Source organism: Maylandia zebra, linkage group LG18, assembly GCF_041146795.1.
Source record: "Maylandia zebra isolate NMK-2024a linkage group LG18, Mzebra_GT3a, whole genome shotgun sequence".
NCBI classification, from domain to species: Eukaryota; Metazoa; Chordata; class Actinopteri; order Cichliformes; family Cichlidae; genus Maylandia; species Maylandia zebra.
Window position 1 is genome coordinate 25,113,868 of NC_135184.1, and position 72,089 is coordinate 25,185,956.

Consider the following 72,089-nt stretch of genomic DNA (forward strand, 5'->3'; position numbering starts at 1 on the left):
GCCCCTCTCCTCCCCTGGTGGGGGATTTGTGATTCAAACTGGGTTAAGGGACCTAAACCCCTCTATCTCATCGGCAAACATACAAATGCATAATCTGCTCTTTCTTTCCATCCATTCACATGCATGCTAATGATCTCTGCTGGCCTCTCTTTTCACACAGAGCTCACTGCTTCAGGGCTTTGAAACACACACGCCCTGGCAGTCAGATGTGGTCTTTCACATGCTGCATCGGGCTTGGTTTTGTTTGTGTTTTTGTTTTCTTTATGCTGGACAATGGAGATTTGTTACAGTGTTCCCTGTGATGTTTCATCTCATGGCAACGTGACAGCGCAGTCACGGCCTCTCAGTCAAACACACAACTGAGCTGTTAAATGTTAGATCCTTATCCATCACAGATAGCAGCTAACGATTTAGGAAATACAGTTATTTGTTTTTGTGCTTAGATGGAGAAGCTTGTCATCCATGTAGGCCTGCATAAAAACCAAGCAGCAACGCCTGGAGCTAAAAAATTAAGTCCCAGAGTTTTGCTGCACTTCCTCTAGAAGTGAGTCCCATTTACAAGTTAGCAGCATTAAAAAACATGTTTACAGCCCAGTCCAAAAAATGGAGGGTTAAAATTGTCAACATGCCGTGTTCCTTTTGAAGTGGGAAGTCGGAAATCTTGAGTTCCAAGTCAGATTTTCTTTTAGCTAGAAGGCTCTCTCAAGCTGGGAAGCCGCACGACTTTGCTGTTCAGTTCAATTCATTTCGTATAGCGCCAATTCACAACAGTCACTTTATATTGTAAGGTAAAGACCCAACAATTATACAGAGAAAACCCAGATACTACTCCTTATCAGAAAGCACTTGGCAACAGTGGGAAGGAAAAACTCCCTTTAAACAGGAAGAAACCAATCCAAGAGAGCTGCAATAATACTGGGCAGGGAGTGTTGTTAAGTGAACACAACAGTTATTGTGTTGCATTATGAGTGGATGAATCACTTTAGCCTGCTAGCTTGTGGACTCTAAAACCAAGTGGGTTATATTACAGTGGCATTGTATTGTCAATGTCTTATATAAAGTATATCAAAAAGTCATAAAACATCTACTGATTATATTTTTATTCATGTAATGTAACAGGAACCTTTACTTTTACAGTTAAACGCAGTTAAAGTTGTGTTATTTTTAGGTTTTAGAACCTATATGTCACCTGTAATTTAACATTTATTTTGAAAGTCTTTAAAAAATGATAAAGCATGGTTCTGTCTTTTACTTTCCAATTTCTAGTATGCCTGGCAGCTTCAACATCCTTTGCCCAGTATGTCCACTATCCCTCCTCTGCACATGCACACATAATGGTAACCTTCCGGGCTTACGAAGAAATAAGTAACATAATAGGAGCCTTATTTGTTTATCTTGCCAGATGGAAAAGATACTTGACTTCAACATGTAGCTGCACTTAAAACAGCATGCACTCGTTTTTTACTGTGCATGCAGAATATTGTGTGGCAATTGAAGTATCTAGTTTTCCTGCCAAGCTAGGGTGAATAAAGCGTCACACGTAACAGACACAATCAACTTTCTGCTAGAGAGTGAATAAGCGTGAGTCTGAAAATGTTTAATACGGCGCAGCTTTAAACTGCAGCGATTTATCCCCAATCCCTCCTCATCCTTTACATTTCCTCCGCTCCTAAGTCTTCCCTCGCTCCCTTCCTCCTCCTGACCTCGTTCGCCAGCTCTGATTCCCTTCAAACTGTGGCGGCTGTGGCCCAGAGATCAGCAGCCCTGGCAGCAACAGTAGTGGAACGGGGGTGGTGATTGTGGAGGTGGCGAGAGAATGGGAGGGGGGGTTAGCAGCTAGCAGGCACTTTTCTAATGCACATGCATCCCGTCCTTCAAACCCAACAGGGTACTGACACCCGTTAATCAATGGCTGGGGCTTCAGAGGCCATTTAATGGCTCACACTGCAGAGATAGAGCCAGAGACTGGCAGAGGTGGGGAAGCCTTTCTGTGCACAAAATGCACTGTCATGCTAATCACCCGTCCCTGCAACACTGAGGGCTTTTATAGGGAAAGTGCTGGGAGGTAAAGGCGAAATTGGAAAGCATTATTTACTATCCCAGATGTGCATGTGTGTGTACGTGTGAGAGTTTCTGTGTAGCTCTTTTTTAATTAAATGTGAACAAATCATTTGAGGGGAAAATTGAATATTTCTGTAATGAGATATTCTGCAGCTCCCCATATATTTTTCATTAGGTGCGAGGCTGCAGCTCAGATTACAGTTGCATTTAGTGCCAGCTGCTTTGCAGAAATGTTCAGATATAATGGGCTACTTGAAGACCAGGGTGAGGGATTATCTTTAACAAGATTACAATAATCTGGTTACAAGAAATGTTAAATGTAATCCATTAATTTGGATTAAAAGAAGACGAATGTCACATAACTTTATAGCTTTATAATGAGTTTCAGATTTCAGTGTTAAATTGTGGGCAGATTGGGAAATTCTGTTCATTTTCTAAAGGTTCTTAATGATGAATTAGTGTCTATCAGTACGGAAAATTTCATGCCTAGTAATACTGTTGAAATACGGAATGTGTTGCCGAGGCATTTTTTCATTTTAATAATAAAATATAACTGCAGCTATCAAACAGACCTTTAAGGATTTTTCTTATTTTCTGTCATACACAGTCAAGTGAAAAAGAAAGTCCTTCACAAGACTCTATGAAGTGAAAAACTAACTACACCCGACTGCTTTCATAGGAATTAAGATGGTAAGTAGCAGCCAGGTGCTGCTACTGTGAACACCTCAATAAAAGCAAAAGTTGTGTGGTCTGGAGCATTCAGGTTTGTAAGGTCACAATCTTTGCCGGAGCAGACATCCCAGCAAATTCCCAGCAAAACCCAGAGTAACATCTCAGACTTTCCAGGCCTCAGTTAGCATGTTGAATGTTAAAGTTCATGACAGTACAATTAGAAAAACGCTGAATGTGTACAGCTTGTTTGAAAAGGCTGCCAGGAAAAAACATCTTGTCTCTAAAAGAACATGGCAGCACAGCTTAGGTTTGCAAAGTCACATCTGAAAACCCCCCCACAAGACTTCTGAAAGAATATCTTTCAGACAGAGAAGACCAAAGTGGAGATATGTATAGCACCATAGCACCATTTGTATGTATAGCACCATATTTAGAGAAAGCCAAACACATCATATCAGCACAATGGTCTCATGCCAACTATCATGCACGGTGGGGGAGGAGTGATGGAGTTTGTCTTGCAGCCACAGGACATGGGCACCTTGCAGCACTCCTCTGTGCTGATGTTTTGCAGACACGTGGCTGCTAACCACATGAGACTAACTTCTGTCACGCAGGCCTTGTGACCAGTCCATGACTATCTGGCAACCACATGTTGCTGGGAAAAAAATATGTATTCTCCAGCTGGGTGGTAAAATCTGTCTTGGGTTTAGTTGCTAGCATATTGCTGTGGTCATAGTTTGAATGGTAGTGAGTCTTATCTACAAACATCCAGCTGCTCTTCGAGGTGCAGTGAAACTGTGGAGAGCATTTGCCTTCAACACATTTTTAAAACACTTTAAAGACAAACCTCAATTTCTGGTCTGTGTTGGGGTTTTTCAAGCTTTGCTATTGCTCGGCTAGTAGTTAGCAAGCATTTGCAGACAATCATGACAAATTACAGGGATATTACAGGCAGCCATTGCAAACTGCTAGCAACCAAGTCAAAAAGCAGGAGGTTTTTAGTGCAGCACCTTTTTTTGCAACCAATTTCACTCACCGACAGTCAGAAACCTCAAGAAACCACCGCCAGGAAGTCGGGAAATACATATTTTTCCCTAGCAACCGGTCCTTGTATTACGTCTAGTATGGGTGATGACTCTTGAGCAACGAGCGCATGACGTAACGTGAGAAACTTCAATACCAAAGTATGTGAGGCCATCTGCTCGACAGATAAAGCTTGACTGCAAGTGGGTCATGCATCAGGACAATAGTCCCAAGCACAGCAGCAAATCTGCAACAGCCCAGTCAAACTCCAGACTTTAACCTGTCTCAAATGCTGCAGTGGAACTTTAAGAGAGCAGTGCATGAATAAATGCAAATTCCAAAGATGTGTGACACTAAGAAAGTAATACAAAAAAAAACTGCTGCTGTGAAAACTTCCCTTTTCACATGGCTGCTATAATCTTAGAATAGTTGATGTTCATGATAAAAATATCCAGAGCTTGACATAATGATCTTAGCATGTGTACAAGTAATCGCTGTGAATGAAAGCTCTAATTGTGCCATCTCAGACATTTTTTTCTACTTTTGGATCTGTATGATGTCAGTAAGAGCACATATCCCTTATATGGTCATATCAGAAGCCCCGCCCACCTTCATTTCTGTTTTGTTTACTAGGAGCAGTCAATCAGAGGCAAGTCTGAAAGTCACCAAGACTCAGTGTGAGATAAGAGATATGAGATTTTGCTCTGTAAATCATGTAAAGCTCTTCATAATAGGCCCCCTTGAATTTTTTATTGCAGATGGTGGTGCACATTAATAATATGGACATGGATTAGTCAAATCTACTACTGCATGATATATATATGTACATACAAACAGGATATAGCTAATCCGTTTAACTATATAATTTGAAAAAATCAAATCAAAGCCAGTTTTAGTATAAAGAATATATATATATATAAATTTTGGGGAGATGAAAAGTTCTTTTTTTCCTTGACTATCATATATAATTAATGCAGCACATCCCGTGCTTCGTGTCAGTCTTACGCCAACTATCTTATCCTCTTGCACCCATTCCTTCATTTCGCTCGCTTTACACCCTTGACACTCTGCTGTACAGTATCAATTAAAATAGAGCCCGTTTTACATCCAAATGGCTGCTGAAAAGACTTTGATTTCCGTTTGTGCTTGCGGTGCAGAGATGCAGAAATTCCTCCACGCAGAGAGTGTGAAGAAACAGCCAGCAACAACTCGTTAAAAAGCCCGAGATTTCGTCTTCTTTTTTTGTCCTTTGTGTGCGTGTGTGTGTCTCCTCACAGTTTTGGCTTAGTGCTGCATGCGCTTCACCATAAAGAGGGTAGTTTTCCATTGATGAGCCGGCGCAGGCGGCTTCACCACCACCAGCAGCAGCAGCAGCAGCAGCAGCAGCAGCAGCAAGCAACAGCAAATCACTGCTCTGTTAAAAGGCCCTGATGCGTAGCAAACACTCCTGCCAAGCCGCCTCGCTCCAAATCTGCCTGCTTGCAGACCCCCTGTAATTGGAGGCATTAAACTTGCTTTGGACAGGATGGCAAATGAGTGCTTTGAGCTTGGAAGAGAACTGACTGCTGCATTCAGAAGGGCTACAGCAGTAGATGCAGCTAAATCTGACTAATTGCTGCCAATCCAGCAGATCTGAGCGTGAGCGACGCGGGCGTGTTTGTAGTGAGCCTGTGTGTTTGTGTGTGTGTGTGTTATTTTCATGTCTTCTGTGGGTCCTGTCTTGGCTGGTGTTCTCGTGTGATTATATACATCCAGTATAACGGCTGGGCTGGTGTTAATCTTTCAGTAATCGTTGGGATCGCTGCGGCGACGCAGCGATTTGATGTTGAACCGCAGACGGTCGGGGTTAGTGATGAGCAGCGAGCAGCCTGCGAAATAAAAACCTGCCTGTCATCCTGCCACCGCTTCCTCGGCTCCCCCCCCCCTCCCCTCCACGGAGCACGCTCATTAAAATCTCTGTGAGGAAGCGTTTCAGCTGATGGTACAACAAATCCAGATATTTTCCTTTAGGTTTGCTGCCGTCCTGCGTCGTCTATCAGGGCCCCGCAGCAGCTCTGCTGTGATTGGAAGGGACGTGAAGGCTGGTTTATAGTGAGCAGCAGGCTGAAGCGGCCTGCAAAAACTGGAAACGCTTCAAAGGTTTTGATGATAAACAGGATGCAAATTCTCACTTTTGACACCGTGTCAGATCTCAGATGTAGCGGTGAAAACCAAGAGACCGTGATTAAAAGCAAGGCCCCCCCCAAATGCAGCTTCCCCCTGACAGACTTCCTCCTCTGCAGGCCCGTGTGCAGAACACTGCTCCCCAAGGTCGGGCATTTCTATTTCTTTGTTTTCCTTTTTTGATGTATCCATAAAAACCCCACCACAAAGCATCTATCTACCTTATCTACCTGAGAATCTGACACACTTGATAAATGCCACGGGGCTGTGTGTTGACTGCTGTGTGCACATCCTGTGGGAGCTGCAGAGATGATTAGAGAACATGTGGAGAACACGGCAGCAGTCTTCCCTTTGGTGGCTGATCATACAGCAGCAGCCTGAGCTGTGAGTCAGAGATGGTTAAGTATGAACCCCCCGACAGTCGAGCTTCCTCTCAGTCAATAAAAACAGTGGGTGACAGCTTCACTCAACCGCGGCAGTACGCAGGGACCTGGTTTGTGTCCTGGCAGACAGATTAAAGCCAAATAACGCTGACATTTGGTGTGAAGCCAGATTAACTTTGCCTCCTTGAAGCCTCTCCAGCAGCAACAGAGACTGCAAAATCCCCAGAATAGTCCTGTGGTCTCGCTAATTGGTGAGCTGTGCGGACGGGGCTTTGATTAATCTTAAATCTTAATGAGTTCATCCAAAGCCGCTGTGATATTCCGACCGAGGAGGTAAAACACGCTCGCTTCTCGCCTAGTTTCATCCCACGGCTGGATGAGAGGAGGCCGGGAACTTCGGCCTAGTGAACCCACGGAGAAATCAAAGAGAATACCAGAGATCCATTTAATAATTTATTTGCATATGATTATCGTAAAAATACTGAAAGAGAAATGCTTATTTTTGTTCTAGTTTTTCTGGCAAATTTTTTTCTTCTTTACAATCTAATACACCTTTACTTGCACAGGAAAAAAAAAAAAAGAGTCTGCCCTAACAGACACATTTTCTTTCAGCGTGACATATAGTTTCAGATATTTAATGACCATTTAACTGTAATTTTCCTCTATTTGTCTGCTCCTCAACATTAAACAAACAAGCATATAAACGAGGGTCATAGAGAGGCCAAAGTCAGGTCAGATAGTTGTAAATGCCGAGCAGGTTGGTCTAATACAAATATAGTGTTATATACAGGCAGTCGTTTTAATAGGAAACTGCGCTGAGAGCCGGCGTGCTGGAGAAAACACGTGAGGAGAGATGAACCAGCGAGCGGTCGATTTTACATCCGTGTTTGTAGGTCTGGTCGCTATTAAGGTCACCAAGCTATCATCTGGATAACGACCTTTTAGATTCACACTGACCTGCAACACCAGAGTTTAATGTACAACACAGCATTACCACAGGCGCTTTTAATTTGAGGAAAAAAAAATCCCCAAATCCAACAACAACCAAAAACAAAATGAAAAGACAGGCCCTTGAACATGTCTGCTCAGTGGGTTTAAAGGTAATGTACTCTGTGTGAGCAGAACTATTGATTCCTAATTCACCCATTCATGTCTGTCTGCTTTGTTTATGTCAGAAAACAAGTGATTAAAAAAAAAGAAGGTAAGTCCAGGTAGGAATCACCTCTTCGCCAGATAATAAGTTAGCATTCAAAACAATGCGTCCGTGAGTCAAACAAGATTAAGAAAAAACGTGGACATTAAAGCCCATCCAGCAAGATGCCGACAAAGCAACAGTTAAGGAGGACCGTTATTCATCCTTTTCTCGTGAAGACGTTTCCACTTTGGCATGCACATGACGTGTCCCGCACAGTGTCAGCTACGCCTCCCCTCGGACCGAGAGAGAGACGGTGTGAAGACTCGGATGCTTTGTACAGGTTTTGTAACGTCTCCCGTTACACACGGAAGACGGTTTTTAAGAGGAAGCGGATGAAAAGTGTGTAGTTCTTTTTTCTTGTTTTACAGGAAAAAATAAGAATAATAAAATTTGCAAAATGAATGAACATATTTGGTTGGGTTTTTTTTCTTTTAAAAAGAAAAGGAATCGCTGATTGGAGAGATGGTCCACAGCTGTCTTTGAGCTGGTTTTAAGCAAACGATTGCTTTATCTTGGCACTGTTGCATCATCTGCGTGAAATTGCCCGCCCTGTCCTCAGTCGGAGGGTGAAGAGAAGGAAAAGACTGATTCCCCAACCAGCAGAAAACACATGCAGACATGCAAACACAACCTGAGAGGGAGCAATAAGAAGTCTGGCTTTATGTCAACAGTCACAAATCCACAAGTGTCAAGTAATGAACACACACACTGGAATGGAGAGTTCTCTTTAAACAGACACTGAGTCTCCAGTGGGAAAGAAATCTCCAGATTGGTCCTCTTTCGCTGTGTCGCCGGAGCTTCCATCCTTTTCATTTACTTCTTCTTCTTTTTTTAAATTTATTTTACATCAGTTCTTCGTCTCAAGAGTTTTTAGGTAGTTTTTAGCTAGTCCTTCCAGCTCACACCCTGATCGGGAGAGTTTGGCTCATCTGTTGCCGAATGATTTCCTGACTGTTGTCCGGACTCTTCCTGTTGTGTCCCGGCAGCGTTCCTCCCAGCCGCAGCAGGTCCCTGCCAACACAAAGCCACACAGGTCAGCGCCAAGTTCACGGCCACTTTAAACAAAAGGTGCAACTCATTATCGCGCCACTAAGTGCTCTCGCTGAAGGTGGATAAAGGCCTAATCCATCTTGGTGTCAAGCGTAGCTAAATTCTGCAGAGTCTATACACTTAAATCTCCTGGTTATGGACAATGAAAAAATACAGCGCCAGGAGAATGAGCTCAAAATTGCTGATCCGGAGATTCATCTGCTATAAACAGCATCCAACTCAAATGCCAAGCCTGAATCTATTCATCGCGTTTCCAGTTTTAATAAAAGTTCAACACATTTCTCGGCTATCTTGGAAAAAGCCCCGCGAGCCTCCGAGTGTCCTTTGTTCCTCGGCCAGTGTCCTTGTTTTTAAGGCCCTCGTGGCACAAGATACTCCACAGATAGCGCCGCATCTCATATCCTCTCTCTCCCTCCGTTATCTGCCCCGACATCACTGAGCAGCCAATGGCAGGTGAGCAGCAGCGAGCGTTCCGACGGCTCGCGCGCGCACGCGCAAACACGGGAGACGCTCTCTAAATCATGCTCTGACAACATGATCCGTTCCCTCTCCTCCTCTTCCTCCTGCTCCTTCTCCATCTATATCTCTAGCTGCTGCATACAGATGAGGCCATAAATTAATCATTGGCATGTCATCGGAACACAACAACAGCACAACATGCATACACACACACACACACCCATTGCCTTCCTATTTGCTCATCACAGCATTGGGTGCACCCTCCCCTGATGCATTAAAAAGCTCATTAGCAACCTAATTAAACACATTCCTCTCTTTTAGCTTCTCCTCAATCTCCCTTATTACTCACACTTCATCACCTCCTGCTTTTCCACATCAGCAGCTCTGGCTGCTGTCTGTCCTATCACCTACATTCCAGCATCCAGCCAAGTATAGGGGGAATTAAACTGAGGTCAGCCATTACATTTCCACACACAATTAGCTTCGCCGAGCCCAAATCCTGGCATAAGAATCGCCCTTGGGGCTCAGTGTTAGAGTGAAATTGTGAGCCAAGAAGCTGGCATCAGACCCGGATCCTCTGCGTACAATTTCTGCCTCATGTGACTCTGAAACAGGGTGCCATCGCCGACGTCAGAGGCAGGGGCTCGAGGACGTGTGCTCGTTTCGTTACGCATCGGTTAAGATGTAGGGATCTGGTACGTCTTAAAAGAAGTACTAATCATTAAAATTCAACAGTGAGAACAAGCTCGAAATCGAAGACGGGCGCCTACGAGTAAGCAAAATCTTTACACGTCCACGGGAAATGTCAGAGTCCGCTGTTTGCTCGCAAAGGCCTTCAGCTCAAAGAGGCATCCTCCAAGTCCCCCAAAAGCATAAAACAAAACCGAAGCCAACAAGCATGAACCCTGTTGTGCCTTTCCTTAGGCCAGCCATAATTTTCTTTACTGTGACATCTCATTCCCACAACCCAGAGGCGCGGCGCTGCACCAGTCTTCATCCTGCACTTCACAGCCGTCATATGCAATACAGAGGACAATTTCGCACAAGGTGAAAGAGAAGGAATTGCATCACTGCTTCCTTGTGTTTGCACTATTTCTGCTCTTATTGCAGAAAGACCTCAAAAGCATTTTATGCCTCGGTTATACATCAGGTGCCAAGTCTGCCACAACACAGCTGGTATTATTTCTAATTAGAGTCCATGCTTCTGCATTTACTGTAAACTCTGGCTGCTGCTGCTGTGACCCAGGAATCCTCAAAACGGACACGAGCTGGATTCTAAATTTGCAGCCCCAAACACTCGTTTAGAACTTCCTGTGCATGGAAATCCACTGATATTTTATTTATTTTTTCTGTAGCAGCTACCAAGAAAAGTAAATTCAGCGAGTTTCTCTGAAGAGTTGCTAAATCTCGCGGCAAACTTGCCAAGGTGGTGACAGTGAAGCGCTTTGCTCTTTCCACAAAGGACTGAGACGCAACACTTTTCTAAAAGCAACACTCTCCATCCACTTTGCAACTTCTCTTCATCTACTTTAACATTAACTTCAACTTCAACATTGATCTTTAGCTAGAAAAAGAGAAAACTCTGTCTCAAAGTGCTTGCTGGGTGGTGGGAAAGTGTCTGAAACCTCCAGCCTTCCAACAAGGTAATCAAAGTCTGTGATTCTAACAGATCTATACCATCTCTGGATGGAAGAGAAAATTTAACCGAACTTACTTGTCTTCCTATAACCGACAGAAAAACCATACTGAAATCAGCCCGACTCTGACATGTCACATGGACATCTACTTTAAATTTATCCTGCATATACAGTTAGATTTGAAGAGCAAACTTTCAGATTTAATTCAAGAGGTTTTTACTAAATATTTGAATGAACTGTTCAGGAATTGCAGCCATTTTTATACATAGCCCCACATTTTTAATTGGACGTTTGACTGGCAATCAGTTTTAATAGGCGGGTGAGACCGGTTCCCTCCTTGTTATTTCACGGTAAATGAAGAAAACATAATAAACAAAGTTCATTAAGAGGGAAGAGAGGGAAGCCATCAGTTCACTGAAAAACAATCTGGTACTTTCTTAAAAAGAAAAGAAGAGACTGGTCAGCTCAGCAAGACCAAAAGTGAACTAAAGTGGATGATCGCAGAGTTATTTACATGGTTAACAGAAACATCTTCAAAACATCTAAACAAATCAAAAAGAAAAAAGGAAAAAAAAACAACAACCTTGAACTAGTTTTTTCAATCACTATAGAGGATTCACAAAGTGCAAACCACTGGTTACACACAAGAAACAAGAAGGCCAGATTAAACTTTGTAAGGGAAAAATCTAAAACAACCTGCACAGTTCTGAAAAAAAAATCTTTGGACAAATCAAACCAAGATGAATTGACTGTTTGCCTTAATATGCAACTTAATATGCACTGCAACAAATCAAGGACCTAACTGTAGACTCACCCTGAGTAGGTGCTGGTCACCACCTTGAGGCTTGCGGCGTTGCGAAGCAGCTTGTCCAAAGTGCTGACGATTCGGGAGAATTTGGGCCTCAGGTTTCTCTCCTTCATCCAGCACTCCAACATCAGCTGGTGCAGCACCATGGGACAGTCCATGGGTGGGGGCAGCCGGTAGTCCTGCTCTACTGCTGTCATCACCTGAAGGCAAAGGAAGTCAATCTTAACAACTGGCTTGTCCACACAGGGAGTGTTTCACTTGTTGTGCATCACTTTGGTAAATGGCCTGTATTTATATAGCGCTTTACTAGTCCCTAAGGACCCCAAAGCGCTTTACATATCCAGTCATCCACCCATTCACACACACATTCACACACTGGTGATGGTAAGCTACATTGTAGCCACAGCTGCCCTGGGGCGCACTGACAGAGGCGAGGCTGCCGGACACTGGCGCCACCGGGCCCTCTGACCACCACCAGTAGGCAACGGGTGAAGTGTCTTGCCCAAGGACACAACGACCGAGACTGTCCAAGCCGGGGCTCGAACCGGCAACCTTCTGATTACAAGGCGAACTCCCAACTCTTGAGCCACGATCAAGAGTTGGGAGTTTGAAGCTGACAGTTTACTCCTGACTGATGAATGGTAATCCTCTCATTTATTTACAATATCCAGTATGCTGCACTCTCATTGGTAGTCGCTTCAATCACTCAGCTCTAAGTTGAGAAAAGTTTATACTGGAATTGTCTGTCTAAGTCTGGCACTTAAATAATTTTAACCGTGCACGTAACTTAACGGTCACAAAAATTTGTATCTGTAAGGTAATTTTGTTTGAGTCTCCACTAAATACTGAATGAAGCTAAAAGCAATAATATAGTATATTTGATGTCAACACTGACAAGGGTTTTATTACAAGTGTAAGATGGTGTAAAAAACTAAGGTGTAAACATGTTTCATCCTCAGTGCTTGCCAAGCTGTCTCCAAGGTAGGAGAAATGTGACCATCAACCAGTTTTCAGCCAGTGGGAGGGTACACCGACATCGCTAAAGTTAGCTAGCTAGTTAGTGCCAACGCTAGCTAGCAAGCTAGCTAACATTGGTTTGTTTTTGTTTTTGTCAGGTATTAATGTTATACTTGTGGCATGATTTGATGTTTGTGGATGCTGAAGTGTCTTGATTAGGTCTTTGATGTAAAAAAGGGTCGGAGGCTTGACGAGTTGTAAAGTTCTGCAAAATGAAGCAGCTAATGTTGATAATGGTCATTAGCTACAATCGCCATTTTCAACAAGCGCATTACTAGCTGTCTTTGGATTTGAAACAACACTACCCTGTTCATGTACTATGCAAAAAGTATTTTGTACTATGCAGAAGTGTACTACAAGAGATAACTGAAAGAATACACCATAATAATGTTTAAAATGTTTAGGCTGTTAGCATTTTAAGAGGAGAATACCATTTGTTTTGCAAGTTTTTGATCATTTGCTAAAGAAATCTGAAACTTGTTTCAGCTATTACTCTTCATCCTTTGTATACTTGTAAGAAATTTTAATGGAAACCTATCTTAGAGTTTTCAGAAATTATTGCATTAAGGGATAAAGTTGAGGGGTCTCTGAAATCATTAAATTTCCTTTGAAGACAAAGAACACCAATACATTTGGACACATTTTATGGCAAGCTTTCTGATAATTGTAAACCTGTCTCACTCTGGTCCATAATCATTTCCGCCACAAACACATTCAAATGAAGATTACATTTGAAATTTGCTATGCTAAATAAATATCAACCCAGAAGACTGTGCATAAGGATTTAGGCAAATTTCATGTGGCGCCTCTACAGAGTGTTACCATTTGGCTCTGAATCATTCGTATTATGCTCATTCTGTTTGGCCTTTGTTGTTGTGGTGTGAGAATAATCGGCAGTTCCTGTATTATCTCCTGCATTAGACAGTTCCTCAGCTCGTGCTGTCACACATTCCAATCTTTCTTTCAGCGTCTTAACAAAACTATAAAAACAATATTCTCAAATTTGTCACTTCAGAACTGGCATGATTGATGGGAGAAACAATAAACTGGAGGAAGAACACGTTGGCTCACGGATGCGAGTTCGCCTAGCAACTGCATTTGCCTCCGTAAGCTGCGTATGGGTTTTAACTCCCCACAACAATAAAAAAATGCCATTTGGGAACAATAAAACATTTCTGCAGCGCTTCTCGTCTCCCGCCGCTTCTTCTTTGATTTTTATGTCGTGCTTCTAGTCTGCGAGTACTTCTGTTTATATCTCGTATTTGTTGACTCTGTTGCTTATTGAGCGATGACTGTGGCACAAAGGCTATTGGGAACAATAGTGGGCTTCTACTTTGATGCTTTCATTACTGCATGTGGGTTCTGTTGTGAAAGTTATACATACATTACTGCCATTTTTCATTTCTGATCCTTTTTTTTCTCCTTTGCTTTATTGGTATCAGCGTTATAAGTCGCTTTTTTGAAGCTCAGTACAGAGCAGATATTCCTCAGAGAGTGAAGTGGAGGTGTACACATTGCTTCAGTACTTTGTTCAGGGAGGAGGAACCAAGAGATTTATTTTTTCTTTCCTTCGAGCTCACTGCTGCAGTTACAATGTCTGTGCAGTGCAGATAGCCTACAGGTACCAACACACGTAAAGAAGAAGGAGAGAAAAAGCCAATCCTGAGTATGCCTTTGTAAGTGTGAGGAGGGAGGCTTTGCAGTATGGATTTGTAGGGGGGTGGGCAGGCCAGGGCCGTAAATAAGGTGGTAAAAACTAGAACATAGGCACGCAGCTGCAACCAGCATCTGCAGTGAGGAGATAAAGACAGCAGAACAGGCCCGAGTCCAACATGTCACGCTGGAAATCAAAGCCACAGCAGCCTGGAGAAACTCTCAGCCGGCCCTAAACTTAGACATGAAACTCCTTCCATGAGCTTTCAGGCTATAGATATACGTTTTCTCGTGAGACTCTTGTGCTGACTTACATCCTGGTTGCTCATGTCCCAGTATGGCCGCTCTCCATAGGAGACCACCTCCCACATGACGATGCCGTAGCTCCATACGTCACTGGCAGAGGTGAACTTCCTGAAGGCAATGGCCTCTGGTGCTGTCCACCGAATGGGAATCTTACCGCCCTGCACACACAGACAGAGGGGGATGGTATCAGCACTCTGAAAGATACTCCAATCCTATAAGCGCAGGCACAAGCAGCAGCACACAAATGCAAAAAAAAAAAACAGCAAATGCAAATTTCACAGATGGTGTCGCGCGCCAACGTAAATATTGGCACACGTGAACAGTCACACATGCATTTATGTGTACATGTGAAACAAGTGAGTGGGGATCGAATTAAGACGCCCAATTAAACAAGCACAGTGTACACAAACGCACAGCGGCACACACATTCACGCGTATTTGACCAACCAGAGAGCTTGTGTAAGTGGGGTCAGCGGAGGTGTCGTCCAGAAAGCGCGACAGGCCAAAGTCGGAGACCTTGCAGACCAAGTTGCTGTTGACCAGGATATTTCGGGCGGCGAGGTCTCGGTGAACATAGTTCATGTCTGACAGATACTTCATGCCTGCAGCGATGCCGCGCAGCATCCCGACCAGCTGTGTCATTGTGAAGCGCCCGTCGTTCAGCTGCAAGCAAGGAAAAAAAAACACACATGCACACAGTCAGAGATAGAGGGGGAGAAGCGGGGAGGGTGCAGCAGAGGAGGCAGTTAATGAACAGGGAGTGGAAAATGAGAAAGAGAAAAGATGTGTTGAAACAGATGATAGGGGCGAGTACGGGAGATAAGAGGAGAACTAGAGGCAGGAGATCAGTCACCGAGGCCACGTAAACATGACATCTGTCATAGTGCTTCATGGCTCCCGCTGACAGTCACTGACAGCTGACCTTTTCATGCATGCTGTCCAATTAGCTGATTAATTAGAGTCTTTACTGTCATACTAAAGCTGGTATGGCTCGCCATTGACTCAACAAAACAATATAATAATGGGAGCCAAAACACTGCACTCAAAACCAGACCACTGCAGGTATTTTCCCCTCATTCACTGACTGACAAACTAGTAGCAGTTAAAGGCTGAACATGGCTTTGCTTTTTCTTCTTCCTGTTGACATGAGAATAAAATCAGCCCGTCAACAAAATCACTATGTCATGTTGCTCAAAGATCATTTGTAAAAAGGGCAAAGTCCTCGAGAAGCAGAGATTTGCCCTCTCGTGCAACATTTGAGAAGCATGAAAGTAATCTTAGATGAGGGCTTTCAGGGTTTAATTTACAATTCTCCGCATTTGTGACGCGTGTCACATACTCGAGATCGCAATAAATCAGCGCTCCTGACTCGCGAAGGCGCGTGTACCCTGATGTGTGGGAGCTGAACTAAAACTAATCAATTAACCAGTTAAAAAATGATCTGAAATTTCTGCAAAATTGAACGAAGCTACGGTGGGAGGTTTTCTCTCATGACCTGAATATCTAATCCGAGCGAAGGGAGTCACAGGGGTGGGGAAAATAAGAATTTTTTTCTCGACATAATCAATTCCTTCTTTGGCTCCGCGATGAGAAAGCAAAGAACACAGGACGTGCCATCGCAAACCCATAAACATCCTGCCTTGTAGTCTGCACACTCCAATGAAGTCTGACAGGCAAACAAGCCGGGATGGATGGATGTGTAAACAGCCGTGATTCATAGCAGGCCTTCAAAGCCACGGTGGCATGAGTGCATGTGTGTTATTTCTGTGTTTCTATAAAGTTTTCTACATGTGCATATGTCCACATGTCCGGGGGGGAGTCTGAAGCTCCACTGCGGGTGACACGCTTGGACAGTTTGTGCATGTGTGCGTGCACATGTGTGTGTGTGCATTAACTCAATAGTTTCCTTGTTAGAGCAGGACTCTGAGTTCCTCTGAGTCACAGGCAGTGTGACACTGGCGAGAGAGCGGGGGTGAGGAGAGCACAGAGCAGGCACTTTTTCTGTTATCTGTAGGACAGCTGGCTGAGAGGAGTGGGTGAGAAGGAGGGAAAAAAAAAGCTCAGGCTGCACTATCAGATGTGGAGCTGCAAATAATGAGTGTTGGCGTTATCAGTTCATTATTTATAAATTGAAAATTAACTTGAAAATTGTGAAAGTGTCCAAAATGCTTAGAAAGGAGACGGCGAGTTGGCTTGATGATTGACAAACGAATAAAAATGACGAAATACAATAAAAACATATATCCTAAAACCCAAAGATTTTATACATAAAAACATCTGAAATCGTCCGCAGTAATGATACAGATGATTACTTGATAACTAAGATTAGAACCAACAAATGTTATTTTAACTGAGCAACTGAGAGAAAGAAAAGAAATCAGAGCCTTTGATTCTGAAAAACAGACTGTAAAGAACAGGTTTAGAAGATCTCCAAAAAGTTGATTCTGTTCATCTGGACGTAGCGTTTTGTGGGAGAAACGTTTCGTCACTCATCTGAGTGACTTCTTCAGTCTCAGCTGACTGCAGGTTTCCCCAATCTTATAAACAGCCCACTGAGGAACAATGGGCTGGGAGGTCAGTTCCTTAATTCCCCAACTCTCTGTGAATGGTACTCATGACCACTGATCAGTGGTTGTTGATCAATGGTCATGAGAATTTGCATAATTAAGATCAAGGAACTGACCTCCCAGCCCATTGTTCCTTCAGTGGACTGGTTTCAGTCATTATGCAAATGTACTGTTTATAAGATTGGGGAAACCTGCAGTCAGCTGAGACTGAAGAAGTCACTCAGATGAGTGATGAAACGTTTCTCCCACAAAACGCTACGTCCAGATGAACAGAATCAACTTTTTGGAGATTTACTTTCCTGGATGATTGAGCATGCATCAAGAGGTTTAGAAGATATTTGTCACTATTTTCAGGTTCATGTACTTAAAAAGTGCTGCTGCACAAAGTAAATCTAAAGTATTTTAATGATTTGCCTAAATTATTGACTCATTAATGTGCACATCGGTTTAATGTGGCAGCTGGACAGGAGTTTAATCACCGATACCCTGCTGAAATGCTTTATATATAATAACACAGCATCATATATTAGTAGATTTACAATCTAAAATCAGCATATTTATATCATATCAGTGTTATCAGTCCGATCTAGATGTTGGGTAATGCAAGCTTAACAGCACTCTGGTCTGATAGCATTCGTGGTGTCACAATCATATTGGAGTGTGGCTGTCACCGCCCAATGCCCCCTTCCCTGTATCGAAATGTAAACCAGCTAGCCCCCGCTCGCTAATTTCTGGCACTGCCGAGGTTAGCTGAGCTCAGTAACCCACTCTTAAAGAACCGTTAAAGTGTCACCAAACATGTTAAGTTCAGATGAATAAGTCGGTCTCTACCGACTGGTTGGAGAAAAGCGTGGAAATCAACTAGAGCCAGCCGTTCATCGCCAATACGACGGTAAACTTGCCCCTCATGTCAGCGGTTTCTGTAAAGCTACTTATTCAGACAACATTTATAAATGTTATTAATTAGTTACACAGCGACTAAACGTAAAAAAGGAACAAGATTTTGAGTGATTAAATCTCAGAAGCTACGACTGATGAATATTTATCATTTATTCCATCTCGACAAATAATTATCAAAACTGATTAATTCCCCGCTGATCGAGAAAAGGAAGTGAGGGCTCTCGTGTGGAGCTGCAGCTATTATTCTTATTGCTGATAAATCAGCTGGTTTTCAGGTAATTAATGAATCCTTGTAAACTCCGATAGATCTTTCACAGAGTCAGAGAGGACCACGTCAAACCGCTTCTTTTTAAAACAAATATATTAGCACTCTAAAGTCCAAAAGGCTTTGAATTGAGAACGATTTTTAAAAAGAGATCAAATTGTGCTTAACAATTAACATCCTGAAAACTGAAAAAAGTGAAATTTTTGATTATTTTATTTTGTTTGAAATGCACAATATTAACATGTACATAAGTATTAAAAGTACTGCATTGATAAGTATTGAGAAGTTTGAAATTCTTCTTAGATCTGGCCACTTGACCAGTCCGAGCGATTGGGGTAGAAGGACCTTTTCTGCAGCACTCCACCAATCAGGCCTGTTTGGTAGAGTGGCGAGACTGAAGGTTACCCGAAGGGCTTTAAGACCATGAGAATCAAAATACTCTGGTCTGATGAATCAAACATCGAACCCCTGGCTTGAATGCCAAGCATCACATCTGGAGGAAACTAAGCATCACCTGGCTAATACCATCCCTACAGTGAAGCATGGTGGCGTGCTGTAGGGAAGGTTTTCAGAAGCAGGAAGTGGCAAACTAGTTAGGATCAAGGGTAAGATGAATGCAGAGATATGCAGCCTAGATGATAACCTGCTCCAGAGCGCTCTGGATCTTAGCGTGGAGCAAAGGCTCATGTTCCAACACAACAACAACCCTGAGCACACAGCCAAGAGTGGCCTTGAGCAGCTTCAACAAAGTACTGAGCAATACTTTTTTAAACTGTGACGAATTCTCTTTAAGAGAGAACCGACATCACACCAGGCATCAAACCCACCGAAACCAGCTCGACAAGCTGGTCAGTGTCGCCTTTCTTCAATATCATTAACAATATCCCCCGAAAACTGCTATTAATACCAGCATCAGAGCATTTATTCATCGCAAGCATGAAGAATTGTCATTTAGTCAAAAAGCTGCAGTAGTCTTCTTCACAGTACAGCCACGCAAGAAAACACATTTTATTGGATGTAAATGACATGTAATAGTCCCCACGCAGCTGGAAATGTACCTTGTGACACCTCATTTCTCATCCCGCCTTTGTTCAGCGTTTTGTGTAGGTGGTCTGAACCAAAAACTCTGATCACTAATGTATTCTGCGGTGGTACAAAGACTCTCTAATACACTGAAGCAAACCTATCCAAAGGTCTGCGTGTGTGACAGTTTTCCACCAGGAGTTTGTGCACGGGAAGAGCCTGTCAGCATCACTCAGTCACGTCAAGCAGAGACACTATGCTTGTCTCCAGGCGTTATATTGCGCATTTAATCTCTATCACTCAGCAAGTAAAGAGCCTCGGGGTGTTTTACAGAGAGTAAAACATTCTGATAACCCAGAGGTATCGTGAATGACTGTGTGTGTGTGTGTGTGTGTGTGTTCCTCTCAGCTTTGATGCAAACAGAAAGCAATCTTTTTTCTGTCAGAGGTGTTGGGCGGCGCACGCCTCCCGCCAAGCTTACCCTGAGGAAGGAATCGAGCGCTCCGTTCTCCATGAATTCGGTGATGATGAGGACGGGGCAGCTTCGCGTCAGGACGCCCTCCAGACGGATCACGTTGGGGTGGTCGAACTGACCCATGATGGAGGCCTCGGCGAGGAAGTCCCGCCTCTGACGCTCGGTGTAGCCGGCTTTCAGCGTCTTGATCGCCACCACCATCTCCCTGCGCCCGGCCTGCTTGAGACGCCCGCGGCACACCTCGCCAAATTCACCTGGAGCGAGGAGAACGAGGTGGCGAGAGGAGGGGTGGGGGGTGATGGAGGTGGGCAGGGGTTGAGTGAGCAGAGGAATGAACGGGGAGGAGGGGTGGCGGGAAAGAGAGCGTCAGGGAGAGTGCGGGGAGAGGAAGCGTTACTGGTCGGACTCGGGAGTGAGTTGAGGGTCGACTTCGACTGTGGGAGAGAATTAGAAAAGAGAAGACGGGGGTCGCTAGTGGGGTCAGGGGTCGAAGATGTTGGGGAGAGAGGGAGTGACTGGTATAGATCGAGTGTGCAACCTGGGAGGGGTGCAGGGAGACAGAGGGTGGGCGAGGTACTTGAGGGTTTTGCATTTGGTGCCTGAGTACGAATGTTTACAAGGGAAGGAAAGACAGAGAAGACAGGAAGGTTGAACGAGCGGGAGCAGACTGTCATTTGAGGTGAAGTTAGGACACAACATGCTGCTGGAAAGACAAGAAAGAAAGAAATAAAGGAAGGAGGGGCGGAGAGCTACAGAGAAGTCCTTCCCACCCACAGCTCTCATGTGCACTCTGAATCCTAACCTTGCTCTCCCACAGAGGACTCTCTAACAGAGCAGCGCCCGGCCTTGATGGCATACTCTTGCTCAAATAAATGTTTAATAAAGGTAAATTATTCTGTCCACTTGGACAAAAAACATCAGGGTTCTTTACCTGCGCCGATGACTTCTTCTATTTTTACACAGGAGATGTCTATTTCTTTGGCAAACTCGTGGACTGCGTCATTGGGGTCCTCGTAGGTGAAAGGGTCGATGTACACTTTGACCCCCGGAGAAACTAAAAAATAGAGAAAAATGGAAAAAATCTGCATCTTTAATGTCGTTCATATGAGTTCATCTGTTAAAAGCAAAGCTTTGAATATGGCAACGGCTGAATAATATGAGTGAAATCAATGCTGCAGTATAAATAAGACATGTTCCTAGCTATGCTGTGTTTGATCCACGGATAGCAAAGCCAGACGATGAATCCACACTGATTCATCTCAACAACTTTGTGGCGAACTGCTATGAGATTCAGCATTCGTGTAATGAAAAGGATAAATCCTAATCCTAAAGATCGGTCTGACTTTTCTTCTGATGCACGAGTGGACATTTTTTACAGAGTGGCCACATATTGAATAAGTGAATCGAAATATGGCTGCAGTGAGAAGATTTCTAACATACAAAAACAGAACATAAGATATAAAACACGGAAAAATCCACTTAATTCCTACATGAACATTTACACTGATGTAGGAAATTGTAGGCATCTGCCCACATGTGAGTTAATCCCAGGATCAGGTCAAAATTTAAGGCCTAATCGTGTAATTTCCTTCTCGACACATACAAGGTTTTAATAATCACACCACATGTTATTTTCAGAGACCTTATAGTGCCATCCTGAGAGCACTTCTCTCTCAGACTGAAGGTTTGCTTGTGGTTCCTACGGTATTTAAAAGAAGACTGGGAGGCAGAGCCACCGCCACCGCATCCACCACTCAGCATTTAATAATTAGCTGTTATTCATCTCTGGCTCTCTTCCACAGCGTGTCTTTTATCCTGTTTTCCTCCACTCATTCCCAACTGGTCGTGGCAGATGTATGCCGGACATTTTCTTCCTTTTAAAAGGGAGTTTTCCCTTCCCGCAGTTGCCAAGTGCTGGCTCATAGGGCATCGTATGATTTGGGGGGTCTTTAATTTATAATATAAAGCACCTTGAGGCGACTGCTGTTGTGATTTGGTAAAATTGAATCACTGAGTTTAGTTTATAATAACTGCAAGTGACACTATTGTGCTCAGACAGAGACTCACAGCACAGCAGTAGATTCTTAGTCCTGTTCCCCTACTGATAGCGCCTTGATTAAGATCTGTGCAGCGAGGCTGATGTTTTGCATTAGAATCTATCAAACCTATCAAAACAAAATATAGTTAACAAACAATTCATTTTGCTTTATTTTTGGCCTTCAAATGACAGCATCCCGTCCACAGGCAGACAGAAAAGTGGAGAACTTGAATGACATTGGGGAGCTTGCAATTCATGCCATGTGTGTTTCAGGGGGAAAAAATAGAAACCAAACAAATGACTTTCCGCAGACTGAAATTTCATCAAGCAAAGACCTCGGAAAAATGTTGCATTAACAAATATTTTACATTTCAGTGTGTGGGCAGCCCCTCCTCGTCCAGTGTGGAATTATTTCCCGCTGCGCACGTATCTACTTCAACTCAGATGATCTGTGTGCTCGGACCTCCTCCGAGACAACAGGGAAATATTTTCCTGCCTCAAACAGGTGATTGGATAATTGATTGAATCAGTGGGCTAACTGTGCTGGCATGAGCAAAAGTAGCACAGAGGAGACGGTTTCCAAGCTCAGCACATAAACTTACTGTATTGCTGCAGTTTCTCAGTGTACTCCAGCTCTGACCCGCTGCGCTGCTTCCTGTAAACAAGAAGCACATGAGAAAAGTCACATTGACATAATCAGCCCTGGCCAGCTTTCCAGGTACAGTGAATCAAGCTAACGTCTAACTGCGCTATCAGATAATCACAGGCTGAGGACGAAACTCCTGGCAGCACATCTGCTTTTTCCTTTCTTTGTTTCCCCTCTTTTGGAGCTGATTTGTAGCGGCTAACAGTTTACATCCTCTGAGAGCATGTTAAAATTTAATGAGCGTCTTTGTTCAAAGTCTAACGGACAAAGTGAAAACATGTAGTTCAGCCTGTCGGTAATGAAAATCAAACACTTACTTAAGGCAGACAACAGCGATAACCACCAAGGCAACAATGACCACCAGACCCGCGGACGCCGAGCCGATGATGAGAGGCAGCTGGTCCTGCACGGACTTCTGAGGGTCACCTGGGCCACGGAGACACACAAATGAATGCATAACAGCAGAGAGATTAAAGGGTGGCTCGCGCTGCATGCATAATGGCTACCAATTAGGGCAGCCATAAAAACTATCAAGTCTGAACCCTCATTAAGAGAACCGCTGCAGCAGATCATCAGGAACAGACGGTAAAGTGGGAGAGAACGAGTCCGTACTGTGGAGGCTGGTGCTGAAGTCCATGGGGTTGCTGTAGCGTCCATACCCAGCAACGGTGCGTGCTCTGACCTGCACCACGTAGGGCGTGGCAGCCCGCAGCCCCTCCACCTTGGCTGAGCTGTGCTGGGAAGTTACAGTGTGTGACATTGCCTGGCCCTGAAGGAAAAACATAAATATTAAATATTAGAGCAGCAGGGTTATGTGTCTCCATCTTTCTATCCTCGCTTAGCTTCACAAACTAATATCATACTTTGAAAAAATGTCGTGTCATAATCTTCTTCTTAGGGATTAAAGGATGAATTCATTATTCGTGGATGTGCCAGTCCTTCTTTTTATTCTAACAGACTAATAAGTTTTGCTCTTGCTGCTTTCTTTAGTCTATTACAGGCGTGGCAAACATATGGCACGGGGGCCAGAATTGGCCTGGCGAAGACTCTCATCCGGTCCGCTGGAGAATGTGAAGGAGGACATACACACTGTGGACTTTTGACTCATACATTTCATGGCTTGTAAAATGAGTTTGACATCCCTGGTCTGACCAGCTGGTTTTTTATTACTAATAAATGAGCCATTGCTAGCTGAAGATTGGCAATTTTCTTCTAGCTTTAGTGTTATAGACCCTTTTACAGTTTGTAAACAGTGATTACGTAGGCAGTAAAAGAGTCTGTAGTTCTTTTTAGTATATAACATTATCCTGGAAGTGTCACTTGTGACCACAGTACTTGGTGTTTAACAAAAATTGCTGTTATGTTTTAAATTCAGACGATAAGTGTTCTTTAAAACAAATACAGCTGAAGATGAACTCATAAAGAAAGAATCAAACCTGTGCTGATATTCAGTGTAGCAGAAGTAGGTCTTAAAATTTTAAAATGACTTAGCATTTTCCTCCCCTGGCTCCTTTATCTGAAAGTCAGCAGATTTTTTTTTTTATTGGGCTTTTTCTGTGAGACGACTGAAATACGGTCTGCAGTTAATGCAAGCTTTAGTGGTAGTCACGTTTTGTACTACAACATAGAAAAATCCAAGTTAATACCCCTCTTGTGTATTCTGAAACTGTAACCAACCCAAGCCAACACAGAGGAGCCAAAAAAACTACAGCTTCTTTAATGGCCACTTGAGGCTTGCTCTAAAAGTGACTCAATCTCCATAGACACCCATGTCAAAATGTCCAACTTTACAGCATTAAAAACACATGTTTACAGCCTGGCATAAAAAAAACAAAACAGTTTGGGCCTCTGTGGATAGTTTCCCTCTTTGTTATAACTGTATCCACCGAATACTGGAGTTGCATTAATACAGTTTATAGAAGCAGCTGCTGAACAAGCTTGTTAGTGTTTGCACTGTTAGCACTGTTCGAACTATGGCATCAAAATAGTGAGATTTTGGAGACACATGACCTCTAACTACTTGACTAACCTGACTGTCATTTGGACAATGCAGGGTCAAGCGAACAAGTTCCAGTCACGCAGGCCTACAGGCTGGTCAATGACAAACACTTGTGTATGACTGGGTGGAAAAAGCCTCCTTGCGATTTCTTTGGCCACTACTATGTTGCTGCAGTCGTAGTTAGAAATTGAAGCGACAGACATGTGTAAAAACACTGTCCAACTACACTCTGAGCTGTAGTGAGACTGTGAAAAGAGCAACACAACATATAGACAGCAAAAAATGCAAATTGCAGGCTGCACTGATGAAGCTTTTACCTAAAAAGTGAAAAATGTTTTGTGATTTGCATCGTGACTTTTCTTGTTTTACTGCTGCTGTTAATGATTAAAGCAATTGCTAGAAAAATTTTTGTGAAGTATCTTCTTTTCAATCGATTTCAACCTTCAGGACAGGGGCGCCACCAAGGGTGGTTTCAGGGGGGGCACTGGTCATCCCCCCACAATTCTCCTGTCTGTCCAGGAAGGCCCTGGCATATTTTTCCATATATTTTTTTGGTTGTTGTATCACATCCAGGGTTTGGGTGTGACGCATTGGAAAGTAATACTTTAAGCTTGATTTAGACTTCTGTGGGAAATCTTCATCCTATCTTACAACATGACTGGAAGTCCCTCTTAACACTTAACCTTCCACATATCTTTTCTCCCAAGAAATTTAACTACATGGCAGGTCAAAGCTGCCCGGAAAGACTATGTTTCAGTAAGAAATCTACGTCAGTTACTGTTAAGAGAAGAGGTAACTAGCGGTTTACAGCTTTTGAGGACTGAACATACAGGGAGTGCAGAATTATTAGGCAAATGAGTATTTTGTCCACATCATCCTCTTCATGCATGTTGTCTTACTCCAAGCTGTATAGGCTCGAAAGCCTACTACCAATTAAGCATATTAGGTGATGTGCATCTCTGTAATGAGAAGGGGTGTGGTCTAATGACATCAACACCCTATATCAGGTGTGCATAATTATTAGGCAACGTCCTTTCCTTTGGCAAAATGGGTCAAAAGAAGGACTTGACAGGCTCAGAAAAGTCAAAAATAGTGAGATATCTTGCAGAGGGATGCAGCAGTCTCAAAATTGCAAAGCTTCTGAAGCGTGATCATCGAACAATCAAGCGTTTCATTCAAAATAGTCAACAGGGTCGCAAGAAGCGTGTGGAAAAACCAAGGCGCAAAATAACTGCCCATGAACTGAGAAAAGTCAAGCGTGCAGCTGCCAAGATGCCACTTGCCACCAGTTTGGCCATATTTCAGAGCTGCAACATCACTGGAGTGCCCAAAAGCACAAGGTGTGCAATACTCAGAGACATGGCCAAGGTAAGAAAGGCTGAAAGACGACCACCACTGAACAAGACACACAAGCTGAAATGTCAAGACTGGGCCAAGAAATATCTCAAGACTGATTTTTCTAAGGTTTTATGGACTGATGACATGAGAGTGAGTCTTGATGGGCCAGATGGATGGGCCCGTGGCTGGATTGGTAAAGGGCAGAGAGCTCCAGTCCGACTCAGACGCCAGCAAGGTGGAGGTGGAGTACTGGTTTGGGCTGGTATCATCAAAGATGAAGCCTTTTCGGGTTGAGGATGGAGTCAAGCTCAACTCCCAGTCCTACTGCCAGTTTCTGGAAGACACCTTCTTCAAGCAGTGGTACAGGAAGAAGTCTGCATCCTTCAAGAAAAACATGATTTTCATGCAGGACAATGCTCCATCACACGCGTCCAAGTACTCCACAGCGTGGCTGGCAAGAAAGGGTATAAAAGAAGAAAAACGAATGACATGGCAAGGAGGCCATGTCATTAGTTTTTCTTCTTGTTTCATATGTTAGGCTGTCCTCTCTCTGTTTTTGTCCCCTCTCTCTATTTCTGGTCATTTCACGCCGGTGAAAACCCAAACAAAACACGCAGAGGCTCTAATGCCTGGGTCTCAATCTCGCAGCACATGTCACCTCTACTTGCAGCCCGCATAATGATGTTAAAAAAAATATTTTTAAAAATTATTGTTCAAAAAATTATTTAACATGAAGGCAATAGGCAGAGTGTTACAGGCATAGCCCTAAAGAATGTAGCCTCATGGGCAGTGTAACCCAGTTGTAAGTAAGCTATTAAGACTCGAATGTACACTGTGTTCGTGTTTTTCTGCGAAACAATAAATTCCGTTGGAGCAGCCTTGCAACGCCTCTCTCTTGCTAGAAAGTATATCCGGACAACAAAGTAAAGCTATTTCTCGGCTACGAGCCCGACACGGAATCCGAAGTATTAGCCAGAGGTGCCTTTACTACGGTTCGGAGCCGCGGACCTTTTTTATATACGCGTGGAATAGTTTTCAATACAAGATCGCAGCAAAAAGTGCAGCCTTACCTAATGTCCACCCTACTGTTACTCATTTTATATCACGATTTAAAAATCTAGTTGGTATTGGTATGGCAAGTAACCTTCAGTAATAGTAATAAATCACACAGCAATAGTACATTCATGTAGTTGTAAAAAGTTTGATAATATATAAAGTAATCCAAAGTATTCAGAATACGTTACTTTCATTGAGGAACGTAACGGAATACGTTACAAAATACATTCTGGGGCATGTATTCTGTAACCTGTAGTGGAGCACAAGACAAACAAGTAACATCACGGTGCTACACCCATGACATATCTGAGAGTAAACATCTACCAACAAGTGAAACTCGAAATGTTTTAACACAGGAGATTAGTGGTAGTATGTTTATAACATTAACTAATTCAATTTTTGCTTAAAAAAATAATAAAAGGTGTGTTCATTTATACAGATTATCTTGCTGAACAAAAAATAACAGGCAGCACACATCTTTAATTCATTGTTTGAAATTTTCCAGTTTAACCAAAAAAACCTGCTACTGTGGCTAATGGTGCTACTATTAGCAAACTAGCTATTGCTAGCAAACGCCACAGATGAAGTTCACAGCTCTAACTGAGCTTCTGTTACAATACAGTTTAGTATTTACTCTAACTGAAGGGCGAAGGCAGTGTTCAGCATTAGCACAGAAAAAAAATAAAAGCTGCACTTTAGAAATGACACTTTTAAATCACAGATTTAGTTTATTGATGCACAGCGGCTCACTAAGTAATATGCTAACTATGGCTAACACTCCTAGCACCTACTGGATCCTTTTTTTAACTAAAGATTTATTCCTATGCATATTAAAGTTCTGAAGCTCAATCATTTCTACATTCAGAGCCGTCCAGAAAAATATTGGACCTGCCTCAACTTTTCCCACAATTGAATGTGAAGTCATCCAGCAAAGCTAATCAAATGCATGCAAATCACTTTGTGTACATGAATGGAGTAATTCTAACATTTGCATGACAATTGCAGAGATGGAGGTTTAAACGACAGAGAGATGATGCTGCTGTGAAATATTCATGAAATTCTCCCTGTCAGGCTTAGAAACGCTCCGTGGTGTTTTTGCCTGTAAAGCTTTAAAAAATAATGGGCCTGGTACCAAACGCTGGACTTAGCAGAGCCATTGCAGAGCTTTATTCTTTTAATATAGGGGTGGCAGTATACTCGGATGTTTAGCCATCCGAGTTTATAAAATGGCCCTAGGGAATTTGATCAATGCAAGCGATGCAGCATCTCCACAACCAGTTGCTGAGTTTGCATAAACGCTTATAATATAAACGTCCACCTCCATCGCAGCATTACACCAGTGTCCAAAATATAATCTTGGTCAGAGTAAATAAGACACCCACTATGACCTACATAAGGCAGCAGCTATAAAGGCAGAGCTTACCCTCTCGTGGTATTTAATCTCATAGTCCAGGATGACTCCATTGGGTTTCTCCGGGGGCAGCCACGACAGGCTGAGCGTGTCTGAGGTGGAGCGCATTAGATGGACAGTTGGCACTGCTGAAGGTGCTGTGGGTGGACATCAGAGAGAACAGTATATTATTACACTGGTACTGGAAAGTGTGTTCATATCCAAGTTGGCGGGTCCTCACAGTAAGTTGCCAAGATTTTTCCTCTTCTGAAGTCACAAACCATCCAAGTAAGATAATTATTATTCAAAATTCTTCAACCTGAACGGTTAAAGAACAGTGGGACGCAATTCACCTTCACCGCTCTGCAGTTTATTGATTTGTGAGGCCTGAAGAAGACTCAACTGACAGCCATTGTCCTGGGCCCATAAACTGCAGTAAGGTGGATTAAGCGCAGGTTAACTGGGAAAGTAATTACAGCGTGTGAAAAGCGCTCAGCAGTTTGGTTGATGATGACACTGCAAATATTAAGTGGAGATGCTGAAAGGTGACATTGGCAGTGATGTAACGTAAGACGCCTGGTTGACAGTGGGCTGAATGCTGACACTGGCGATATAGTGTACATTTTACATTTTATCTGCCTTTTCCTGTAACCCCCTCAGAAAGGCTGAGCTCCTGCTCAGTCTGTCCATCTGTCGCTTTCAATGAGCTTGTTCAGCAATGTTTACTCTTGGTGTTAGCACCGCTCTGTATCCTAAAAGCTCATTAAGACACTCATAGACATTGACTGAACGTGGGATTCACTAACCAGCCTGTTTCATCGTGATGCTAAGTGGTATTGATTGGAGCTACTCTATGAATGAACTTGTGGAAACATCCAGTGTCACTGACAGATGTTCTACTAACCGGCTTGGTTGGTGGTGATGTTGACTATGGAGTATCTGGGTGGGGTTGTGTTTTTCCCGGAAACCCCGTTGACAGCTTGCACCTCGAAGCTGTAGCGGGTGTGAGCCTGCAGGTTCCTCACCACCACCTTCCTCTGCCTCAGCCCCAGCCGGCGTGGAGCGATGTCCACGTTGTCATCGCAGCGCGTGCACGGGCTCCGGTCTCGGAGGCATTTTTTGCACACGACGTTATAGACGAGGTCACTCCGCCCACCCGTGTCCTCGGGCTCCTCCCACTCCAAGGACAGAGAGGTCTCGTTCACGCTGGATATGACGTTGCGAGGCGCCGAGGGGATCGCTGCACAAACACAGACGCGCACGTAGGTGTTAAAACAGGTGGGCAGGCAGAGAATAAAAACACACAGTGAGGCTTTAGTCATGCTCCCTATGCAATGCTGGCATTATCCTCCCCAGTGGTGTAAAAATCCTTTAATATCTCAGGAAGAAGATGTGCTGCTAAGTGTACTGAAACAGACAACATGTTAAGAGAACACAAACAGAAAACCAGCAGCCCTGTAGTCCATTCCTATGTATAACCACACTCTCGGTGCTTATGGAACTTAGCTAATCTACTCTTGATAGAAATTCATGTTCTCGTGCCAGTATGACCCAAGGCCACCGCAATTCAATAAGCAGTGCTACGTTTTTGAGTCAAGAGCCTTTAAAACCTGGATAAAGTATGATAAACTAGGAGGGAGGCAACACAGATTGGTTCAACAGACGTGCTTTTCATCCTGTTACAGGGAGAGAAGAGAAGCTCTCTGCCTCTAAGCTTCCAGCAGAAGAAAGTCTAACCTGTCTCACAGCAGAAAGAGAGCGAAGGGGGGGGCTCTCTCAAGCTATCAGCTCTGAAACCGCCTGTTCACGGACTTCAGCTCAGCCAGCTCGCCCTGAGCTGGGTTTCACTCACCCTGTCCTTTCTAATTAGGCAGGCACAGTTCAGAGTGGAGGCTCTTTTAATTGGACACCCATCTAAAACACACGCTGAGTCCAAGCTGCCGGCCATTGACTGGCTGAGCCTCTCTTGTGCAACGCACACAGCTTCCAACACAAAGCGCAGGCTGCCTGGCACAAGCCCTGACAGACCGCAGGGACAGAACTGTCAGGCCTGTGTGTTTGTGTGTGTTTGCATGTTTAGTCGAAGGCGGTGTTTGTGTCCCTGCCCGCCTGTCTGCACACACTGGTCGGTGTCAGAGTCCACAGTGTTCCTGTGACGAGGATCTGGGGGAGACAGTTGCGAGCCGTGTGTGTCACTTAACGTAGCGAAAGGCCCCTGGGGCCTGACTTTACACGGTCAAGGCAGCACATGTCGCTCTCCATTAGCACGACTGGGGCTGCGGCTCCTCTCCGAGGCCCTTCCATGCAGAACAGGCACCGACACCGCGGTCAGCACCAGACCCGATTACTTACCACCAAACTACCGTTAAATTTGAAACGCTGACAGACGCGTGTTTGCCATTTTAATGTCAAACTGAGTTTTGAGCATTGTGTATTCGGCTTCAGAGCCTAGAAAGAGAAAATGTTTGACATTTGAGAGCCCTGACGATTTTACTGACGCGTTACCAAGTGGAGCTTTTTATCGACCTGTACGTTGTTGACACATTCTTTTTTCATAATTTCAGCACGTAACATTATGTTGCTTTACTATTCTACTACATCCCTACCAAGGTAGGCCCACCTGCTGCTACTTTCCACTCAGAAAGTGAGTTGGTCCTGTTACTATTTCAATTTTATTGAGGGAGAACTGAATAAAGATCATCCCCACTAACTTGAATACATATTGCTTGCCTGGTGCATAAAGAAGAGCCCCAAAAGTAACCCAGCTCTTGTTCCATTTGTGTTTCCCCCAATGGCTCCGCCCTTATGTTCCCACTCCAACTATGAAGACTTTGTGGTCACATGACTGCTAACCATGCGATAAATCATCTGCCATTTAAGACATGTGAAAAACCCAGTCTAACATTCCTATTAAACCAGCAACCATCTTGGCGAATGGTTGCTGGAAGGCGCAGTGAAACTGATAACGTCTCAGTCACACGGGATTAGAGACTGTTCAATGACCCCCTGAACCATTGATCACTAGGAAAAATGTCTTCCTCAAGCAGCTGGCGAAAACCTCTAGGCGAATGCTTTGGTCACTAGCAGACTGCTGCAGTCACCTTTAGTTTGCATAGAGGACGCCAACTTGTCTCCTATTTCCAAAGCAGCATTTAAAACGGTGACAAATGCAACGTGAAACAGAAGCTGTTTACCTTCAAAGTAAAAGTTGCACCTTTTAAAAGGCCTCAGCTGCAACGCTGAGCACAACTTTTACTTTGATGATGATGATGAACGTTCTTCTGTTTCTGGTTAACACTGAACTTTTCAATGCCTTCCATGTAAACTAGGAGCGAGCTGCTGGCGACTGACTTCAGCAAGCATAAGGAGGTTTTTGGTGCAGCATCAATGTTTGCAACTTGCAATTTTACTCATCGACTGCCAGCAGCATCCAGAAACCACTTCACTATCGGTCATTAAATATACGTTTTTCTTCTCCTGACTGGTGGTTGTATCGTGCACAGCACAGTGGACAACTCCTGCGTCACGAGAAATCTGAACACACTGCAGTTCAGCAGCAATTAAAGTCCTCTTTCCATGCCAGTGGAAGATTTAAAAAACAAAGAATATGTTTCTCAGATTTTTAAAAATCTTGTCACAAAGCAGGGTGTTGCGCTGTAACTGGGTCTCTTGATGTAATCATGTTTGAAACCCAGCACTGGGATTTGTCGTGAAGGCAGAACAAGCCCTAGCACTGGGTGATAGAGGCGGTTCGGTTAAGGAAAAATGCAACCCGACAGGTTGCCAAAGTGTTTGCTGGAGGTTGCTGGCTGCTGCTAAGTGAAACCAGTGCTGCAACCGGAAGTGGTTATCATGGGAGACCCCGAGTTGTCTGCAAACAACCTGCAGCTTGATCAGGTTTGGCTGCAGGAAACTGGCAAAACCTTTAACTGGCTTCACCATTTCTCTTTCTGCTGTGGTGATAACCACCAACTAAAACCAAACACAATCACGTGATTTGAGAAAAAAACATGTTAACATGTCCACTCCTACAATCATGACAAATCGACACTGAAGTGTGCAGACAAGCTGTGCAGTTTCGTGTGCCGTTCTGCTAAAACAGAACCCAAAAATGTAATCATTTCAAGCAGCATCAATCTAAAAAGTGACAGAGTGTGCAGAAGCACACAGCAGCGAAAACGGCAACATCCTAGCATCTTCCCCCAAGCTGGCTTTAAGCCTATTTACATACATTGTTCCGATGAAGTGACACTTTCATCAGAGTGAAAGATTTACACCCCACAGGGAGCACTAGTGTATTGGGCACAATCACTACTTCTCTTTTTGGTATGAACAGATTAAAATGAAGCCCCTACAAACAAGTCACAACGAGCACCAAAGATATTCCAAATTCAGACTATTTTTCCAGTCTGTGCAGCGGAGAGTGACTTACTGGTGCAGGCGGAGTCAGGGGGGTCACTGTCAGCGCGGTAGAAGCCATTCTGGCACGGACAGATACTGGCTCCTCGTGCACTGGTGCGACTGTTGGCTGGGCAGGGAGCGCAAAATCCCTCTCCGAATTTGGATTTGAAGGTCCCGGGGATGCACGCTGGATGAGTGGGCGAGAAAAATGAAAAGGACAATAAGAACAAAAGCAAAAAAAATATATATAGATCTATCTAAATAAGTAAATAAAGGAACAAAAAAAACAAAAAAAACATGCTGGGCTGTCACTTATCTACAAGACCAGGGGCTGTCACATCTGTCAGAGAACAAAGTACCTGTGAAGTAGCAGCAAAGCTCAATATTTATGGAGGAAGCGCTGATACGTACGTGAGAAATGACGAACACTTAAGCACGAGGGCTTATCTATACATTTGCATCTGCTCTTTCATTTTCACTCTCTCGGCTAGGTGACATTAATCTCCCTAAAAAGAGAGTCGGGATGACAGCAAAGTTTCATGTTGAAGAGAAGGAAAAAGGAGGATAAAGATGAAGACCGACTGCTGACAGGAGATTGCTGTTGTCAGACAAACAGGGATGGAGAATGCTTCTGAGAAAAGGGATACACCCTAAACCCATCAATCAGTGTCTGCTCAGTCCTCGGTTCTCCGAATCCGCGCCGCGGAATACAAACAAGGCCTCCACGCGCATGTGGAACGGCTCCGTAATAAGCCAATAAATCAATCCGAATGATCAGAGCAGACGCGAATTAGCCGAGCGGAGTTATTAGGAAAGCATACGAAAAGTACGGTTATCTCACACGATGTGTCCAAAGCGATTCGTTTGAATTCCAGAGCGTCACGCTGAAGGTTGCGTGATATCAAGTCTTAAGGATAAAACCAGCATAAGCCGAGACTAAAGAAGGATTCAGATAAAGGGGATTAGCAGCAAAAGGTCCGGATATATCAGCCCCCCTTGTTTTACTGTTTGCCACATTCCTAACCGGTGCTGTAAAAGTGGCGGTCTCTGGCAAACATCTGTTGTGTCAGCATGAGGGCTCCGACAGGAGGGAGAGTCTGTGATTAACTAGTTGGGTTAAGTGGTCTCTCGTTTTGAACTCAAGTTCCACCCTAATTCCCCAACAATGACACTTTTAGGAAAAATCAGCGCAGCTAATGACACCGCAACGGCGCTGTGCAATAAAAAGCCAAAGACGAGACGAAAATGTGTGTTTTTTTTACACTTTCACAATCCGAAGAGACCTTAAGGCTCTACAGTCTGTGATCTGATTTATTCTTTTTCGTGTTAAGGGCTGCATTGTCATCTTCTCTTATTTGTTTGTTTTCCCCCACTCCTTTTCGAGAGGGTGCTGAATCACCCGGCGCTCTTTTCTCCAATCCATTAACCTCTTTGGAGGGCACCATGATTTTCCAGTTTTTGATACACTTAATGTTTCCCTCTCCCCGCTCTTATTGTGCCTCATCCCCCTCTTCTTTTCTCTTCTTCGCCTCCCCCTCCTCTCCATCTCATCCCGTGTTTGGCTGTGAGCGAGAGGCAAGACTGAGGTAAGAAATGAAATGTCTGAGTGATTAATGTTAGCGTGGCAGTGTTGGCTCACGTTGGTCTGAATGGTGTTAATGAGTGTGGCCGCCTGTAGATTAACTAACAGGAGGCCGCGGAGGAAATTACACTTCCTCATCACAACCGCTGGCTGAGGCCCTGGAGAGCTTTTTATCAGGCGCTGGCGGCAAGCTTTTAACCTTGAGCAGCCAAATGGCAACGAATGAGCTCTCAGCCAATGTTAGACAACATTTCTCACACCCAGGTGAGAGGAAGCCTTGCTTGTCTGTCTTTGACTTCTCTGCACCTTCCCTCCCTTTTCATTTTCTGTCCCGTTTTCTTTTTTTGGGCACATTCAACCCTTTTTACTGTACATCGTGCTATCTCCCTTTTCTCTGTTAATATCTCTCCGCCTCTATTATGCGCATTTTCCTTGCCTTTCTGTTTCTGTGCCTTCCCGCTATCTTTCTCTCCCTCCTGTCCTGCCCGCACAATATTTGTATGCGGCTCCTCTCTACAACAGCTCATTAATTCATACTCTCCTCCACCCTCCTTCACCCACCCCCTCCTTTCAGGAGCCACACAATAAATGCAGGGAAGAGGGCACAGACTGAGGTGACTTGCGCCGAGCATATAAAGGAGCTTTGGTTAAATAAAAGTCGAAATGTCTGTTAAATACACGTACCCTGGCACTGAGTGCTGTCTGCGGAAGGTTCAAAGCCGGCGTTGCAGGTGCACGAGCCCACGGGAACCATCCACTCGCCGTCCCCGTTGCAGTACAGCTTCAGCGGCACGGACAGCTCCATGGCGTTGTTCACGCAGGCCCCCGGGGCAATCACCAAGGAGGTGGCTTCTGCTCCCGTAGCGGTCTCGGGGAAGACGGCAAAGTTGGCAATGGTGGTGGAGCACTTCTTGAAGAAAACCCTGACTGAGATTAGAGACATGCAGGCTCCCAGGTCCTGGAAGGCCAGGTAGAAGCCTGCCTTGGAGAGGGGGCCAAAGCTGCGCACTTTGGTGTTGATCCTTCCCGCTTCCAGCAGAGAGAAACTCTCATCTGGGGCAATAGTATCCACCTTCACGTAGGGGTTCTCCCTCCACAGAGGGCTGGTGTCCGTGGCCATGTCCCCATCTGACTCATAGTAAAACAGATTAAAGGTCTCTTTGCAGGAGCCTGGGATGTTGGGGATGCTTGCACAATCGCGGACGGAGAACTTGAGCTCCACGTAGACGCGAAGCACGCCCTTGCGGGGTATATAGTCCGTCCTCAGCCAGTTGTTCTGGCTGGGCTGTTTGACATTGCACACCTGGTAGGTTCTGATTGGGCTCATGGAGTCATCGTATCCGCTGACCTCCTCCCACTGTGGAGACAACACGGAGACAGTGCGATGAGGGGAGGTAATGACTGTAAATACTGTGCAGAAAGGAGCAGAACGGCTTTAAGAATTAAATGAGGAGAAAAAAATCCCCGTGATTATCTAATGCTTTCTCTCAACGCAAAAACAGTTCCATTTCTCGCTCAGCACCGACCGAGCTGCGGCAGAAGCTCAATTTTTAATACGCTGATAATTAATATTAAATAGTGTTAAATGCAGTGCATCCTAATGCAAACTGTTCACCCATAGAGAATGTTGAAAACAGCTAAGTGATGTCTGGCATAAACATGGTTGCACGAATATACAACACGTGCACACCAACACACATTCCCACGACGTGCGTGTGCGCGTACACGTGGCCTGTGCAGAATAACTTGCAGCTAAAAAGCTTCTAATTGCATGAATCATTCAGAAAATTCTAATTATTATGGACTTTCAATAGAAAACATTTTCCCATTAAAACAAATTTCACACATTATGGCTGTTTGACGAGTTCTGATACCGATCGTGTGTCGCAGCTCAGATCATCATCAGCAAATCAGTCACTTGCGGGGCTCCGTCAAAGCTCAACTTCAGTAGCTATTAAACAAGGTGCAGACACACCTATAGAAGGCAGCGCTCGCATCGATGTCTGTTGCGCTGCAATCGAAACAGCCCCGAAGGAAGACTCGGTTTCTGTAACCCCCCCCCCCCCCCCCCCCCCCACCACCACCACCTCCTCTCCTCCATATATGTATAATGCAAACAGTGAGTTATTTATTAAAACGGCCATCTAAATGCAATGCTTTCAGTGTGATTGCACTATGGCAGCACTCTGGAGCATTTCAGGTTACATGGACTCTTATATATATCCTCTTATGCCTACACACACAATACAGGAGCACATATTTGCATCTGCTTCGGTTTGTGTCCCTGCGAGTCTGATGTCTTGCTGTAGAAATAGTGATTTAGGGGCCCGGTGTGACACGGGCACCATCTATGGCTTTATGTGTTGTTAACAGTTGCGTCTCTATATGGTAACTAACATTAGCAGCTATGATAAATGTATCGGTGGGTCAATAAATTTAGTCCATTAGGAAATAACCTTGTGAGAAGTCAATTGTTTTGATTCCCCACCACCGCCGCCCCACCCTCTAATTCCACGTCGGACTGAATGCTTCGTTTCCATAACAAATGAGCGTTCCAGAAATTGATTATTTCAACCGGAGGAAAATAATGCATAACTCATCTCACGTCTCTGAGCTCCCCGCGTGCAATTTATCCCCAAACGATGAGCCCAAGAGTCAGCATTAGGCGTCGTAAATCACCGGCAACCCCGCTGATGCACTACCTGACAAATATGATAATTGCCGGGCCTCCTTGAACGTATGGGCTTGTCAGGCGTGAGGAGAGGGGCTGCCTCGCCAGTCGTGACATATGACTTCATGGATGCTAGGACATTTCAGAGCCGGCCCTTGTTTGGTTGGGGGGGGAAGAAGGGAGCCGGGGCTGCCGGAGATCGTTTCCATGGAAACCCACCATTTCCATTGACTGACTTTGCGCTCATGTAGCGAAGACAAATTACACTGGCCGAGTGTGGGGGAGGTCTGTCAGGCTGTTAGCCCTGGGGTCAAATTCATGTTGTTTTATTTTCTCACAATTCCTATAGGGGGTATCAGCTGAAAACCTTAATTTCTGTCTGTAATGCGCTCTTGGGCCCACATTATAAAAGACACATGCTTTCAGTTATCAGGCTACTCTATCCTAGGGAGACATTCAAGGTAAAGTCTAGCTAATAGTCCTTAAACGTGGCGGGGATTTGACTCCTGTTTGTGCGCTTGCTCATTAGTATGTTTAAAGTGCAATATGCACAAAAAGCACAAAAAAGATATTCCTTTGCTGATCTTTTCATGTGGTCTGAAAATCTTTGATATCCTCCACACAATGTCTCACAGTGTGCTTCTCATTTGCTTTATAGAATCCGAGAAAGCAAACATACACTGCAAAAACAAAGCCATAAAGCAGCAGGAGGTGTGCTGTTCAAGTCAGACTGGGCTCTATTAACAAGCAAATGGAACAAATGCTGTTAAAAAGCCAGGAGAAAAAAACACAACTAAGCTAAACACATGCGCAAACTCACCCCACTCTCTGGGAATGTGGTCCAAGCCAGCTCTGTGGTAGCCCACCGACTGTCCATAAGGGTTTCTGCAAATTAAGAGTAGGAGTAAGGTTCACAAACTGGGAATTAAATGGTGTGAAGAAGGATAAAAACAAAACAAAAAGTGTTGCAACACTTTAAAGACCACACACACACACACACACACAGTTCTCTGTTCTCCAGAAACGGATGCAGGTAAAAATGACACACACACCCCTCGCTCCATAACCTCCACCCACATGCGTTCAGTTTTTTGAAAGCTCTGACAATCGTGGCATATCTGTGCTGCTGCCTAATTAAGGCTTTCTCTGCGTTTGGCACCCACAGATGCACTTCTTTCAAATATTCACTTGTGGACTAAAAGAACAAAGCCTGTTCAGGGTTTTCGTCAGAGGGGAAATATCCCAGGGGAATTGAAGGGGGGGGGGGTCACATGAGCAGGAATATATTGTTCTCTGAGGCAAAAACACAAAAAACTGTGACCTCTCTCAGGTGAGCAGATGCTTACGTCACCTGGCTGTTTACAACTTTGGTGAGAGCCAAGTCGACAATCTTTTAAGGGGGGGGGGGGAGGAGAAGTTGAGAATAAACAGCTGGATCAATGAGCTCTGTCGTCTGGCTGTCAATCACACGTTTACCTGAGTGGGGGTGATCTGCTGAGTTCATCTGATACCTCACTCACTCTTACAGCTGTGTGGCCGTGCAGGCTCCCATTGTTCCCCTGCTGCTAATTACTGAAACAATTACACTTTTCTTCACGGAGACTCAATGACACAACTCCCGCTGTGCACCATTTGCTCACAAGTTGTTGATAACAGCGCCGGAGAAGGGTGTGAGAGGCTAAAACAAATAGCGTGTCCTGTGTGGAGCAACAGTAGCACTTGGTGGCTTTGTTCCGGTGGAGCCCGCTGAAGACAGTGGTTACACCACAGTGTGTCCTTGGCTTTTGAGTGTCACTAACTAAAATAAGTTGCATTTGGGTGTCTAAATCAGTCGTCCATCTGTGGCTGCTGATATGAGCGATGTGTGTTATTCAGGCAAAACCACAGCGGCTTTTCTTCTTCTTCTTTTTCAGAGCATGGGAGATAATGGACATAGATCTATACATGCACGGGGATGGATTACTTTTCAGTGGTGGTCAATAGTGTGCCAGTGGAGATGCAAGATTACACTAGTTTTCATTCTAACTTCAGAATGAAAGACACACAGTGATTGGTGGATATAGGAAATTTTACCTGGGGGTGGGGGTTTAGGCAGGGTGGCACATTTCTCTTTAAAAAGGTATTTGAAAATCCCCTATATGTTAATGAAGCCAACAAAAAACGCTTTAAAACTACTTTTGTATCATTATCTCTTCTAAGAAAACAAAGAGACAATAAATGAGACGCAAAAAGGTTCTCCAGTATAAATACATAAATAAATAAATACAGAAAACAACTTAAATTACTGTACAGGACTAATAGAAGGCTCCACAGCAGGGGGACACTTGCCCCCCCTTGCCCCCCCTGTAGATCCGCCCCTGCACTGATCTCTTTCATACAGTTACGTTCACATCGTGGTTAAAGGGAAGCAAACAGACATCCCGATGTGGCGTTTTTATGCTAGGTAACGTTGGATGTGTGTGTAAATGATAACAGCCGCTTGATGTGCAGCGATAAACTGAGAGTTAAATCCTATAAGGCTTCACTAATAAAATGCTTGAGACTGCAAAAAGTCAGTGAAGATGAAGCACGCAAGTTTAACATAAAGCTTGAAACCGGGGTGGGTGTGCTGTGTCTCAGTTTGATCTAAAGCATGATTCATGATGATTCAGTGCAACCATGCATCACGATTTCCTGTAGGTCACCCGTGTGATCGGATCCAGCCACTAAGAGTTTATGTAATGAGTTTATGCTCCCTGATTGATCAGTCGCCATCTGTGATCCTCGGGACACGTAGCAGCATTTTAGACACTTATGGGAGCAGCTTTTCCCTTTCTGACTGGGATCCAGCTAATCTAGCCGTGTACATGTAAGACGTAACTGTGCATTAGCTGTCGCTAAACGATGGTTAATTAGGCATTCACTAATCACATAAACTCATAATGACTTGATAATTTTGAAATAATGGAGAGCAAGAGGAGTCGTGCATTAGCTGAAGAAGAACTAAAATGTTTTCCTTTACACCCTTTTTAAATTTTATATTCTGTTACAGTGGTAGATGCTCACATTAAGCACGGTCAAAGTTCAGTGAGGTGAGCATGTGCAGGAAATCCCTCTGAGCTATATGAACCAATCACTTAGATAGCTTTTTTTGGTTCTTGGCTCTGTGTGATGTCAGCAAGAAGGAATATCCCTAATATGGTTAGCACTAAAGCCCCACCCCCTTGTTATTAAACCTTCTGTATACCAGAGGCAGCCAATCAGAGGCATGCTGGCTTAAAGGACAAGGAGCTAAAGCATGTTGTTTCAGACTGAGAAAATAAGGAGCTGGACCAAGACCCAGAAAGAGGAAAATTAGGATTTTTTAAAGCTAGGAGGTACTCCAACCCAGTCCAAGAATAAAAATCAAAGTGCGGGAAATTAGCATAATAGGCCACATTTAAGTGTGGGATTTGTGCTTAAGCAGAATTTATTTAATGTACAGTACATTCAGAAATGAAAAGTAGGCTGCTAGGTTGGAATAAGCATACGAGTGGTTCTGCAATAAAGAAAAAATCATTTAATTTAAGGAGGAATAAGTGGCTGCTTCCATTTTTGTGTGTCTGCGTGTTGACAATAGAAATCCCATTTACCTGGGCATGATAATTAATAGGTAACATTTGCGCAGAGGGCAAATGCATTGTCAGTTTTCTGAGCTTTACGTGCGAAAGGGCATGAGCGACAGCGGTTAATAACTTCACTTGTCGAGCCCGAATGCACGTTCGTGTACAAGGTTGTTTTACTGATTAGCACGACTCGAGCCAGAGAGAGGAGGGACTAATCAGTGAAATCAGCGCCTGTTGTCTTTGCTTGGCTACACGCGGGCCCTCGCGGCGCACAGCCAAGTGAGCACTGGACGGCTCGCTGCTGATCCGTGGATGCAGGCCCGTCTCCAGAGTGTCTGATCCACCCCCACACCTCCCCTTCCCTCTATCCCCTGTACCCAGAGGCAACAGGAGACAGATCCGCTCAGCCTCAGCTAACCACAGCCTCGAGCTCATGCCTCTTTAAAACAGGCTTCACCTCACACGGCGCAACAAGCAGGGGCAGCAAGGTGACCAGCTCATATCTGTAAAAGCCCCCTCTGTGAAGGCAAGGACTGCACCCAGCTGATGTGAGGGAGGGGGGGTTAAGAGGGGAGTGGGTGGACCTTTGACCTCCATGCGGAGCAGGAGGAAGACAATATGTCTACCGAGATCTTAAAGACGTGGACTCCTGTGCAGTCTGGGCTCACGTGCTGCTCGAAACAGTAAAGCTGCAGCGTGAACACGGTTTTCGTTCCTCACCGGAGTGTGTCAACGTCCTCCTCCTCCTCATCATCAAACCACTGACTCCCAGAAACCCGCTGAAAAAGATCCCATTTGTTCCACACCTCTTCCCCCTCCTCACCCCACCCCTTCTCCCGTTAAATTTACAATGCCTCTGAGATCCCCTAACTGCTATAACTCAAATCCAGAAATCTCTTCCCCTCCACCACCGTTACCACCACCTCTCCCATAAAACTACAGCAGCAGTGGAGTCGTTCTGCCCCCAGGGGTAAAAAAAACAATGCTCTGCAGTGGGAACTTTAGAGCACCACCACCCCCGTGGCATTTGAGGCTCTTTCTTTCTCCCTTTTTTTGTATTTTTTATAATCGCCAAAATGCCACACAGCTCTGCGCTCTGGGAGCTCACACACGCTGATGTTTTATTCACTTTGTACGAGCGGCCGCATCATGAAAGAGACCCCCCCCTCCCCCTTGTACTACACAAGACACTGCCGACAAGCAAACACATGAAATATTAAAAGCCCAAAACATCATCATCATCGTCGTCGTGAAGATCTGTAAATGCTGCAGGTGTTAATAATAAGAACTTCACTCACAGTGCACCTCTCTCTCTCTCTCTCTCTCTCTACAGGCTCACAGCTGAGTGCGACGCTCAGTTTGACGCCTGATGATGAGCACCTTTTTGTGCTGCTGACCTAATTTAAACACATGCAGCTGCTTTTACAGGTCAACAAATAACGATTCTTGTTGACATTCGTGTGTGTAGGAAGTAGGGAAGGAAAAACAAATGTGAATGAGGCTCGCTTTTAATATGAAAATCCCCCCCCCCGGTCCTCCCTTCGAGCGTTTTGCACCGCAGTCTTGCAGGGCGCGTTTGTAAAACGCTTTCTGAGCGCTCATCCATCTCGTTTACGAGTTTTTTTTAAAAAGAGTACAGTAAACGCCGACTGTAAATGAGAGCATTAGAACGTAAAAACGTCACAGCTGGCCCAGGCTTTTACTGCAATCTGCTGCCGCGAACCGGAGATAAGTCATCCTGATCACTTTGGCAATTAAAGCGCACACTTTCAAGTTGCCAAGGTGGATCCAACAACAACAAGACACCCCACTGTTCAAGGCACATGTAATCCCGCCCACACCATCATCACCACGACTTCTCATTTAAACCCGAGTGATGATCTGCCCTTCATGTTTACCCTCAGAGGACAAACATTAGTTAACCCCCGTGCTTTGAGTAACACTTAGTGGTCGGGCTGAAGGGGGAAAGCGGGGCTGATCACCTTTGGCGTCAGAGCCCACTGGGACTCGGGGAGTGCTGCTGCCGCTGCATTGATTTACTTGCTGACACCAGAATTGATGAGGGATCAGGGGCTGGCCACGGTCCAGGAGAGGCAGATTGGACGGGGAGGGGAGAGAGGGAGGCGAGGCAGAGCAGAGAAATGTAGCTACAGCTCGGAGAGAAGAGCCCACGGGCGAGGGAGCAAGGGATGTGGGCGATGGTGGGCTTCTCCCCCCGGGGGAGGTGGGGCTCCGGGGTGGGCTCGCAGCGCACTTGTTAAGCCGCTGACCTTTAACTCACACTTGTCATCTGAAAACGTTTCACATGAGCGTCCCAGCGGCATTGTCCGGGGGCCAGAGATTGAGCCACACCGGGACTTGTTAAAGCAGCCCCGCTTAACAGGACCCACAGCATGTCTGCACCTCTCGCACGCATCACAGGAGGAGCCCTTTCTTTTTCTCCTCCGTGGAGTCCGTCTCTAACCTCTGTGGAGCTGTGGGGGGGAAGAAAGGTGGGGCAGGTGGGCATCCTCACCGGGCTCGTGGGTGTGACAACAAGGACAATAGCAACAGGGCAGTCCTTCAGCCGCAATGGAAACACAGGGGAGTAATCATACACACACACACACACACACACACACACACACACACACACACACACACACACACACACACACACACACACACGGACTGGGGCGTTCTGATGCATGTGTGCATGAATTGCAGACTGACGCTCAGCCCAGGAGCCCGCCTTATATTTACAGCCGTAATTACGGAACACACGGATGCCGTGTTGCATGTAATCTCTCCGGTGTAGACAGCGTGCATCACTGATGTGGTGTTCAAACTGACCTCAGCGTGATTCACACTGTCATGAAAAGGAGGCACAGTGTGTGTAATTGTATGTTTTTGATTTTTGTATCCCTCTGCCTGACAATAACATGGTTCGCTGTCAGTTTATAGCGCCTACAAACAGCCCATTGTTCATCCGCGGGGAGCAAAAAAGTAGTGATGAAAAATATCAAACGACCTACCTTCTACAGCCAGGACCACAGGGACAACGAGGCTGCACACCCACAGCAAGTAATCCATTGTCATAAACCAGGCTTTTGCAACATGAATAAAGGTGTGTAGACCTGGAGTGGATGGATGGATGGATGGAGACTCAACCACGGAGCACCGCAGCCGAGCTTTTTGTTCCCCTCCACATTCTCATGTCTTCAGCTGTGATGAGGGCTCTCGCCGCCCCATTCAACCCAAATCCTCAAAAGAACAAGAGGTAGCCGAGCGCGTCTGTATGTTTGCATTCACCCAGCTCCCCAGATCCTCCCCGGAGTGTAGTTGTGGATGCGGTGCTTACAGGACCGCTACGCTGCGCCCTTTTCTCAGTCTCATTCTCTTTCTCTGACTTTACCGACACGGAGCCTCGGTCCAGGGGCGCATCTCTGTGCTGCTGCCCCCCGCGGGAGAAGAGGGTGGAAGCCCGGAGTGTGAAGCGCTCTCCGCCCGCAGAGGAATCTGTGAAGTCCGCTCTGACCAACTCCGTGCGGCTGTTGCTCCTCTGCGAGAGATGTGCGTCGGAATGGCAACACAGGGGCACAGACACACACACAGACACACACAGAGGGGGGCTGGGAGCTCGAGGTGGCGTCAAGGCAGACTCCGTGAACCCTCAGCTTCTGGTAGGCACTTTCAAAACAAGAGCATGTCTTTAAAGACAACTGGATAGACATAAAAATCGATGAATCGATAAATAGATAGATAGATACCTTATTAATCCCAAAGCAGCAGCAGCAGGATAAATAATTAAAATACTACACTCTACAATAAATAATAAATGAATAGCACAAAATAAATTATTATTTTTGTTTTTGTTATTATTGTCAAAGAAGCAGCAAAAGCTGTGATGTGGTGTGTTATTACTAATAGAAATTCTTGAATTTGTAGTTTATTTTATATCATGTAGTTACAACAACCTGTGTTCACAAAACTTTATTTATTTAAGCCACTTCTATTCCTCCGTGGTCTAGTACTTATTACAGTTTCCTTATATATCACTGTCACCGGTTCAAGACTGAAAGGAGGGATGAACCCGACCTCAGTGGACACAGTACTCCCAGTAATGCTTGGGTAAGTGGGAGGGGTTGTATCTAATGTAAAATTTATGTTAAATTAAATATGCTGATCCATTTCTGTATTGTGGACATCCTTTTTGTAAATAAGGGGCCGCTTTTTTGTTGTTGTTGTTGTTGTTTAATTATTTTTATTCTCGGTATAAACATTAATAAGTGACATCAGCTAAATTAACCACTGCACAGGCTAGATCAGCGTTAGCTCCTGCTTTACTGGCGTTTTACCTATGGGGCCTTTTATTTTGAAGGCAAAACATCCACATTTCCGTTTTTCACCTGGACGTTTTCGTGTGGTTTAACGCAGCTGGCGGGTTGGAAGGAGGAGGTGGGAGGAGATGGAGGAGGAGGAGGAGGAAGCTGGTTTGCCAGCAGCCACTGGCCCAAAGTGTTTGTCCGCGCTGGCAGCAGGTAATACCAGCCCGGACTCCCCGCTCATTGCCGTTAAGTGGCGATCAATTGTGGCATTAAGTGGACTGTGGTCGTACTGGTTGGAGGACGTCAATATGAGCTTTGATAACAATGGATAGAGAGCGCCTCTCGTGGGTTATTGAGCAGCCTTTGAGGCTGATACACTGCAATAATAACCAGAAGTGATTTGAGCTGCATGAGACAGTTTTACTTGGTCCCATCAGCCCAGTTCATCTTTACCTAATGCATCAATTGATCAATCCTACTATAAAAGTGGGGCTGTGCAGGGAGAGTTACTGAGGCCTCTTGGGAAATACTGCTGGGACATATAATTGTTTCCCTGTGAGGCTTTCAGAAAGACGATACAGTTTACCGCTCATCAAAGTGTCATCTCCAGAGCAAAGCGGCGTCGTGACAAACTGCCTGCCCTCATTAGTTCATGCCATACTTTGACCTTTTGCAGTCTCTGTCTTGCAGTCTCTCCTTTTAGGTCCTTTCCCACCAGACCAACCCGGCCTTTTGTTTCTTGACGGGCTCCAGCAGGGAGAGTGTGTGTGTGTGTCTGTGTGCTGGCTCGCAGAAGCTCTCAGCTTAGGGACAAGGCTCCCCTTCACGATGCCAATTCATCCGTCTGTGCGCCTCAGCTCCCTCTGCTTCATCCCTCCGCCTCCACCCACCCCTGCTGTACCCCACACAGGAACACACCCACACACACAAAGCATCCCCCCCCAATAAGTCCCTCTGTGCCACACACTTAAGACTCCCCCATCCCAAATCCTCACCCACCACTTCCAATCCGCCCTCAGCTCCCTTAAACTTTCTTTGTCCCTCAGGCTTTGTGTACTAATTAACTACAGTTCAGTTCCCAGCAGGCTCGGGTCAGCTTCCACTACAGAAACCAGTGACAGACAGCCTTTTTTAACTAGTTATATTCAAACTAAGAAAACGACAATGACGACGACAAAGGACACTGTCGCTTCCAGCAGCATCACTGGAGTCATGATGAGAGGAGGATATAAATAATGAAATGTGGCAGTGCAGAATTTAACTGCTGCTGCTTCTCTTTTTAATTTCTCTTCTTGTTTTTGACATCCTTCATCGGCTGCAGATTGCTTGTTGTTTGTTTGTGGTGTGTGTGTGTGTGTGTTTTCTAAGAGGCTCCCAAGAGACTGAGAGAGTTTTGGATGAAAATTTACAAATCTGCTTTTGAATTCAGCTTTGCTACAGTCCTTGAATTCTCCACGGTATCTTAAAGTACACAGTGCGGGGAGGAATTTCAACCCATTAACGGGCAGGAAAAATCCAATATAATCGCGGTGCTCATTCTTCCTCTTATTTTGAAATATCCTGACAAGCCCGCATAAGACTGATGGCGATTGCAGAGTGTGCCAAACCCATTTTGCTTTTAATCTGCAGCGGTTCTAGTTGTATGTCTTTGACTTGCAAAAAAAGGCTCGTGGAGTCGTGCCAAGTTCATCCGCGTGATACCTTCAGGTGTTGTTTCAGAGCAACCTCTCGCCCTCCCTCCCCACTCTGACATGATGAACTGGCAGGCAAAGTCTTTAGAGTCGCTGGCTGGATTTGGATTGTGCGTGCTTCACTTGTTGCAGGTGGAGTAAAGAATTGCCGCTCTGGAGAGGATTCCTATCCCCTCGCAGATGAGAAATCAGCTCTCAGACTCAGGGGAGAAAATATATATTTTACAGAGCATGGAGTGAAGACATGAAGAGCCGAGGATGGAGGAGGAGGAGGAGGGGATGGAAACGAGCTCTGTGGGACAGCAGTGTTAAGTTGACAAGAAGGGATGACAGAACATCTCCACAAAGCCAGACTGTCTCCTGTGAACTACTCGTGAATTATGGAGTCTGTCCAGCTCGGCTCACTCTGTGTGTGTGTGTGTAACAAAACAGGCATGTGCACACAGAGCTTCGTGTGCACTCAGGGATTTATGTCAGACACATGTAGATGTTTGTTTTTTTTACTTTGGCTTCCAAATAAAATTTACATGAATGCGGCAAATTCTTGAGATGTCTTGCACGCTTATCTTCCAGCTTTTTTGTGTGTTTTTTTCTTCTATCATGAGAATAAAAAAATGCAAATGATAAAAACGACTCAGATTTATATTCATACTTACGATGCATAATTAATAGCATCAAACAGTGGGGAGCAAATGGTTTATGTAAGTTAACCTTGGGGATCCTTCCAATACATTCTTTTCGATCCATAACAGAACAGATGCTCAAGGAATGCAGACACGCGGCAAATACGAGGGAGAAGAAGAACATTACCCAGCAAGGAGCAATTGTTTTCTTCATCTTCTTCTTCTTTTTCTTCTTCTTCTTCTGCTTCTGCAGGGAGGGCTTCTTTTTGATCCCAAAAGGAATCTGAATTTAAAGTCTGACTTCAAGACAACTACTGGAACTTCACTGGTCACACACACACACACACACACACACACACACACACACACACACACACACACACACACACAGGCAGAGTGTTGTGTTATCAGTCAGGAAAAAAGAAGGAGCTCTGAAAGCAGAGTTATGTGTAAGTTTTTGATGCCAGCATGCTAATGAATCTTCAGATAATGCTGCCTATCCTTCTTCTTGTCAGTCAGATTTAAATAAATGAAGATGTTAGCTGGTGCATTTTTAAAAAATCACCAAAATGCAGGAAATGATGTGTCCGGTGCTTAAATCTGCCCCCTGGATCCAAATGCTCAACCCACGCCCACGGTATCGCCATCATTAGGCTGTAGCTGAAGGACGCTTTAATCTAGTCTCATACTCTTGATCTGAAGAGTTTGTAGAGATGTAAAGAACTGTCATCAAACATAATTTTTTCCCTCTAGATGCTTTTTTTAAAATCACTTGATGGAAACTAATGATGAAGATTGTGTGTAATCTTCAGAAGGCCCAGTAAAGTGACCATGTGCTTAGACTGTTTTACAACTAGGAAAGAATAAACCTCAGCTGAGCATTAAAGTGTAGTTAAGCTTGTAGCAAATCATTAAATCTGGCCTTCATCTTAAACGGTGTCATAAGAGCGGGCATAGTTGTCACGAGTGGACTTTTTAGCCAGTTTGCCCCTGTTGTGCTAATACTGTCATATAAATATAGCTACCAATAATATGCTCGCACTGCATGGGCAGTGTGTTTGGGATTAGCCTTTGTCAATTAGATTCTTTCCAGATGTTATTGTATGGTGGAACGAAATCTGACTTTTCTGTGTTTATAATTTCAACAATTTTGACAAGATCTCCAACACCACTGGCTGAAATGGAGCGCCAACCATGACTGCGGTTCCACCGTGCTATAGACACTCACTGTTGTACCTCTCTTCTGACTTCCTCCGTACATACTGAAAATGAATTTAACCATACATTTTAAATTTGGATTAATTACTCCATCAAACCTGTTTCCACTGATTTTCACTCCTGTTCTTGTGTAATTTGGCATACATCAACCTTTCCCCTCTGCTTCCCTTCCTTAAGAATGGCTTGTTGGCAGCCACCTTTCCACCGAGACAATTTCCAAACAGTAGATGGATCAAGTGAAGGAGCAGATCCATCTCTCAGGTTCTGTATCACATCTTTGCTGGAATTTTCTGTATTTTTTAAGGACCCTCCAAGGGTTAAGGACTTTCAGATACCGTTCACCATAGATACTTTTGTAGGGCTTACACATCTTCTTTTGTCTTTGGCCTGTACTGTTTCCTCAAAATTTTAAGAACACTGCACATCATGCTGAGATATTCCAAGTTTTAGACTAATACCTGCCTGGGAATCACCCTGTTGGTTTAAAAATAAATGTTTTATTCCTGTCAAACTGTGTTATCTTTGGCATTTTTTGCAGTTTGCTATTATGTGTAGGCAAAACACTGATCCATCCCTTGAGGTAGATGCCTTTTTATGCTTGAATGATTCATAGGTCAGTTTTAAGTGGCTTACCAAATAAGGTACAAGTAAAAGGACAAGACTTCACATTTACAAGAAAGTGTGGCCACTATATATAAAGAAAAGCTCGGTAGCTCAAGACTGTTACATACTGTAACTGTATATAACTGTAGCTTTCTGAAAGTATAACCTAAAGGACGAGCATAGTTTTAGAGCTGTTAGCATTAGCTTAATCTTAGCTTAACAGAAAGTCACAGTACCCAGCAATAAATAGACTAAATATAATAATAAAAACATATATTTTTTTAGCATTTGTCCTTAAATAGCTAAAGGTTGTAGCTTTGCGTGGTAAGTAATACTAGAACTTGTTTTTTGTTAGTTTTGTTTTTTTCAAACTTAGCTAAGCTAACAGGCTAACAGAGCTGTAGCTATGGCAGCTGTGGTCGCCATTTTTCCTCATCCCATTCTTGGCAAGAGAGTATGTCTCTAAATACAATTTCTATTTCATTTCTCAACTGGGGTCTGCGGGTCCCAGCGGAAACATTAGCAGAACTGTTGCAAAGGCGCTGAGTAAACACACAAATGTCACTTTTTTTCTCCCCAGGACCGAAAAACCTGTAGATAATCTATTTTCTTTAAGGCTGCTGATGTGAGAAAAAAACAGAAAATAATCTGTCAACAAATGTTGGGAGACGACACTGACAGATAATGAGGGGGAAAACAATCAGGAAAAGACGTCGCCCGAAGAGATCGCACATAATTCTGCATATATTTGAATATCTGTCATTGTCTGTCTGAGCTTGTTTGCTAACAAGACCAAAATAAAGAGCTCAGAGGCCTCAAGAGCACCGCTGAAACAAGACATGAAACAGAGCAGGAGGGGCATTTTGCTTCATTGATTGGAGAAGTAATGATACATGATTATGTTCAGACAGGGATCTGGCTGTTAGCTGGCGCTTAAGGGCACGAGCACTGCTGGGCTTTTCACAAACTGCTGTCAGCGTGTGGTTGTGTGCACCACTGATTGATTATGAATCGGTGTTCTGTTTGGGGCGCTTGGCGTGTTTGTCTCACAAAAACAGCTCCTGAATCAACTCTCGGAGCTGTCACTGCTCCGGGTTAGGGCACGGGGCTCTGCCAAACGCCCGCCGCACTCCCTCCGTCTCCCGAACTTCCCGAGATAATGAGTGGAAATCTGTCAGTTATTTTATAGGATGTTCAAAATGACTACAACTTCAGTGGGAGATTTCAGGATCGCAGGTAATCTAAGCCGCCGAAATTGTGAAATAATGAGTGCTCACGCGGAGAGTGAGGCAATACACAGCAAAAACTAATTAAGAACAATTTCATTTTAGTGGGTACAGACAGTTTTTCAGCAGAAGTCTTTTTCCTTCAAAATTATTCACAGGAGGCGTTATTGATGATTCGCCACATTCGGCAATTTTCCCACCATTCTCCTCCTCCATTATTCATCCACCTCTACTTTTTAATCTCCTGTGAGCTGACTCAGAACTCCACTTCCATTTGCAGACTGTTCCTCCTCTATGCTCATGTCTGTAGCATTGATTAAATGGACCCCAGTGGGCTGGGGGATTACATTGGGGTCTATTTGAAATGGCATTTCCACAGTGTTTTTCCATTACTGAGCATACTATTGGAATTTAGATAAACTGGGTCCTGGTAGGCTATGTTGATTTCTGAGTTTATTCGTCTGGTCCACATGGGGTCCATTTGCTGCAATTTAACAATTACTGGCTTTGGCGTGCTTACTAATTTTCTGTGTTCACATCCCTCAGCAGCCTAGAGCGCAGCCAACCGGGCTCCCACAGGAAGGCAGAGGAGAGGACGGGGGGAATAGCGGAGGCAGAAAATGAATACAGACAATTGTTTTTCATCAGCTGAGATGGAGCAGGGACACGATCAAACGGGACTGAGACAAATTAGATAACAGAGGAAGGAGACTGAAAGACAGCCGTGCCTGCTGTTCCCATCACTGCTCTGTCTTGTAAACGTATTTGTAGTTTTAACCATGAGCTGGCTCTTAATGGTGTTTTTTTTTGTTGTGCCCCCTCTTCCCTCCCCATAGCTTCAGCTGGAGAAACAGGTTTCACTATTTGCAGCGATATCTGTTCAGAGTGGCGGTTCCCCGCGTGAGTTCGCGGCCTTTAAATCTCCATTTTTGTGTTTACTCACTAAATGCAAATGCCTTAAGGAGAGCCCTTTCATCGCAAAATTAACTTTCCGGTCATACTACAACCCTGAGTTGACAGAAGTTAAGAAATGTGACATTCGGAGGCTTTTTCTACATCTATTATTAACACCAGTGTTCTGGATCTAGGAAACCTCGGGGCGTTTGGCCTCTTTGTCATATATGATTTTCCCTGACAAGTGTCCAGGTAAGCGCTGTCTGCCACACTCTCCTGCAAGCTCTTCCGCCCCCATAGGTGGAGTAATTGGTGTCAGACAGTTTTGCTTCTTACACTTCTCATTTGGAGGGGGGAAAAAAAGAAAACCTGCCTGGCTTGGCAGTCATTCCAGCTAAAGGGCCACACTTTAACAGCATTTCATCACCCGTCGTGGACTGCAAACTGATTTCAGTCAGGCGGCAGCATCCTCCACTCTTCAGGTTCTGCTCAAGCATGAAAATCACCTACGAGCTGAGCAGCTTACTGCTGCAGGAAACCAGTGCAAAACTCTACTACTTACTCTAAATCCTGGACACCTGATGAACAGGTCGACTCCCAAAATGCTCCAGAAACTTCCAGTATCATCAGTCCCATGGGTTTGTTTTGGTCACTGTGAGAGCACTGATGAATATTTCCAGTAAAATTAATAAAATATCACAACGACTGATAATCAAAATCCTTGACAGACAATATGAAAGGTGTTGCTCATACCAATTAACGTACGGAGAAGGCTCAACTCAATCATTATTACTGTGCGTTTCTAAATCATCCATTTTTACTGCACCGTTTAGCTGTATTTAGGGAAGCTGCTCATTACCTGCTGGCCGCACATCCAGACATAGATACTAGCTGGTGAACTGCGGAGTATTTAGCAGGTAATGAGTCTGATATTTCCCTTGGGAGTTTGGGCGAGATCAAGAACACAGCAGAAAGCTAAATATTGCACACAAACAAGATTTCAAATGAAGTGGAGAAGCATCTTGTGATGGGACCACAGCACCTGCAGTGCTGGAGATTTCTCAGTCTCCCGTGTTATGTGATTGTGGGCCACATAGTAAAAGATAAATGATACCTCATATTGGAAGTTAAAAAGGAGACTATCCAAATTAAAAAGAATGCAGCAGTGGGCCCCTTAATGGGGAGCTGGGTTGAGTGAGTAACTAAACCCAGCACCCAATGGGCACCCAAGCCCATTTACTGTGTTTTCCTCTTGTTCTGCCTCAATAAAGGCTAAAAAGCTCTTAATAAGAAGTAAATAGCCTCCTTAGCTTGGTTTTTCCTGGCACCCTTACTCAGTACTAACAGATCAAGCCATTCCCATCCTCCAACCTGACCTTCACTTTGATCTTACCTAAGCACCTGTACACTTTTATTATCGGCACAGGTCTACAAACAGCAGGGAGCAGTGGACCTGAAAGTGTAACTGCTTCCTCATCTTCTGTGACTGTGTGTAAACTCACGCTGAAAACCGTCTCCTGATGAACGATCTCACAGTAACACAGCGAGAACCTTTCAACAGCAGGATGTGTTTTGTTTACTTGAGACTTTTTCCAGGACTGTGCTCAGTATTTTAATCACAGGGCAGTCAGCTCAGTCGCCTCCGCGTTACCTGAATGAACAGCAACCGAAAGTGACTTAACAAGCATTTAGATGCACACACACACTGAAGTGCAGAATATTTCATATATATATAGAACATGGAGACGTCTCACAGAGTCTGCAGCTAACTGAGCATTTTAGGTTCTTTTAGTGACTGGTTTTGGTTTTCTGGCATGCTTTCCTGCATGTTTCAGCCTCCTACTGCAAACTACTGCATGATGACTTCCCAGCTCCAAGACAGACACAGTTGGCAACTAGCTCAGGAAAAAGCCCGTTGACATCAGGAGTCGGTTGCAGGGCCAAAACAGAGACAAAAGGTGACTGAATATGGTTTTACATTGCAGGGATGACTGCAGGGATGTACTGTAACTGCAGGAGTGTGAAACGCAGCTGTTTGCCAACACGTTGCTGCTGAAAGCCTACTACTTAAAAGAAATCTATTTTTTCCTGTTTTTGAAAATTAAATTGAAACATCTCCCTCTGAGATTGACTGAAAAGGAAGCATAGAAGACTATAATTGATGCTCAAGTAGCATTAAATTGTAGAGGATACGTCTTTACAGCACTGTTTTTATTCATTTCCTGATCTAATACCAGATGTTGTTCATGTCGTTCATCATTTCAAACTGTAAAACTAAACTTTTTGTTGACTGAAGAGTCTTTTTCTGCATTTTCTCTCAAACTTCGACATAGTTTGTTCCCACATAATACTCCAACTTCCTCTTCTAACGGTTGAAGCTGTCCATCAGACACTCCTATCCCCTGAAGACCCACATAGCATGACCTCATGAGCCTCGGCTCGGAGCAAAAAAAAGCAAAAAAAAGCAGAAAAGTCCATTTTGGGTCGAAGGCTCTGAGAAACCTTTTCATAATGAGGTCAGGGTGATGCTGCGTGCCCTGTGAGTGTGTGAGTCAAACTGAGCGCCCGGAGTCAAATTTAGCTCGTGCTTGAGCCATATAGCTGAGACCCTCGGGGGGCTGCATGCTGCTCCAACTGTCGGGCAGTAACAGTGAAACCCCCCCCCCCCCCACAAAAAAACAGTCTTACTTAAAGGTAGTGGTGATGACGATGAGCACTTGTGACCGTCTCCTCCCTTCAACCCCCTCCACTCCTTCTCCTTCTCCTTCGTGCCTGGTGTCACGGAGCAAGAGGCAGGGAGGAAAACCTCATTGCTACACAGACTGAGGTTTGGGTTGGGGACTCAGTAATTCCATGTGGCATGAGAATACATGAAAAATATTACATCATGATGCAACCTGCTGTATGCTCCAGTAGGTATCTGCCTTATGCCTTCAGGGTGGGACCATTCACACAGAACGTGAGTGCCTCCTAGTGCCCGAAAGTTGAAGTGCAATTACAGAAAAAGAAACCCCTGTTTATTCTGAGCAGGTCTTTCAGAGCTAAGCCTTTTCACAGTCGAAAAATTGCCATGAAATAACAACTTTGGATACTAAGCCCCACTTGATTTTTTTGAGTATTGTCACACTGTGACTTTCCAAGGTTCCAGTTTAGTTTGTTTTTTCATCAACAGTCACAGAGATATGATTTTACGCATGCAACGATGCATAAACGATCAGCAGCACAGGCCTGCAGCTAATATGAAGGATGCTGAATTTATTGGGTTTTCTGTTTCAGTTTTGGAAATGGAGACATTTATACAGACAGAAAGAGGCGTGAGCTTTCTACAAGTGCACAAACACGGCACTGGGCTGGCATTTTACAGGACGAAGATACGAATCGCATAAAATAAGCAGAATTTTCCACTAGAATGACGTGAAAGCAGAAGATGTATAGAGTCACGATAAAAAAAAAATAAAAGTTGAACTTAACTTCAGGGGAAGCTGAGTGCAGTGGGGTCGAGGTGCTGACCGGGAACTGCAGGATTGTTGTATTATGTCTTGGCCGGGGATTATAGATGTCACTCTTCACCATGTTTCCCGTCCTCTCTCCACATTTCTGCTGTCCAGCTAAGAAAGCAGTGCTGCCAGAGTACTTACTGACTAACAGCATTTTTTCTAAACGTCTTCACAAAATGATTTATACAATGGAATAATGGAACTGGAGGCCACCTGTGCAGATGCTTCGATTTTGGATTGTTTCCCCTTTACTGCAAAATCTTTTAATTGCAAAGAATGAGTTTCAGAGAAATGTTGGCGATAGATCAACATGCAGAAAAAGAGGCGACGCTTGTATTTGTTTAATGAGGAAGAAAGCATCCTTTGGTTCAAGATCTTTCACAATAAAAGCGTGCCACTTTTGGAACATACTTCAGTAAAGATATACAGATTCAGTGACTCTCACCATTCCTTTGCATGTAGTCACAAAACTTTATTATCCAGTGGCTATATGCTTGCCTTTCCCCTGCTTTTCTTTCTTTCTGATGTTTTAAGATCTAATTAAACACCAGACCAGGTGACACCAGTTGAAAATTATCCATTTGGCTAAATCTGGCACACTTAGACTAATGCAATTATCCCTAAAAATGACACAAATCAAACACTAAATATCAGCTTAATTTGAGTGTCTGGAAAATGTGCATGAATTTATGGAGATATTAGTATGTGTTTGCCTCCTTATTTGCTTTAATGGCAGCTCCACTCGAGCTGCAGGGACTCTGCAAGTTTATTCAACCCTCATTACCCACATTATCTCATTGGACAATGTTTCAAAGAGTCTGCTCGTCTTCCTCTTCCTTAAAGTGCCCCCAGAAATGTTCAGTCACGCTGAGGTCGCGAGACTCTGGAGGAAAATCTCAGGCTGTCTCCACTCCTGGGTCCTCTTTGGTCCTCGAGTAGTTCATGGAAATATTTACTTTACTCATTATCCTGCTCCAGTATTAATCTCTCTATAAAGACTCAAACCAGAGGGTGGAGGCTGTCTCTGAAAGATGGAGTAGCAAACCCCACCCCAGGAGCCACATTTCAGTGGTTCTGATACATACTCAAAAAGCTCCAGTGTTAAATGAAGCTTTAGAAACCTTCACTTCACCGTGAAAGCCCCTCACCCCACTCCCATGCATTTGAATTCGTTTGACTGTTTTTCATTGCTGTTTGTTTCTCTCTGTCTGGTCAGTAAAGTTCCTCCATAGAAACTGGAAGCGCAGCCATATTTATAAGAAGTCCTAAATGGAATCTGCATGTTCTCCTCCTGCTTGCAAGGATCGTCTCCCACCTGTGGTGACACTCTTGCAAACATATTAATCTCAAGAGTTTCACTTTACTTTAATAAATAAAGCTTCAAAAACAAGCCGTAATGTTATATGATGGCTGGATTTGAAGACTGCTGAACCCTGATCCGAGAAGTTTGCAGAAGAATGCCGAGCTTTTTCTAAAAAGAAGATTTTTGCAATATGATGGAGCAAAGTGTAGATTAACCCTGTAGTTACCCGAGCCGTAGCATTTTACCATATTAACCAGAGTTCTGTCTTATCCAATTTTCTCCTGTTGGCAACGGGAAATGTGTTTGGCTGTTCCCCACACTGTGATTATTTGTAATGATGTCAGCACATAGTTTATCATGCTGTTGTTTATCCCGAGCTTTTACGATGCCGCTCTAGCACAGATGGGAGCGGGCAGGCCCACAAACGGCCCGGTCGTCTCTCTCTTATAAGTGATCCTGGACAGACCTTTGAAGAATTCCTTTACAGTCCTTAGAGTGTTTGACAATGCTGCCATGATATCGCTGGCACCATTGCTATGTACTATAAACTGTATATAAACTGCAGCTGAGCCTAAAAAAAAGCCTACACCCAAGTTTGGGGAGGCAGTGCTGCAGCTGCTGCAGCTGTCCTTTCCATTAAGTCAGCAGCGATGACATAAAGTCTAACAACCTCTGCAGAAGAGGGGATAAACATAATTATGGATTACACCGTTCTGAGCTGTTGACGCAGACAGATATCTGAACCGCACCACCAGTCTCGCCCCACCGAGTCATTTATCTCCAGCATTTATCCTGAGCGATGCCGGGGTTACGTGAGGTCAGCCTGGAATCGGCCTGTTCACTGTCACGCAGTGTTCTTCCTCCGACGTGTTCTTCGCTGGTTTCTCTCAGCTTAATGAGCCAGCAGCGAATTTATTTAACTGTCAGACGAGCAGCCCCATCAGCTTGAAAGCGGACGCATTATTTATAATATGCCTGTTATTGTTGTTGTTGGGCTGACGTGCAGCATTCGCGTTGTTGCTGTTTTTCAGCGAGCCTCACGATCGCCGGGCGGCCTTCTTTATGAAACATTTACACACTACAAAGTGCTTCTCGTCATGTAAGCAGATGTGAGCTGTGCTTTGAGAGAAGTGAAAAGGGAAACCAGTAAAACCAGTACCCGGAGAATCTCACGAAGAGGAAAGCTTTCGTCACTTCCCTGGAACTTCCCTCCTAGTCTTATGTAGCTACCAGTCTATAAATAATACTTTTGGGTCAACATGGTAATGTTTGCTATGAAACCGGTAGCGTTGAGTGATTGTGCAGAATTCCCAATCTGAGTTCATGAAAGATGTTCAATTTACCCCTCGCAGGGAGTGTTGGCCTGTTAAAAACAGATATCTTCTGTAGCTCTGGAGAAGCTTTCCAAAGTTTGAAAAATAGAGCCATAACAATGCGCTCGTGGTGCCGTTTCACTCGAGCGTTCTACATTTTAATAGAAAGCCTGCATTTAATACTGGATGCGTTTGAAACAAGTTCAGGAGGCAAGGGACTTTAATTAAAGATGCTATCAACGTGCATTAGGGGGAAATGTATGATGTTACACCACACTAATTCTGACTAATTCTCTCTCTCGTGAATCCTCCAGCTTTATTGAATCAGCTGTAATAACTGACTGTAGGTGAGGCGCAATGAATTGTGGTTGTTGCTTATGACTCTGTTGCACGTTGTTGTTATTGGTTAGAAAAATCCTCTACCGCTGCCCTGAGCCCCCCACGCACTGTACGTCCAACCTCTGACTAACAGGGACTTTAGTGATCTCTGAAATCATAAACTGCTGCACATCATAATTACTCAAACCAGTAAACCATTTTTCAGCTTCTTCTGATGATGCATTTACAAACCTTTATGCGTCCCTCAGCTCTCGGATATTAACTTGCTCTTAATGTGCTTTTTTTTTTTTTTTAGCTTAACACAACAATACAGAAGAGAACACAATTGTTCGGCCTCCTGATGTTGACCCAGACCAAGTTCATCATTTAGTATGGCTTGAGGTTTTCTTTCAATGTATCCACACATCTTCCCTTCTTCTTTATTCCCTCCACTTTGACGAAAATCCCAGATCCAGACACACTGAAGAATCCCCACAGCATAAAACTTCCACCTGCGGGTTGTACGCCTCTCCGTTCTTTACTCAAACATAAGCAGCATCTCTTCAGCCAAAAAGCTCCGGTCTTATCTCATCTGTTCAAAGCACATGAGTATGTGTACTCATTCTCCAGGTTGTGCAAAATGAAGATGCTTGAAGTTGCCTCTTCTCCAGAAGTGGTTCCCAGTGATTGTCTTCTCTTGGTTTGTCTTGGCTAAGTCATGCACTTGTGTCTTGGCAGTTGTTCTGGGGTCTTCAGACACATCTCTCACCAGTTTTCTTTCCAGAGGCGTTGAAATCTTTCACTTCCTACCTCTGCCGGGCTTGTTCTGTTCTGTTTGGCTCTTTGAATTTCTCGATGCTACTTCTCACTCCAGTTCTTGACACTTAGAAACACAGTGATAACTTTGAATATCCATTTCCTGCTTTGTGAACATCGACAATTCTTTTTCTCAACTTTAAATTGATGTCTTTTGCATGTGTCGTGATGTTTTCTCAAGTGAAGCTCAAATCCTCACCAAAGGTTTTATACTGTGTGTAAATTGGGAGATAAACCACAGTTTGAAATTGACTTGAAATTGCAAGCATTACAAAGCAAAAGCACAGCAGTGGCTCGTGCTATGGCTCAATAAAATGGATGGTTTTTCAGGGGGCTAATAATACTGACCCTGGTCATTTTGAAATTTTGAAAATCCCGTCTGTTGTTAAAAAACTTTTTCAAAAATGTTGACAAAAATTCTGAACTTCCTTCTCATCTTTACCTTCAACGTTTAAATGAATTGCAACAAAGCAACAAAGAAAAGCATAAAAAATTAAAAAGTAGGAACCAGAGCCCCGTGTGTCCTATCGGGTCTTACAAGAAAAAAAAAGACATGATTAAGCTCTTTGCTATCAGTACACTGGCATTCACAATCAGCTGTATATGAACAACCATTTAAATCAGTGCAAAACAGCCCAAAGCCCTGAGAATAGTCACAAACCTGTTTTTTGTGTGCACATTATTCTCCGTGCTCTGCTCAGCAGCTGCGCCTCTGAGGAGCCACTTCTCTCTGTGTGAAACAGGGCACGCTCCAGCCGCCTCTCCAACCGTGTCTCCATCAGTGGACGCTGCGATGAAGGTGTGCTGCTGGGACTGTGCAAACTCGCAGCTGGGATTTAAGAGACAGAGAGCATCGCCGCTGTTTTCTTTAATGCATCGGCTCATTGAACAGTCCACACACACGTACTTAAACTCGCACACAGTTGCAGATGCACGGCAAAGATGCAATTAGAGAACACCCAGAGTGCTCTTAACTTTCACATTTGTTTAAAAGGAGCTGCATTTACTGTGCTATACAGCTAAATATGGAAAAGGACATTTTTTAACAAGAAAATGAACCCTTTGACTTGATTTCCAAGGTAGCGATTTCAGTGCAACTGCAGCTCTGTCATAACTGCATTAAAATGAATGTGCACAAGAAGAGCTCACTCAGTTTATTTTATGTACAGAGTTCACAGTTGTTATGACTCAAATTCAGGTTAAACCACCATGTCAGTTGGAGACACTACACTACTTCACTTTGTTTTCTCTTCTCTCTCCACTGGCACAGCCTTGGAAAAGCTGCCTAAGGTTGAAATAAATGCTCTTGACAAAAATCCTCTTGATATCCATTTAAATTCGGTGCTGCGAACAAAACCGCGGCGACACGGAGGAAATGTCACACTGCGCGCTGCCATCAGCCACCGCGGGCTCCTTCACGTCCCTGTCGCCTCACACACGAGGGTTTGCCTTGACGTTCCTCGCAGTAGCAACTGCACCGTGTACACCGTTATGTACGACACTTCACGCTGCCGTTGTACAGCAGAGATATGCAAACGGCGGCAGAATCACAAATCGGGTTTGTTCCAGCATGTTTGCTGTTCTTCAGGTACACGGTGCAGGTTCCTGTCAGCGTGACAGCTGGGGAAACTACATGGCAGAATGTAATGTGAGCGGGAAAACCTACTACAGGCTGTGAGGGTTTTTTTTGTTGTTCTTGTTTTTCTGAAGCAACACTGCCTGTGATGCAGATTAGAACCTAAGGCTGGACCTGAGATGCAGAAGGTAAAGAGAGAAAATGAAAAAAGTGTCATATATCCAGTTCTCTGCCTCTCATGAATAAATCCCCACGAGGTAATCCCTTCTGCTCAGCTTTACCAAATACAAGAAGGATGCAGAGAGACTGAAGACACAGCCTTCTGTGAGTTCAGCTAAGGTATAAACATTGATTTATTTTATATGGCTGCTTCATTAAAATCAGAACGTGGCGTGAGCCATGGCCATCCTTTCACACACCTACTGCACAAAGGTTCAGTGAGCAGTGGGGACTGATACAAGGACACGCTACAATATTATTACATACAATGATGGTGTGATACGATGCAAGGGGATCTGATGGTGCTGTGGCAATGCCTCGTGATACAATATTACATTTTACAATGACTGTTACATTTCACTGTGTGTTATACCTGTATATGCATGTGATGACTAAAAAACCTGAACCCTGAAGAAACTCAGCTACATCAAATTTTTAAAAAATTAAGTTGAAGATTGCAACTTAAATCAACATCAGGCAGCATGATCCAGTGTAATCCATGCATTCAGAAGCCTTCAGCTTGGCTGTATTTTTGGTTTGGATGGATCCATAGATTCTCCGTGGAGCTCACATCAGATGAGTTGGCTGACCAATTAAGCACAGTAATACGTCAGTCAGTAAAGCATATGGTTGCCATCTTGGCACTGTGGGACCTCTAAAGTCCTGCTGGAAAAGGAAATCTGCATCTCCGTGAAGCCTGTGAGCAGATGGAACCATCAAGTGCTCTAAAATCTGCTCTGTGGAAGTGTTGACTGGACTTTTTTGCCACCAGCATCAGTCCACTCCTTGTGAAGCTCTCCCGAGTTCTTGTTTCGACTTCTGTTGACAGTCTCCTTAAAACTGCAGCCGTCCCTGTTGCTTGTGCACCTTTGCTACACTGTTTTTCGCTTACAGTCAAATTTCCATTAATGCTTCGACACTTCCCATCCTTGTCCTTGAGTTTATATATATAATAATTAATCATCTGGACAAACTGTCAAGTCATCAGTCTTATGAATGTGGTTGCAGGTACTGAACTAGGCGAAGAGATAGATGGATTTGTATCGCTTGAATTGTAATTTACTTAAACTCAAAATTAAATCTTCTAATGATGCATTATAATGCATTCCTGATTTTAATCAGCTATAATCATCCAAATTAAAACAAAAAAGACCTTTAGCTGCACTAATACACGATCCATTTAACAGGGTTATAATGTTTAACAAGTTGATATAAGAAGGTACAAATACATTTTTAAAAACCCTGAAGCACAATTTTAGTTTAGTCTACATTTTCTTGCAGAGGGTAAAAGTTCACACTCTTAATAGGGAATATGGCATGGATCAGCCAGGATGTTCTCTGCTCCCCTGAGCCCAGACTGCTGGTATATAATGTAGATCTAAAGGATTGGTATTCCGGCTTCTCTATGACCTTGACGGTGGTCTGGACGAGATGGGCAAAACTAGATTTTAACTGCGCTGAGAGGTTATGATACCAGGCATGTTTCACATACCTGATTAGGCTCTCCCACTCTGACCGACAGAACACACGCAACCATTTCTGTTCAGTGTTATACACTGTGAGGCTTCTCAAGAAAAGTTAGACCTCTACTTTAGCCCGGGGCACATACTGTCAGCATGGGCTTCCAAGGCAAACATGCCGTCACTATGGGCACTAAGACACTTGCTGCGCTTTTTTTCACATTCACAATGAGGTGGTTATCGTTACAACAGTTTATAACAGGAGGGGGATGTAGAACTGGCCGTGCTATCACATGAGGGATAGTAGTGTCATCAGAGAATTTAAAAATATTTATTCAGGTATGTTCACATGCTAATTTCTATAAACCACTAGAGCTGAAACTGTGATGCGCTGGGACAGTGTATATAAGATCTGCTATTAGAAGAGGTAAAGTTTAAAAATAAAAAAGACTGAAAATGATTGTGTTTAATCAAAAGCAGCAGGTAAGGTTGAACCAAAATCAACAGAAAGCAGGCCCATATAGAGTTTGTGTCTTCCACAAGCTTAAGACTCAGATGGCTAATGCTGTTAACAGCCTCATCAGTGCCTTCCTGTGTCTGCATGCACATTGGAAATCCTCTAACAATAGAATTATAACAGCTTTAAATACAAAAAACATGTATTTTTCCAAGCATTTTCCTACAACTGTCACTTTCTGGGAACTGTGTAATTAAATATTATTTATTTATTCGTTTACTTTTCAGAGGCCCCAGCCTGTTGGAAAATATTGTAGCGCTGGAGTCAACTCATTAGCAAAGCTGAGTTGATTTGAACTTAGCCAATCTGATCTTAGCTGATATACCAAAGATTATTCCTTAAATATCCTGCTGAGCATTTAACATTGACCATGATAAGATGCATCCATGATACGGCTAGCACATTCACAAAAGGTCCAAAAACCTAGCCTGACAGGGTCACAAGCTAACGTACTTCCGTGCTAGTCCCAAGACTGGATAAATGGAAGAGTTGTGTTAGGAATGGCATGTGGCGTAAAAACATGTGACAAAACAAATATGTCCCTCTGCTGTGGCCACCTCTTGGGAAATAAGGGAGCAGTCAAAAGTAGCTCAGCATTAACACTAAAGAGCACACAGCTAACGCCCAAAGCCTCTTAGCGATGTTAGCGAGACGGTCAATTTGTTTCATTGTGTTGTTTTTTTTAACCATCTTCAAACTTCTCACCTTTGGCAGTCTAAACAATGACGTAGCCACCATGATGGCACCCATTAGCTTGTAAAGTTTCTCTGGGTATTTTTACCGTCAGCACCTTGGCAACATAAGAGGTCCACTCTCAGTAGACAGTGTTGGGCTGTTTAGCTACGCTACATTAGCACTCTGCTTCAGACTGATAGCTGCGTCTGTCACTGCCTACACTCTGCCTAAATAGTCCTTATAATGTTTTAATTCTGTGTCTATTCTATGCTTGTGTTTTTCTCATGTAAGAAAGACAACAATTCACCTTTTGCACCTTACTGCAGCTGTCTGTGGGCGGTGGTGCTGAAGCACGAGCTAATTGAGCCGCACGGTTTTCTCAGTGCTGAAACATATGAACTCGACTTGCTCCCTGTCTAATTTTGAGTTCTTCTGAACATTCGTACCTGACAAAATGCTTGGATAAATAAGTTTCTGTTTATGCATATATAGGATATGAAAGGTAAGCGAACTGTTTCACTTCTGCACCCTAGCAAAGGATTGGAGTGTTTACCGTTTTGTGTTTACACCTCTACTCCACTTCATTTCAAAGGGAAGTCTTGTTGGCAACTTTTTAATCCTTTATTTATATGACTGTACTAGTTTGTCCACAAGATGTATTCAGAGTTTATGGAGCTTAAGATTGCAGGTCAAAGAGAATTAAAGCTGAGGTGCTTCACTGATTGATTACACATGAATTCAAAATGATCTCTTTCTCTTTTTTGTGTTTAAGACTTTTATCCTTAGTTTTTTGGATGTGCAATTTGGGGATTTGGCTTGCTTGTTAGACAAAGTATCTCTGCAATGGTCTCGCTTTGTTATCTAAAACCATTTTCTGAAGTTTTACAATCCAAGCAATCAGTTAATTGAGAATAGATTAGACTGTAATGAAAATTATCATTAGCTGCAGCGTGATCTGCAACAGATGGGCTCTATTATCATCAGTAACAAAAACAAAATGCTGGTTTTATTTTAAAGTGTGAGTTAAAAAATGATATGAGTACTTTTAATTTTTATATTCAGACTTTTAATGTATTTTTAATGTTTTTTCAGTGTATCTTTTGTACTTTTGCCCATGTAAATATCTGAAAACGTTACCTTACAGTTATACATTTTCAAATGGCTTCAAAAAACAGTACGTCAACGTAAAGACGTGCAGTAGAGATCATTTCAGAAGTGTATCCATGCAAACCAATCTGATTATCGATCGATATAACCAACTTGTCCCTATCAGAAGGAACTTTTGATCCAAAGGAGCGTGATTGGGTCCGAATGTCCTGTTTGGCATGTTTACATGAAGCATTTTTAGTCCCGTCTGACTTTTAATCTGGTTACTTGCCCTAAAATGACACTTAGACTGACCAACATTTTCAAAATGGACAAAGTGGAGTCATATAGAATAAATGATGTCTGAGGCAATAAACTCATTAGAAAGGGGTTGACTGAAGGCCATCATCCCATAAGTAAGTCCTATTGGAATGAAAGTGTTTGCATCCCCGGGCCTTTAAAAAAACGTAAATTTAAGGCACTTCTTAGCTTTACTTTTCAGACCCAAAAGTTACATCTGCCTTTTAAACTGTCTATAGTCCCCACAGGGAAGTACCCACATGTAGATCAAAATAAAAGCACTATTTAGCTATTCACTGAGCAATGGAGGCTAGTAATACTGAGCCTTGAATATCAAAAACAAAGAAAAACAGGGACAAGCTGAAAGACCAAATCTGTATGCACTGACAGGGGCTATATAACAGAAAAATGGGATTTTCAGTGTCTGTGAAACCATCCTTCACCACATCAGCTTTCATTATGACTTTCACTCTTGTGGTCACAGTTTAGTCCACTCTCATTTAAAACATTTTGCTGCTGGCCCCCTGTCACAGAATCCAAATTAACACTTGGCTAAAAGGAGGCACCAACAGGGACATATCGGTTCCCTGCTGTGAAAGTGTTGGACTCCAGCATCAGGATTAAAAGCAATGATTGAATTAGTCACCATCGCAGAGGGAGGCAGGGTTACGAGGAGGAGTGGAGGGGGGCAAGCCACAGTCATACGATCGTGTTCAACTGGCAAAATTTTCTGCTCTCTGACAGAAGCATCGCTGATGATTTATCTGTCTCCGTCCTTGCTAGTCTGTAAATGTATTGTGTAGGATGTTTCTCAGTGAGCTGCTGCATTAGCTAGACAGTCCTCACGTACGGAATAGTTTCTCTTCTCTGCACAAATGCAAAAATAGTCTTAAATCCTGGATTTCTGGCTAATGAGGCTTTTGGTTTGCAGTAATAAAAGCACTCATCTCAGCCTTTAGAACTGGAGTACTTCACTTCCCGATACAGCACAAGAACACACTTGATGACTCACATATCCTCAGCCTAATGCAGGAAGACAAAACACAAAAACCCCCACAAGCCACTTAAAATCAAGGACCCACGTTAAAATACATCAACCCTGTTTTTCATACTATAGCAGTGAGTGATGAAATAAGGTGTAATGAGACTGTGCTGATTAAGCAGTGCTTGGATTAAGCTCGAGGTCTGATGTTAAAAACATGCCGTACTACATGTTAATAGTACATTACAGACCACTGTACTTATTACTGGTCTAGCAGAAAGAGATGCAGGGTTTTTGATTTTATCCCTCGTTACGACTCGCTAATTACTCAGTTCAGAGAGGACACGTTCACGCTGAAAGCGGCACAGCAAGAAAAAAATCACAGCTCTCATTTCCTGGAACAGAGCCAGTGAGGGGGGGGGGGGGGTACCACAAAAGTGGGTGGTTGAGGCTGCTGCAATACAATGCAATATCATCCAACAAGTACTTTGTACTACTACTGTTTATCTTGCGATTAACTGTACTTGACGAAAGAAGTGGAGTGGTTTGCCTTTAAAGGTTTTTCTCCTGTAATTGATTATGTGACTGGTTGCTTACAAGATCGCTGTGTTGCTATATAACAACAGTGTTTTTGTCTGAATCCCTAAGGAGAAAACGTCTCACTGGCAATTTGCTTAAAGTTCCTCATTGTGGTTTCATTCAGTCTTAATTAGGAGGTCATATATATCAGAGCTTTGTTTTTGTATATACATTTTAAGGCAAAGCTAACAGCAGAGATAGTAGAAGAGAACTTCAAGGAAAAATCTCATAACAGTAAAACCTCACTTGTCATCCATGATTTTCTTACCTGCTGACAATCAAGCTTTTACTTCTTGGTTAAGATCATCGTGCACTCTGCTCGTGCATCACTCTTGGTTGGGCTGTTATGTTGCCTTTGCTTAGAAACATTCAAAGCTGCATTGGTACAAATGGTGATAGTCAAGTCGAACAGAGTTTGCACTTTACCATCGCATTCTTGCCTTTTTGTACAATAATCCAGGAGAAAGTAAGGTGTTATACTACTCGTTACATTACTTTTGCATTTCTCTGTAAACTTACCTGAAACACATTGTCTCATAATTACCAAGACAACGTGATTCGTATTACAGTCCAACACAAATCCCTATCCTAATGAGGACACATATGATATTTGTCTTAGTATTTGGGTATGAACACAAAGCCGACAACACAAAGCAAAGATGAAAACCAGCACAAAGAGACTATAACGTTGCTGTCACAGTGATTCTACTTTAGAAATATGAACAGGTAGAAACAGAGGATGCAGTCTGACTGCTCATCCGTTTGTTACCTGTTGAAATTCAGGTTCTGGCTGTTTGGTTGGGGTCTGCATTCAATCAGCTTTATCATCACTCTGGGTTCTTTGCCTGCTTAGCATTAGCATGCTGTCTGTGCAGATGCTTGCAAAGAGCAAGACGTTGTTGTAGTTGTAGGCGTTTCTGTCATTTCTTTCCTATCTCCTGCTTACTTGGCTGATTGTTATTCAAGCAAATTTCTTCAGTCAGCTGTTGCCATTTTTTTTTATTAGTAGCTGTGATTTGAAAGCAGTAATGTTTCACAGGACTGGACAGGTGTCTTTCTAAAGAGATAGATTGACTTCTTCACTTTCTATAAAAATCCTTGTGTGTCACTGCATGGTAAATAGTTACACCCAATATTGTTAGTGACACTAGTAGGTTATTTCAAGCTAAATGCTAACAGCTGCATAGCGCTAAAGTGCTAATATTAAGCAAGTGTGTCTTTGATTCACCCTGGCATGTGGTTAATATGTTGGATCAACACCACCACAAACAAGAGTAACCCACAGATGGGTTGTTTGTGACACTGACCCCTGGTGACAGCAAACAGTTACAACGTGTCTGTTTTAGAAGCACAGCAGAAGCATTTCGGAGTCCTAATGGGCTGAACATTGGCAATGCGTTGGTAGACCGTGGGGTGCTGCAGACTGCTCATCTTCCTGCAGAGAGCGCCTGTTGCCAGATGGAGGCAGTGCCAAAGGTATGAGGTACAACTGGAAGGTGGGCCACTCTTGCTTGTGTTTTAGGTGGTCCACCACCCAGAGTGAAATGATAAACTACAAAAAGTTGAAACAATAAAACGTGTCCAGTGCAGCCCCTGTTTCTCGTGTTCCTGGTGAACTCCACTGTTGCTCCATTCCTTGTTCCGGCCCACTCATCAATCAATCATCATTTGACCAATGCACACTCAAACTATGTGGGTTTTTGGATGAACACATTTGCATAGACAAATAACTATGCAAATGGACACAACTGTGGGAACATCTTACAGCTAAAATATAGCAAAAACCAACATTCTGGATCAGTTTAAATCTTAATACACTGATGGGAAAAAAGATTAGAGATTAGCAAAGTAGTTATGATTCATCGTGTGAGGGACATGAACATCAACGGCAAAGCAGTCATGCCAACACGCACGTCACAATTATCGATCACCGAGGTACATCCAAGACATTCACATTTGCCTTCTGCAGACTGTAGGTTCTTTAACATTTTTTGGGGGGGTTTTTTCAAAATTGCAAAAAGTATTTAAGAAAAAGCTGTTGCACAAATCAAAACAAAAGCTTTTTCGTCTTTTCTGATGGAAAAACCCAAAATTTCATATTTTTACAGCCTTTTTTTCTTGTTTCCAGATGTGCACCTCGCCAGTTGCTGCCGATTCTACTAATGAAAAAGAGTGTTTGTTTTATCTTTGATTTGAAATGAGTGGAAACGGGAGCACACCCACACACACACATACACCACACATACCTGTACTCAGCTCGCAGGCTTTAGGGTCAAAGCAATCTCACCTTTAATTTTCTCACCGGTGCAATATCTGTGAAAGCAATATAATGCAGGATCACAAGGCAGGTAGTGTCTGTGCAGGCTAGGTTCATGAAAGTGTGTATCACAGTGTCGAGAGTAAGATGAGAAGAAAAGATGAAAACAAGTTGAATTGGAGGAGAAAGATAAAGCATGTAGTGATGGATGGACGCGAGAAGATACTCCAGGGATAAAGAGAGATGGAGAGAGAGAGAGAGAGAGACAGAGAGAGAGAGAGCGAGAGGCGGGCTGAACACCAGCCATCAAATACGGGAAGCCGAGCCAGTTGTGACGCACTAAGGCACCAAGGCGGTCAAGATAAAGTGTCAGAAAAAAGTCCAGGATGCAGAGAAACATGACAATCACCCATCTTCCCTCATTTCTTCAGCTCTTGCGAATCCTGTAGATAAGAAGAGTATAAAGACCACAAACTGCAGGTGAGTGTTTGTCCTTTTTGTTTGTACCTCATTTGAAGTTATCTTAACAACTCCGCTGCCTGTTACAACGATATAGAAATCCCCGTGGGGGAATCCAAACACAGCCTAAACACATCTAAACAGCCTCCCTGGCGTCTGTATTCTGCTGAACATAAATTTCTAACAGGGCAATATTGTGACAGTGCTGTTAATCGTAAAATCAATTTTTGTCGAGAGGACCAGAGAGGATATTAAACATATTAAAGATAATTAGAAAGCATGTGCTGAACATTCTTATCATATCAGGGATTCAGTGAACTGATTGGGCTGCTGCTAGTTGCTATAGATGAAAGCCAACAACTGTCTTTTCTTTATGTAGAGATACAAAACACATAGGATGCAAACATCCAATCAAAGTTATATTAATATTAAAAAGTCACTGAGCTTACTTCTTTCTTTTGTACTTGAACCTAAGCTTCTTCTTCTTTTTTAAATCAGAGGCTTGAAATTTTATCATGTCAAGGTTGGACATTACAGTAGCCAAGGACAAGGTATGCCTACATTTATTCTCCAGCAACAGCTGCCTGGGCTGAAGCCAACCTGTAATGCCATGAGACTACTTTGGGGGGATTGTTTTTAAATTAGATGTCTTAATTATACTGAAGTCTAAAATTACATGTGATTATGCGTGAGGGGGGCGACAGGCAGCTATCATCTAGCTGTCTGCTTGGTGTCACCTCAGTTAATTGAAGTCGCTGACAGATAAAAGGATTCACAGTGCAGTTGTGCTGTCGAAGAGATAGTTAAAGAAAGTCTGCACTCCAACTTCAGTGAGGGAATTTCTGCTATTATTCTATTTACATCTGTTACTAATGTGCCACACTATGAACGCAGCTAATATTAGCTGATGACATGTAGTTCTTGGCCAAAACTGCAGCGCACTGACTGATACATGATATCATGGGGGCTACGTCTTATATATAAAGCTAATTGCCAAGCTTCAAACAGCAGGATCCTATAGTTCTCAAGATACAAAGGAGCAGCATCTTCAGTATCATTTCCCTGCCTCATAGATGAATGTATTATTTCACTTCAACAACCGTTAATTATGAACTGTTTGCATTTTTAATTCAGATTTTTTTAAAATCACAACACTAGTTGATCCCATCAGATGTTAAATATCAAACTTCCTACTTTCTACTTTTACAGATTCCTGACTGGCTCCATAGTGTAGCGGATACTGCGCTCACCTAACATATAAAAGATCCTTTTAGAACAGAAGGAGCTACAAATCTCTGGGAGGGTTGTGTCAGGAAGGGCATCTGGTGTAACAATATGTCAAATCAAATATGCAGATCCATCTGCTTTGTCGAACCACGTTGTGAATAAGGCTGCAGCTTAAAGAGCCTTCACCCTTTTCTGACGCATGAGTGTTTAAGGAATCCTTTAAAATTCACACTGTCTCCTTTTTCTTTTTCCATCAGGTTTATATTAGTTGAGGAACCTGCTGTCCAGTCACCACGATGCCGATACCTAACTGCACCTTCAACTCTCTTGCAGCCATTTTAACTGGTGACAGAGAACTCAGTGACTTAGGATGCCCCGATTCTGCTGTGGTGTGTGGAATGAATATCTCCTGGGTGTTGACGAACGCCACTCAAGAAGATCTGGAAGAAAAGCTTTGCTTGACTGAGGACAAGTACCTATCCAAAAATCTGGGGGAATCAAAATCCCCCATGTTTCTCCCTGTCTGTGTCACTTACCTCACCATCTTCATCGTGGGTGTCCTGGGCAATTCCCTGACCTGTGCGGTCATTTTACGCTACAGGGTGATGCAAACGCCAACCAATTACTACTTGCTGAGCCTGGCTGCGTCCGACCTGCTGGTGCTGCTTCTGGGGATGCCGTTAGAGATCTACGAGATGTGGCAGAACTACCCCTTCCTGCTCGGAGAAGGGGGATGCTATTTTAAAACCTTCCTATTTGAAACTGTCTGCTTTGCTTCCATCCTCAATGTCACTGCACTCAGCGTGGAGCGCTACGTGGCGGTGGTGCACCCCCTCAAAGTCAAGCATTTGACCACACGTGCTCACGTTAAGAGGGTCATCCTCATGTTGTGGGGGCTGTCCATGCTGTGCGCTTTGCCAAACACCAGTCTGCATGGGATCGAAGTGCTGCCGCCACAGTTTGGTCGACAGTTTCCCCGATCTGCTATCTGCCGTATGTACAGAATTTATATTTTAGTTTTACTTTATGTGGTCTGCAGATATGCTAGAAGCTCTCTGGTAATGTAAGCGTGTTCACCTGCTGATTTAAAGCAGGTATAAGGGTTACTCTTTACCACTCAGTACAGTAAGATGTCAAAAACCAATGGTTTTCATTCATAAACCAAAGTGTTGGGCTTGGTGATGGTGCTCGATAGAAAAAGCGAACCTTCCTGAGCTGCACATAGATAACTGGATGCCATCTGTAACAATGATTAATCATTTAATCACTGTTGAAACACTTTACTCAAGTCCTGAGAAATATCAGTAAATCTTGTCTGGGATCACTACTGTAAAGTTCGTCCCAGTACACTGAATACAGTACGTGATACTACACTTTGGTAGCAGCAGTATTAACCTGGCTTGCCAGATTATGAGACCACAAATCCCTAGGGGGTTGTGTCAGGAAGGGTATCTGGCATATAACTGCTAAATCAAATATGGAGAACAACCTGCTGTTATGACCCTTTATGACTAAGAGAGCAGCTGAAAGTAGCTTTAATATTGCAAGAGGCAATCTACGTTATAGCTCTTGCAATATTTCAATCTGGAACAAAGTAGTGGTTTTTCTAACAGACTGTTACCAGACATTTTCATGGTTATAGTTTGGGTAAAAAAACAAAACAAAACCCAGAAACCTGACTGCGTATTGGAAATAATTTACCTGAATTTAAGGAGCAGGACCACACCTCCATACATCTGACCTCCTGAGCACTACAAGCTATTCATTCTTGTTTTCATGTCCCATCCTCCCTCCCTTTTTCAATTAATTCACTTCTCATTAAAACATGGGGATCTGCCTGACCCAGGAGCCGCCGTCAGTCCCCTCTGAGGCCTTTCCCAAACCGCACCTTCAATTTATGCTCAGACCATCTGCTATTATCTTCTAGAAACACTGTCAAACCTAAATGAGGATGTGGTCCCAGCTAGCAAATTAACAGTTAAAAGTAATGGTATACCTGGAATTGTGATCTATAATCATTTTCAAGCATGAGCTCTGGATAATATTCGGGGAATCAAGCTGAAGCATTGTATGAAGTTGCCGTTTTGAATATACAACAGACAGATAGAAGAGAATTTGCTTTAGACGTCTTCTTTCTACTTGAAATAATTTGGCCTAGAGCAAAACGAAGGTAGGACAGGTTCAGACATGTCCACGAGCAACCATTACTTTATGCTAATAGCATTTTACAGATTGCTAATCATATGACATGAACTTGTTGGCCATTTTGGATGTGATAGCCATAGTGACAATGGAGAAAATGATATAGGACCCAGTCACACGGGCTTAGAGACCAGGTTGTGACTGTGCCAACCACCGGTAGTGAAAGAAAATTGAGTACTCCCCCACTAGTTGCTGGAGGTTGCTAGGAAAATGCCTGCTAAAGCCCAGTCTCCATCACTAGGGGAAAATACATCTTCTTCGAACAGTTCACAAAACCCTCCTCACGATTGCTTCGGTCGCTGTCTTATTGCTGTGATCACCCAAAGTTTGCATGGAAGTGATGCACTGGCCAGCTACTCTCTGAGGTGTAGGTAATCTG

At 43.7% G+C, this 72,089-nt stretch overlaps 2 protein-coding genes across 3 annotated transcripts in view; one reads left to right on the forward strand and one right to left on the reverse strand.

Annotated features, from left to right (window-relative positions):
• Positions 1-6,742: 6,742 nt before the first annotated feature.
• Positions 6,743-43,967, reverse strand: ephb3a (eph receptor B3a). 2 transcript variants are annotated; one of them, XM_004570482.3, is made up of 15 exons: positions 43,377-43,967; positions 37,599-37,663; positions 34,792-35,464; positions 32,557-32,712; positions 29,029-29,364; positions 28,158-28,282; positions 22,954-23,110; positions 22,659-22,767; positions 22,298-22,350; positions 20,589-20,711; positions 19,664-19,911; positions 14,875-15,090; positions 14,436-14,585; positions 11,458-11,651; positions 6,743-8,508 (listed from the first exon to the last, which is right to left on the reverse strand). In XM_004570482.3, the coding sequence occupies exons 1-15, from the start codon at positions 43,438-43,440 to the stop codon at positions 8,397-8,399; spliced, it is 2,781 nt and encodes a 926-aa protein (XP_004570539.1). In that variant the 5' UTR covers positions 43,441-43,967; the 3' UTR covers positions 6,743-8,396. The 2 variants fall into 2 exon arrangements, with proteins under 2 accessions (XP_004570539.1, XP_076732724.1); XM_076876609.1 differs by lacking the exons at positions 6,743-8,508; positions 11,458-11,651; positions 14,436-14,585; positions 14,875-15,090 and having other exon boundaries at positions 19,903-20,256.
• A 24,257-nt stretch (positions 43,968-68,224) lies between these two features.
• Positions 68,225-72,089, forward strand: part of LOC101474385 (neuromedin-U receptor 1-like) — a 5,436-nt gene continuing 1,571 nt past the window's right edge. The window contains exons 1-2 of the mRNA XM_004570580.3: positions 68,225-68,302; positions 69,766-70,501. Coding sequence (XP_004570637.1) covers positions 69,805-70,501 — 697 coding nt within the window. The 5' untranslated portion in view covers positions 68,225-68,302; positions 69,766-69,804. The remainder of the gene's footprint in view (positions 68,303-69,765; positions 70,502-72,089) is intronic.

Bases quoted from the DNA above. Each gene is read 5' to 3' on its own strand.
- ephb3a (XM_004570482.3), bottom strand. From the start codon at position 43,440: ATGACAATGGATTACTTGCTGTGGGTGTGCAGCCTCGTTGTCCCTGTG. The intron at 35,465-37,598 runs GTGAGTTTGCGC...TTGTCTCCACAG, and splicing joins CCACATTCCCAGAGAGTGGG to TGGGAGGAGGTCAGCGGATA. The intron at 22,351-22,658 runs GTAAGTGTTTGA...TCTTGTTTACAG, and splicing joins ATCGCTGTTGTCTGCCTTAA to GAAGCAGCGCAGCGGGTCAG.